General features: G+C 39.7%; 1 protein-coding gene across 1 annotated transcript; it reads right to left on the bottom strand.

Moving 5' to 3' along the window:
- Window positions 1-16,668: 16,668 nt before the first annotated feature.
- oprd1a (opioid receptor, delta 1a) lies at window positions 16,669-50,585 on the bottom strand. Its single transcript, XM_038302674.1, has 3 exons — window positions 50,178-50,585; window positions 20,919-21,274; window positions 16,669-18,253 (listed from the first exon to the last, which is right to left on the bottom strand). Exons 1-3 carry the CDS (start codon window positions 50,405-50,407, stop codon window positions 17,724-17,726), a joined length of 1,116 nt encoding a protein of 371 aa, XP_038158602.1. The 5' UTR covers window positions 50,408-50,585; the 3' UTR covers window positions 16,669-17,723.
- Window positions 50,586-72,089: the final 21,504 nt, after the last annotated feature.

Raw genomic sequence — 72,089 nt, 5'->3', positions numbered from 1 at the left:
ATCCTCGTCACGGGTTTCTGAACCAAACATAAAGCTGGTAAACCGTCTGAAGAGCGAATCAAAGCTGCTGTCAGTCGGAAGAGGCTTTGACGGATGAGACAGTCCATATGCACCTGGACAGAACAAATAAACCTCAGTGACAGTGACACTCTGCCGCCTTGTGGTGTGAAGCAGTACTGCAGCATCACCGCTGCTCCTCATTACTGCTTTGAATGGGTCTGACAGAACTAAAGGTCTGATCATCCGCTGCTTTATAGGGTCAATTCCAGAATGTAGCAGCAGTCTGTGAGAAAAAACAAACAAACTGTTGATGATCTTTAGAGTGAATTAGCTGTGATGAAGCACAGAAACACCTGAAATATGCAGGACAGAACGTAGGAAAACCAGCCCATCATGAGTTTCGAGCTGCTAATACTGATGTCTGTCCATGTCAGCATTGTGAACCTGACCTGGGCTGTGTTTCAGAATGCTGGATAAATATATATGACTTTAGTTTCCCTGAGTCAACTTTTTTAGCTCTGAGATATTCATATCTTCTGATTCTAGAACTGCTGACTTCACTGAGTTCAGGGTAAGCGGCAGGACAATGACTAATGGAATGCAGAAACCGTGATCCACCAGGAGGAAAGCAGGAACTGTTCAGTTCAATTAAATTCTATTCAGTTTATTTCTATAGCGCCAAATCAAATCATGTCACATTACAGAGACAATTTAACCAGATCATACAGTCAGATTTTCTATCTAAGGAAAACCAGAGACAAAACATTCCTACTTAAATTAGGTAAAAAGTATTTGTACTTTGATCCTTGACGCCTCTAGTTAAAGTTGAGGTCGTACATAATCTGATCTACTCGGTGGTGATCTACTGTAACAGTCTAACGTTGAATCTCTGTCAGTTTAAAAACATCCATTTCATGAGAAAAACTATTGAGTCTGCAAAAAATAGATTCTCAAAAATTTCTGGATCTAGACTTAAAAATCCTTCCAATCATATTGAGCTTTTGCTCTCCAACATGTGCGGACTCCTGAAGGACATCTTGTTTCCTCCTCTAAGCTTTAATGTGCCACAGAAGAGACTCCAGCTACGACCACAGCTGTTTCTTTTAGGAGTGAACTTGTCTCAGGATAACATCCTGTGTATGTGGCTTCCCTCCAAACCTATTCTCACTGATCACACTCGCCTTTGTGAGTTTGTTTGTTTATTTGAAGTAAACAGATTTTTCACTGCTTTATTTACAAACCGATGTTTAATTACTATCTCAGAACCGTTGTGGTCATCGTGTCCCGATAAGGAATTAAAGCTTGGGTTTAGTGGTGGCTCAGATGGAGCTGATCTGATTCCCCAGGAGAGCCTGAGTCTGAGCAGCTCCTTACGGTTTTGTGACTGGATGCAGAAGACGCCACGGTTAGTCTCCTTCTGAACAGATGCCTGCAGCTGGGAGTAACCGTCCATGGTGGTCCTCAGGGAGTAGCGGGCCACCTCCTGGCTGCACAGCCAATGGCTGCCACTATAAAAGATGACAGGCAGAAATGTCAGTTTGATGTCCTGTTAAAAACCCAGATATTAAACAAACCGCTGTGTTTTTAACTAAGGTCATTTAAGAACCGATCTTTGCTGTTCAGAATAAAACCATCCTCCTCCATAGGAGCCCAGTCCAGGTTCTCCTCCAGCTCAGACACTCCTCCTCACCTCCTCACCGCCACCTCTTCCCCACAGTCTCTGTCACAGCAGCAGTTAAAGTCACAGCCATCCAGGAGATCATCGCAGGGACACAACCTGTCAGCAGAAGCACACATTAAACACCAATCACCATGATGTCACCATGATGTCATCATGATGATCTCCATACAACCTAACCTCCTGGAGCATAGATCTGATAGATAGAGAGCTGAATGGACCACAGACCACTGATTTCTATTTATTCACTGGATTACTGATTGCCTGAAAAAAATGAAGCCAACGGCCACCATATTGGTACTCCCCACTCCCACAGAGACATGCAGTAAAACGCCTCCCTGTGCAGCATCTGGCTGCAGAAACCAACAGTTTTCTGTCTGCAGGAAGACGTTCCACAGGTCATTTCCAAGTCAGTGGATGAACTAAGCAATAAATCCATCTATAGCCGATGGATCCTGTAGTATAGTCTGTAGCGTAACATAAGTCTGGCTATCTGGGACTGACTGGAAGACATTGACTGAATTAGCCATTGACATTGTGTTTAAAGGAATAGTACACCCAAAACATGATTAGCCTTCATTTTCTACTCACCCCCATGCTGAACAACACTCTGGAGTACTTTTTTGATATCTCAAATGCATCTGGAGATCTGGGAGGCTTCTTGCTGTCTGCTGACATTCAAATAATGGAGGTCTATGGTGCCCAAGACAGAAAGGTCCATAAAAGTCCACAAAAAACGTGTCAATATTCCTCCATACTGCTCGTCCAATGTATTCCAAGTGTCCTGAGTGGGTAGCATCCAGAATTTACTCGAAACGAAGTCATTTAGAATGTTTTTAGAGCATAAACAGTAGTGTATAGGATTTCCTGAAAGCGCGCACCTGCGCGATCACGACGCTACGGAAGCCGGCAGACCAAACCAGCGCATTCAGCTCGGCAAAGAACTCATGCTCTTCCTCAACACTGAAGTCCTCAGACATTTTTCTTTCGTTGTTTCTTTCTTTGCACAGGTAAACAGCACATTTCTTCTTCTACGCTTGCATTATTGGCAGAGCAGACGCTGAATGCGCACTTTCATCTGGTTTGGTCTGCCGGCTTCTGTAGCGTCGTGATCGCGTACTGTAAGTGCGCGCTTTCAGGAAATCCTATACGATACTGTTTATGCTCTAAAAACATTCTAAATTACTTCGTTTCGAGTAAATTCTGGATGCTACCCACTCAGGACACTTGGAATACATTGGACCTGCTAAAGCTAAAGCTTAGAGCTAACCTGTTGATACGAGATGTTCATCAACAATTAAAAGCCTTCATACAAATGTCACTATTTTTTATTTTAACCAACATCTTACTGTACTGATAGTCGTATCCCTCACTAATCGGATCATTTTATTCTCAAACAGTTTATTACAAAGGATTAGAGCTGTTAAAGCTTAATGCAGCTGAAGAAATAACATTAGTCCAGCTGTACTGGGCTGTCAATACTGCAAACGTTTTGTTTTAATACTCAATAATGTATAGTTAATTTACAGTACAGTATAATACGGTTTAAAGTATAATTCACTTGAAGAACAATACCGGCGTAATTATACAGAACAGTTATTTTGCCTGTTGACTTAACAGAAATATGCTTTACATGTCATTTTATTCCAGGGAGCAGACAGAGGAGTGGATAAATGACCACCTTATCATCGGGGCCAAAAATACTGCTGCAGTCGGATGGAGGGAAGAGTTGAGGCAGAATTCCATCTACATGTTGCATTTCTATGTAAAAGTCACACAAGTTAAAATAAGTCCTGTTCAAACACCAACGTACAAATATAATCTTTTGATCACAACAAATGATGCTCAGATGACACTTTTTGTAAATCTCATATTTGTGATAGAAGTGATCCTTGTGTGGGACAACTTAAAAAAAAAATACAAAGTAGGTTTGGATAATGTAATGAAACACACACACACACACACACACACACACACATATATATATATATATATATATATATATATATATATATATATATATATATATATATATATATATATATATATATATATATATATATAGGTGTGTGTGTGTGTGTAGGGAAATTACATCTTACATTTATTATATTCATGTTAATTTCCACTTTGAGTAAGCTTAAAAAAGTAATCTCCAGGTTACCATTCCAAAGTCTTTTTCTGTAGAATTTCATTAATCCATCCAAATCATGAAACCTTCCTTTTTCTGGCATCTGTTGATACAAATAGTTTTCCTCTACTTTAGGAATGCAAAGATCCAGGGACAGAGCAGGGTTTGTCAGTTGGAAGCCTACTGCTGCCACCTGGCCCTGGTTTGTCCTCATGGATGAGGTATTAGGACGGAGGTCCTCTGTTGCCCCACCTGTCCTAATTGCCTCCATCCCTGAGGACACACCAGGGCCAGGTGCTGCAGAGGCTGAGCAGCATCGGGGTGACGATGAGGAAGAGAATGAGGATGAGGGAGGAGAGAAAGGACGAAGAGAAGAAGGAGTGACGAGTTGGTGGATTTAATCAGGGAGGATATCAGATGGCAGAGGGAGGTGGGAAAGGATGGACAGATTATTTCATTTATTGGAGAGGATGGTGGACAGTTGTTATTATTTTTTTGGTGTTTTTTTTTAACAAGTTGAGGTTCTGTGTTGCTGTTATTAAATTAAATTATTAAATTGTTTATAAAAGTTATTGTTGTCTGTGTGTTCTTAAAGTCTTTTAACCTTTTTACATTATCTTTTTCATCACTTCTTTATAATTTAAGTAAACTTAAAACAACTCAGTGACATCAGTTTATTTTTAGAGAAGCAAGTATTTAACAATAAACTATTAAAAACATTTTTAACTATTGACATTAGATTTTAAAATTAAATACTACAACTATTTACAGAAGATAGAAAAAAAATATTACTAGAGAACATATATACACTATATTGCCAAAAGTATTTGCTCACCTGCCTTGACTCACATATGAGCTTAAGTGACATCCCGTTCCTAATCCATAGGGTTCAATATGACGTCGGTCCACCCTTTGCAGCTAGAACAGCTTCAACTCTTCTGGGAAGGCTGTCCACAAGGTTTAGGAGTGTGTTTATGGGAATTTTTGACCATTCTTCCAGAAGCGCATTTGTGAGGTCGCACACTGATGTTGGACGAGAAGGCCTGGCTCTCAGTCTCCGCTCTAATTCATCCCAAAGGTGTTCTATCGGGTTGAGGTCAGGACTCTGTGCAGGCCAGTCAAGTTCATCCACACCAGACTCTGTCATCCATGTCTTTATGGACCTTGCTTTGTGCACTGGTGCACAGTCATGTTGGAAGAGGAAGGGGCCAGCTCCAAACTGTTCCCACAAAGTTGGGAGCATGGAATTGTCCTAAATGTCTTGGTATGCTGAAGCATTCAGAGTTCCTTTCACTGGAACTAAGGGGCCAAGCCCAGCTCCTGAAAAACAACCCCACACCATAATCCCCCCTCCACCAAACTTTACACTTGGCACAATGCAGTCAGACAAGTACCGTTCTCCTGGCAACCGCCAAACCCAGACCCGTCCATCAGATTGCCAGATGGAGAAGCACGATTCGTCACTCCAGAGAACGTGTCTCCACTGCTCTAGAGTCCAGTGGCGGCGTGCTTTACACCACCGCATCCGACGCTTTGCATTGCACTTGGTGATGTATGGCTTGGATGCAGCTGCTCGACCATGGAATAATTTGGATGGGTGAGCAAATACTTTTGGCAATATAGTGTATATATATATATATATATATATATATATACCGTAAATTCTCTAATATAGGCCCGGGCCTTTATTTCACTCAGTGCATCGCGGTCCAGGCCTTTATTGGATAGAGGCCAGTATATAGGTTTCTAGAATTTCCTTCTTTCATCTGAGGAACATTGCAAAAATTAGAAATCTCCTGTCCAGGGGTGATGCTGAGAAACTAGTCCATGCATTTGTTACTTCAAGGCTGGACTATTGTAATTCTTTACTATCAGGAAGTCCACAAACTGTAGTTAAAAGCCTTCAGCTGATCCAAAATGCTGCAGCCAGAGTTCTAATGAAAATTAAAAAGAGAGATCATATCTCGCCTATCCTGGCTTGTCTTCATTGGCTTCCTGTTAAATCAAGAATAGAATTTAAAATCCTCCTTCTCACATATAAAGCCTTAAATGGCCAAGCTCCATCTTATATCAGAGATCTGATTGTTCCTTATGTTCCTAACAGAGCACTTCGCTCTCAATCTGCAGGTTTACTAGTGGTTCCTAGAATTTCTAAAAGTAGAATGGGAGGCAGATCTTTTAGTTATCAGGCTCCTCTCCTGTGGAACCAACTACCAGTTTTAGTCCGTGAGGCAGACACCCTGTCTACTTTTAAGGCTAGGCTTAAAAACTTTCCTTTTTGATAAAGCTTATAGTTAGGGTGGCTCAGGTTATCCTGAGCTATCTCTATAGTTATGCTGCTATAGGCTTAGACTTTTGGAGGACATAGGGACCCCCATTTCATCATTCTGCTTCATTCTCTCTATGTTCTCCTATTCTGCAGAATCTGTTAGTTCAATCTCTAACCTTCTGCTCTCTCTGCTTTTCCTCAGAGTAGCTTTGCCTCGTCTGTTCCTGTTTGGCTGTGACGTCATCCTGGAAAGAAACATCAGCTGTGCTGCTTCTATCAACACCCTTGTTTATAGATGTTGGAGATCGGCCTGTTTTCCAGTGTGGTCCTGTTTCTCTGACAGTGACTGAGTGGATGTGCTCTCTTCGTCCTCTGGCATGGGAGCTGCCTTGGAGCTCGTCTGCCTGGCTGTGTGTTTCCTGGACGGGGCCGCCTTTTACAGCTGCTTTTTGTATCTCTGCTTTTGTCTCCTTGAACCCCAGTCGGCCTCGGCAGATGGCCGCTCACACTGAGCCTGGTTCTGCTGGAGGTTTCTTCCTGTTAAAAGGGAGTTTTTCCTCTCCACTGTCGCTACAAGCATGCTTAGTGTGGGGGATTGTATTTGAGTCAATGAGTCAATGCAATCAACTGGTTTTCCTTAGATAGAAAACTTTGTATCAATTTGACTGTATGATCTGGTTGAACTGTAAAGTGCCTTGAGATGACATGTGTTGTGAATTTGGCGCTATATAAATAAACTGAATTGAATTGAATTATTAGAGACAGGCCTCTATTGCTATTTGAGCAAAACAGACTACCAGTGGAATGAATAAAAATGAGATTTTGTGTCTATTTGAACCTATAAAACACTAGGTTCATTTATTGAAAAAGTACAGTTACCATGTCTCGCTTGGTTTGAAGTAAAAAAAAATAAAAAATCCTCCAATTCTGTTTAATCTTCCTCCTCAGTTTCCTCCTCCTCTTCATCTCTCCCTTTAATCTCCTCATCACTCGCGCTCCTCCTAATGTTGTGCTGCGTGTCTGTTCTCTTCCTCGCGCAGACGGGCAGCAGTCGGCCTGTCGTCCAGCTGCGCAGGGCTGTGGTACTTGTATGTTACTTACTACCACAAGTATAATGTTGAGGTATGCCCAGAAAAAACGTTTATAGCCCCGGCCTGTATTAGAGACCGGCCATTATTTACCTCCTCTGACAGCGAGACCGGCCATTATTAGAGACCCGGCCGCTATTGGAATACAGGCCAATATTAGAGAATTTACGGTATATATATATATATATATATATATATATATATATATATATATATATATATATATATATATATATATATACAATTGTGACTGAGCAGGAGTCCCTGGTGGTGCTGCTGGACTGGATGCGACGCCACACAGATGAGCTTGGAGTCTTCTGACTGCGAGTGGGACATCATCTGGGGTTGGGGGTTGCCTCTCTCCACTGTTCACCACATCGTCCATCTGGGTTTGCAGGGTTGACCCAATTGACGGCTGCCATGTTACTAAAAAAGTTTAAAAAGACGCAGAAAAGAATTACTTTACTAAAACTGTTTTCATTACCCTGAAATGAGAACAGCTAAAATGTGATTCTACTTGCCATCTAAATATAACGGTGGTCAGGTAGACCCTCCTCCAGAGCAGACACCTCAGCAGACAGCTGGTCCCTCCATGGAGCACCACTGACTGCCTCCAATACGTTCTCCCCTCCTCATCCTCTGGGGCCATGATGTCACCGGCTCCCAGGCAAATGTTGTGCAGGACAGCACATGCTGTTATGACCTGCAGGAAAAAAAAGACAAAAATATTTACTTTTATTCAGTCATCTATCTTTTTTTCATTATCTTTATTACATGATTTATTAGAAATTAAATTTTACTTCATCTAACTTTAACTTATTTTTTCGTTTTTATATTTTGATTTTTTTTATATATATATAAAATTGCAAATAAAGTCAGGCAGTAAGGGGATAACAATTTAGACAAAAAAGGATTTATTTCTCAACAGTTTGGCTTCTCAACACAACATTAGTAATGGTGAAAGTAGTTATTTAAGTCAGTTATTTACAGGGTTTTTACACATTTAACTATTAAATTCAAATTACTAAAGTTACACACAAATAAATTACAAACTTACAAATAAATATAAAACTTGATATTTAAACCTATTCATCAATCTGCTGACAAGCGTTTATTTAATAACTGGTATATTCTGATCATTAGCAGGCCCCTGTGGGTTAGAATAATAGCAGGTAGATCTTACCTTTCCACTGCGCTCTCCCAGCCTGAGAAAAATCCGTCGCCGGTTTTGCTGCCGCCGAAGCCGTCAAAGCCAGCTCTCCTCCTCCAATAACAAGTAAATAAAAGAAATAAAAATGTCCATATCTATTTTTTTTGTTGTTTCTTTCCGTATTTCTCGAGCTATCAGATTTTGTTTCGCGCTGTGTTTGGGGTAAACGTGATGACGTCGTGTCGCAACCAGGAAGTGCTCCAAAGGCTAGGCCGTCCCATTTACCAACGGCTGAAGATCCTCCGGAGCAGCCTACCAAGTCTAGGTCCTCCGGAGGCTAGGTAGGCTGCGTCCTCGGAAGTACGCACTCTGCGAATTGAGACGCAGCTACTATTTGATGTGCTGCTTGAGCTGAAATTGAACCGTCCGCTCGCTTGCTGTACCTTAAGGATGCTCCACCAGCACAGGATGGATCATCAGAGTGGCAAATATGATAGACAAGGAGCCGTAGCAGCAAACGGCGATACAGGGCGCGAAGCAATAAAAATATCAATACATATTTCGCAAAGGTTTTTCTTGATATTTTTTTTAAAATGTAACTAAATTTGTAATTCTTAATATTTTCGGAAGTAACTGTAACTGAATTACATATTTTCTCATTGTAACTGTAATGAATTAGAGTTACAATGCTCTTTTTTTGTAATTAAATTACGTAACGTCATTACATGTAATCCGTTACTCCCCAACACTGCCTATAATTAGGCTCAAACTTTGATCGTAGCTTTATCTTCTTTCATCTACACAATAAGCATGATCCAAACAATCCATCCACATCTGTCCCCTTTACAAGTCTACTTACCTCTGCCCCACTTCTCCAGTAAATTCATGACCTTCCATGTTCCTGTAAATTCCTAGACCCAGAGCTTAGTCTTAGCCTTAGTCCATCACATAGTAAGACATTTTTCTTGGCCCATTGAAAATGTAAGTAAATAAACTAATGATCTTACTAATAATAATAATAATGAATTTTATTTATAACACACTTTACATTTGACATCAAATCTCAAAGTGCTACAAAGTGCTACATTTAAAAAGGGAAAATTAAAACAAGTTTAAAAGACCATAACATAAAAAACAGTGTAAAAAGACAATCATTAAAATCAATACATTAAAAGGCATATGTAGCCTAAAAAAAAATTAAAATCAACAATTGTAGGCATTTCTAAAAAGGAAAGTTTTCAATCCTTTCTTAAAACAATCCACCGTCTGTGGGGCCCTAAGGTGGTCTGGGAGGGCATTCCACAGACGGGGAGCTGCGGCTTTGAAGGCCCTGTCGCCCATTGTTTTTAGCCGTGTCCTGGGTGGGGCCAGACGGTGCTGTTGGCCTGACCGGGTCCGGGAAGAGGTGTGTGGTGTGAGCAGTTCAGTGAGATAGGTGGGGGCCGCACCGTGCACACAGTGATGGGTGTGCAGAAGAATCTTGTACTCTATACGGGCGTGAATAGGTAGCCAGTGTAAAGTGTGAAGGATGGGAGTGATGTGCTGGTGTTTTCTCACCCTCATCAGGACCCTGGCAGCGCTGTTCTGTACGTACTGGAGCTTCTGAAGGCTCCTGCCAGAGATCCCGATGACATAGACAAAGGCGTGGACGAGCTTCTCTGCAGCAGGGAGGGATAGGGAGGGGCGGAGTTTGGAAATATTACGGAGGTGAAAGAAGGACGTTTTGCAAATGGAGGTGACATGATTGTCAAAGGAGAGGTGGGGGTCAAGCTTGGCCCCAAGGCTTGTAACAGAGGGAGACAGGGGAATGGTATGACCACAGAATGAAACAGAGGTGAGAGGACAGGAACGGAGTTGATGAGGAGTACCAGTTTGGATGGCCTCTGTTTTTGAGGCATTAAGCTGCAAGAAGTTTTGACTCATCCACGCCTTTATATCCTCCAGGCAGGAGCTGAGGCGGGGTGACAGAGTTGGCGGGGGAGCTGGGAGGAGTCATTTTAATGTAAAGTTGTGTGTCGTCAGCATAGCAATGGAAGTTGACCCCATGCCTGCCGACGACACAACTAAGGGGGAGCATGTAGATGGTGAACAGGGTAGGGCCGAGCACGGAGCCCTGGGGGACCCCACAGGTGACAGTGTGAGGTCTGGATTTTGCCTCCCCCAGAGCCACGTACTCGGTCCTGTCAGTGAGGTAGGAGTGAAACCATTGGAGGGCAGTGCCAGAGAGACCAATGAAATGCTGGAGGCGGTGGAGGAGGATGTGGTGATCTACTGTGTCAAACGCAGCAGAGAGGTCGAGAAGAATTAGGAGGGGACGTGAAACCGGAATCAGAGGCCATCAGCAGATCGCTGGTGACTCTGATGAGAGCTGTTTCTGTGCTGTTGGAGGGACGAAAACCAGATTGGAATTTTTCATACAGATTATTGCATTTAAGGTGGTTGTGGAGCTGGGTGGAAACAACTTTTTCTAGGAGTTTGGAGATGAATGGGAGGTTTGAAATGGGTCTGTAGTTTGACAGAGGTTCAGGGTCCAAGGTGGGTTTTTTTAGGAGGGATTTAATGAAGGCAGATTTAAGGGTAGATGAGACAGTACCCGTTTCCAGGGAACTGGCTATTATTTTGGTTATGAGATGACTAATGGATTGATGGTGAGTTTAGAGCAGATGGGATGGGATCTGAAGAGCAGGTGGATGGTTTAGATTTGCGGATGATGTTCTCGACCTCCTTCTGCGTTGGCAGAAAGAAGTGTGATAGGAGTTGTGTGGGAGATGTCTGAGGGGTATCAATAGTGGTGCTGTTTGAAGGTGAAAGTGAAGAGCGGATGCTGTCTATTTTTGATATGAAGAAATCCAGAAACCGGTTGCAGTTTATATCTGTGTGGTTGTAGAAGGAGGAGACCTGTGGTTTGAGAATATGGCTGATTGTGGAAAAGAGTTTTCTGGAATTACCTGGGTTATTGTTGATGAGCGAGGAGTAGTAATTGGACCTGGCCTTGGAGAGGGCTGTTGCATAATTTCTGCGATGTTCCCGGTAGGCCAGTTTATGCACCGTCAGGCCAGATGTTTTATATGCCCGCTCCAGGGACACGGCCAGACCTCTTCATTTGCCTTAGCTCTTTGGTAAACCAAGGAGCAGAACGTATGAATGTGACAGTCCGGGTTATTACAGGAGCATGAGTATCCAGGATGGAGTTGAGGCTTGTGTTGTAAAAGTCCATTAAGTCATTGACTGATGAGAGTGGAGAGGGGGGAAAGATGCTGAAGATGTGAGCTGAAGGATGAGGAATCAATGTTTTTGATGTTTCTGAAAGTGATATGGCGTTTTGGTTTGGTGAAAAAGGTTATGGGGAGTCTAAATGTAACTGCCAGGTGATCTGAGACACCAACATCATATATGTTGATGCTGGTGAGTGGAAGGGAGTCAGTTATAACAAGGTCCAGAGTATGCACTTTGCTGTGGGTGGGGCCATCTGTGAGCTGTTGAAGATTTAGACAGTCCAGAACCTGTTTGAATTCTGCAGCTAGACGGGAAGTGTGTGAGTCCATGTGTATATTGAGATCACCAATAACAAGAATATTTGAGTGTGCAGTGCAGAGAGAGATTAGGAACTGATGAATGTCAGAAATGAAAGTTGGTTGTGGTTTAGGGGGGCGATATATGACAGCTACTGTAGCAGAGAAAGGATTATTGCATTTAAAAACAAGGCTTTCAAAAGAGGAAGCACCGGGTATAGACAGGAGGGACACTGCAAAGTAGCTGCGATATAAAACAGCAAGGCCCGCACCCCGCCCGGTTGTGCGGGCTTTGTCCAGGTATGAGTACCCTTGTGGGCAGGCCTCATTCAGGGAGCTGTAGACATCCGGCTGTTGCCAAGTCTCTGTGAGGCAGAGAATGTCTATTTCTTTTTCCAGAATGTGATCATGGATGAATCCGGATTTATTTGAAAGTGACTGCACATTAAGCTGTTCCAGTGTGATGTTGGAATTGGAGTCCAGTTTATGTAGAGTGTGGAGAACGCTGAAATCCACTCCAGGTGTTCCAGTTCGCCGGTCCCAATAAGCCAAATCTGAGGTAGGCATAGCGGCGCTCAGATGACGCAGATGGTGACGTAACTGTTGCGCGACAGGACGTGATGCCGACCAGAAGGATGCGATGGAGCTGTGGTCACCGCGTTTGGACATTACAAGGCGGCGCCCGGATCCCCGGTGGATGTAACGGGGTCGACGTGGAAGATCCAATGGAGCTCTGTTGATGTTGACAATCTGAAGTGGTTGTATCGTGGTGTCGATGGGCAACAAGTGGAGTGATGGCGTGCCGGTGCTAACAGTTAGCCAGGATCCAGGTGAGCAGCGGTGGAGAAAAGCCATACCCAGAAGGATGATCCACAGCTTCAACAGAGGTGGTGTTCCATTCACAGACCTCCGATGGAAGGCGGAGGCACTGCAAGATTTATGAAGACTGATGGTGCTGATAGGACTCTGTAAATAGAAGAGTAGCTCTGGCTAACTCTGTTAGCGTAGCCAACCCAAACAAGTTGCCAACGGGCTAACAGGCCGACGTGCAGAGATAATCCAGGGAGGGCATGAAGCACTTAGACATCTCCGTAGGAATAATCCAGTTTGATGGAAACAAAAAGGAAGCAGCAGGATTGGGGGATTTGAAGCCCAGAGAAAAGGACAATTCACTTAGCAAGCAGTGTCCAGCGTAGTGACAGGTAAGTGCAGGGTACCACACAAATTCGGTGTGTACTACAAAATAATCAGTCTCTTACTGTAGTAACTGAGTTCCCAGAATACGGTACAGTAGGATGGATTTTGCAGAGGACAGATTTTGACGGATTTGCAGACGGATTTGCAGAGAAGCGGCGAACAGCCAACGCCAGCGTCCTCTCTGCTCTCCCTCTATTACATCTCTATAAACACTGTCATATGTGGACGCACTGTATATACTGTATTTATCCCATGTACCTTTTTTTCTTCTTTTGGCACTTTTTTCTTCTGACTATTTGAGCTGATGTAACGAGTACATTTATCCACTGTAACATCAATAAAGCCATAATCGCTTTTCTTACATTGTGTTTTGTTTACATTTCAGAAAGTATGTGTTGAGGAGTTCTTTGTTTTAATATTTGCCTTTAATTTCTTCATGGGCCACCATTTTTAGAGAGAATTGCAGACGCTTTATGGAAACATTTAAGCTACATTTTTTGGATATAACATAAACAAACAATAATTAAGACGAAAAACAATCGAATGTGTCTACATCACTAAGAATTATGATAAAGTCATGGTTAAAAGAAAGCATTCGTTCAGTTTTGTGAGTTTGATTTCTTCATGATCTGCCAATTTACAGTTTGTAAAATAATTTAAATCCAACCCTAGAGAAAGAAAACATATATCCGTCTCTCCATTGTTGCTGTTGTGATATTAAAGCAAAAAAGGTTAAGAGATATGTGAGGTACATTGCCTACCCTGTTTGGCTGTAACACCACCCTGGAGAGAAATATCAGCTGTGCTGCTGCCATAAACACCTTTGTTTATAGATGTTGGGGATCGGCCTGTTTTTCTAGTGTCCTGTTTCTCTGATTGTGACTGGCTGAATGTGCTCTCTTCATCCTCTGACATGGCAGTTGGCTCAGGTACATCGCTAAAGCTGTATATATGTACGAAATCAGAAAATAGAAAAAAAGCAATGAAAAAATCTTACCACAGAAATGTTTTTAATCAGTTTCTGCACATTGTACCATTGGACAAAGGAATGTATTCCTCAAAGGAAGGAACAGGGGTGATTTAACTGATGATATGTGACAAATCCACCTCTCTCAGCTGTTCCAAAGCAAACACAAAAGTGAGCAAACGTTGTTTTTCATGAAACTTACCAGTGTAGATTCATGTATGGTTTTACAACAATGTTTTCATAAGATGTTTAGCAAGTAAGGCTATTAAAATAAAAGTAAAATATTCTTCCAGTTTAAACTGAACTTAAAAAGTTTATTTTTAGGATAGGTTCTGTGAGGATTATATCAATTACAATTACTTCAACTATGGTAGTTGGATGTTATTGAGTTAAAAATTGAAAAAACAAAAAACCTTCTCAGAGGAGTGTGAGAATAACAGATAGCCAGAAGGGTAAAATACAAAAATCTAAGAAAAACTTAGAGTAAAACAAAAGTATGGAATCATTTCCTCTGTGATCCTGGAGGTTAGCAGCCAAAATAAAAAAATAAAAAAAAACATGTTCTGCACTGTAAAATGCAATAAGTCTAAAAGAATATCAGCTGCAGTCTCCATAACTCTAATCATGACATAACACATAAACATTTGTTTAAGAAGAAATTAATTTTTTTAAGGTATGAGCTCAAAGAGACATTCTGCACATCTATCAAAGGCAGCTATGGACACAGCAAAGCAGAACAGCTAGAAACACCTCAGAACATTTTACGACAACACACAAGAAACAATATGCCAAGGAATAAATTTCAGTCTTATGTTGCTCACAGAACTGGGCAACATTTATTGAGTATATTACAGACCCAGTATCTAGGATACTGGTATCTAGTATCTAGCCATCAGTTTCTAGGAAATTTACATACATTAAAACCAAGAAGAAATCAATTTACCTCAAAATGAAGTTGTTTAAATGGAAATGTTTGCATTATTTACATGTACACATTTGTCAAATACTTTCTTTTATCAGTCATCGTTTTAAGATTTAAAATACCCTGAAAACATAAAAAAGTTTTCAAAATACAGCCAAACATTAAGTGCATTATATCAACACCAATGAGTGTATATAAGTGTAAATGGGGAAAAAAACTAATACAAGGAAAATTATAAAAGTTTTTCATCATTTTAATAAAAAATTGAAAACCATACTTTTGATTCTTTTGACTTATTAAGCTAAATATTGAACACACTGTATGGTATAACTAGGGCTGCAACTAACGATTATTTTAAAAATCGATGAATCGGCCGATTATTTTTTCGATTAATCGATGAATCGGACAAAAAATATTTTTTATATTAACCTCTTTATTCCAAAATAAACATTTTAGACAGAACAAACAAGCACACAAGTACAGGTTGCTCATTAACTGTACTGGTGCAATATGAAAAATAAATGTTTGTGTTAAAACTACGCAAACTTACATGAGAAATGTAGCTGTACATCCACAAAATATAGGGTACTTTGTTTCATAAGGTGCAAAAAAAGACATTTTTGTTTTTAAAAGCCCCTAAGGGGTTCAAACAATAGGTCCCCCCCATTTCAACAAATGAGTTTTTTTTTAGACTAGAAGAGTTCTGCCTTTTAAGACAGCGAAGTATAACAGTTAAAGATGCTACTTGAGAAAATACTTAACCATAGAGATAAAAATAACCCTGTGATTCAAATTATAAATTGTATTTGGAATAAAAGTAAGAGAACTAGGGGTGCTAAAAAACACATCCTCCAAAGACAGATGGAAATGTGGCATATAATTAATTGACACATTACTGATCTTGGTGGATTTTATTCTGCTTTACTTCCATACATTGCAGGATCTTCTTTGCTTTATCTTTGCCAGAAGATTTAAACTTTAAAAGCCTTGCCCTCATAATTTGCAAGTTAATTTATTTATAAAGAAAATATAAACGCTGCTTAAGCTAATTCAAATGAAATTAAAAGTAAAATAAGTAGCCAATCTTATCACTGTTTGTAACCTACTAACAAGGTAAGGAAAGCATCAGATGAGCTACCTGAGAAACTAACGTTACGTTTCCCCACTTTAAAACGAAACAAACATGGTCGCTCACCCTGCTGATGAGCTCTCTTCACTGCCATTGAAGGCTCCAACGTGTTTTCTTTTCAGGTGCTGCGTCATAACAGTGGTGCTTCCGTGCCATGTTCATTTGTTTTGACAAAAGTTGCATGTTACAACTTTTTTCACTTTACAAAGCGCAGGCTATTTTAATTATTGTGATCAATTTGCGCCGTCAATCCCGGCGCATGCGCGCTTCATTTGCAGTCTAAGGGGTAAACATCCTGCGGCTCTGACTGCAGCGCTGAGAGGGACTCCTGCGGGAGCGGGGAGAACGGGGTTGGGATGGGGGAGGCGCCCCACGGCAGAGTAGGAACGATACATGCTTTCACGTAAGAGTAAAAAGTCGCCAGATTTGTCGCTAGTCGCTTTTTTGAAAAATAGTCGCTGGAGGGGTCTGAAAAGTCGCTGAGTTGGCAACACTGCAACTGCGGCGCTGACTCGCTCTGCCGTATGTTTTTTTCTTCCCCCGTTTCAGTCAAGTGGATGTGATGACGGCGGCGGCGCATGACACATTAATCGCGCGACACAACTAATCGATCATTAAATTCGTTGCCAACGCTTTTAAAAGTCGATTTTTATCAATTTTATCGATTCGTTGTTGCAGCCCTAGGTATAACCTTACATTCCTGAAAAAAAAACCACATTTGATCTTGATCTGACATGTGTTATTAATCATCATTGATGAAGCAGAATCTTGTCATATTTATTATCATCATTTTGGCTTTCATGAAGGTTTTTAAAGTTGGTTTCATGTGATAATGACTTAAGGGGGGTTAATTTTCAAAGAGTTAGTCACCACTTACTGAATCTGTCCCAATGCCTAGTAAACATTCCACATAGTTATTAGGCGAGACTTTTTGGAGATTTGTTATCTATTGTTGTGAATTCACTGAGTACATTACATTCATCCATTGTTGTTTTGATCTTACAAACACAGTAAGAAAGAGAAAGCATGTATTCCAATATAAACCAATAGTAATCCAAGCATGGAATGCTTCATTAACTTTCTATTCTTTTAAGCCACACTAAAATCCAGTAAATTGCGATTACATTGTTAATCATAACAACACTAATTACTTGTTCTCCTCCAACACAGTTCTTTGTGGCTTCCTTTCTTTAAAAAAAGAAAAACTGCAGAAGAAAATGATACATCACCAATTCATAGTCGGTTTGTAAGTTTGTGAGTTTCTAATTTTATTTGTTGAAGCCAAAAAATAAGAAAAATGTTTCTCTTCTGATATGGTTGCTTTTCTGCAGAAGCCACAATATGAAGTTTTCTCTCCAAGAGTATTGGCATTCGCTGTTTTCTTGAAAAACTCTTTCCTGTCCTTCTTTGTGCCAAAAACTGAAAAGACTCAGTTTCATAATTATTCGGCATAATCCTTTGCTTTGGAAATTGTCATAAAATCTCTGTGTTTGCATGGAACAACATCAGCTTTTTAGAAAGGCTCAAAGTTACATTGAGTTCACCCTCATTGAGGACAATCAGTACCTTTACAATGTTGCTCAGTGTTATAGTCCCTCAGAACTCTGTTGTCGAGATTAAAGTTTCCTGTGATTGTGGGTCTTGGTGGATCCTCGAGCTTTTGGGGATCCTCTCCATTGCTAGTCATGCAGGCTTCCTTCCTGCCTCTGTAGGACCACAGACGGACACTGGCTCCCTTGTGGTGTTGCGGGCGCTTGTCAAACTGTTCTGCTCCATGTGTGTTTGACATGGCAGACAGAAATCCTTGAAGCATCGCTTGAAATTTTCATCCAGAAATGCATACAGGACAGGATTTAGGCTACTGTTGGTGTAACCCAAGGCAATGCACAAGTGCCAGCTAGCTATTACGAATGGATTCCTGGTGTTGATGTCCACGATTGTCCTCACGATTATAAAAATGTGAATGGGGGTCCAACAGATAATAAAGGCTGCCACTACAACCAGGACCATGCGGGTGATTCGTCGCATGTTACGGTCTTTCTCCTTTGAGCCCGAGAGCAGACGAACACTCCTCAGACGAAGGATCATCAGACCATAACAAACTGTGATGACCATCACAGGAACCACAAAGGCAAAGATGAACACGCTGATCTTAGTCACGGTGTCCCAGTACCAGTCAGGATCAGGAAATTTTAACATACATGTAATGTTACCTAGAAGAGAAGATATAAAGAGTTTGGTAGACTGTTCCAAGGCTGCTGGTCACATACAGTATACCAAAAAGGATTACAGGTATTATCTTTCCATTATCTTAAAGCATTCTATATAATAAATAGGTACAGTTTGTTTCTGATTATATTTTAACAACATCAGTCCAATTTTGTCAATTATAATCTTAATCAAATTTAAATCTAACTAAACAAAGCAGGGGTGCAAATCAAATTTCACCAGAATGTGGTTGGTTGCTGAGACTTCTGACACAGCTAATGGAGAACTGGGTGGATGCTGGAAATGCCAGCCGCTGTTCTGTCAGATCAGCATACCGGGTCAGACCAGCATATCCATACCTGTTAATCCCTTTAGTTTATCCCTTTAGTTTATCCCCTTTTATCCATTTAATTTATCCCTTTAATTTTGCATGAAAAATAGACTTTAGACTACCTCAACTGGTGTGTATCCATTTAGTCATGTACAAAAAACAATTTAATTACTTACTTTTTGGTGTTTTTTGAAGCGTATGGTGATCTCACCTTAAATTGTTATTTTTTTTTTTTTACATGATTAAAGGAATACTCGCCTGCTGAGGTAGTTTAAAGTCAAGTTTTTGTACAAAACTGAAGGGATAAATGCAAATCTGATGATTTGCACATGCGGATTGCTTATAGGTATTCTGGTCTGATGGGGTATGCTCATCTGACAGAAAACTGAACTGAAAATCAGCTATTCTTCATTATCTGCTATTCAATCCCAGGCTCAAATAGAACTATAAAATTAGTTTTATAATTCATTTAAGAGTTGTAATCTGGATGAATATGTTTAATAAAATGTGTAGTTTACTTTACTTTTAAATATTAACTGTGTTCAACTAAGAGATCCAGTCTCCTTCCTGGAAACAGTTTCCAGGTTGCTTGCTGTCACCTAGTGGAGGAAAGTTAGGTGCACCAACAGACGTCTACAACTGTTAAGTGAAAAGAAAAAAAACTCAATAAACTTTTAATTGTTTCCTGAGAGTTTTCTGCATGTGCGCCAAACATTCCGAAAAGAAAATCATGACAAGTTTAGTATATGTGTGTGAGGACGGCATGCACACTGTGTTGCTCAAAGTGGTCCTCAGTGTACTCAGTAAGATTGTGTGCATGCCCAGACACATTAAAAATAAGAGGTTCTCTCTCTCTCTTTCTCACCCGTGAAGATCAACACTGTCATCTCACTATCACAGCCAAACGCATGGATTTGTTTTTAACCCCATCTTATTTAATTACCGTTTCATCCAATAAGATACAGAGCAGAACCTTTGACTAAGAAACCAACCATAGTGGGTATTTGACCTTGTTTTTTTTATATAAAGAAAGTAAATGATATAAAACAAAGTAAATAATATAGTTAAGGTCTGATACAGCATAAGAAGGACATTTGGTAGAAAGTTTGCAGGAGTATAAAACAGAGCACAACAAAGTAGGGTTGTCAAAAGTATCGAAACTCAAAAAAGTATCGATACTGAAATGTTGTATCCGGATACAATACTCATTTTCAAAAGTATCGAGTACCAGTCGCACCTAAACAGTCATTCATCTAAAGTGCAGAATAGTGGAAAATGCACTTTCTGAACACTGTGATTGAATAATTATGTGCACTTTTCAGTTTCAGAATTTTTTTGTAACAGTTGCAGCTGCTGAGAATTATTTTTGTTTCTTAACCGGTTTGGCTAGTGTCATTGTTATGTGTGCAAAGCATAGCCAAGGAAGGAAAACTTTGGATAATTTTTGTAAGTTTTTTATCAAGCTTGCTAAATATTGTGCACAGCAAACAACCTCAAAATGTTGTTCTTATTGTTTATTGTATTTATTTATTGTGTTTTAATTATTAATAAAAATATTTCTGTTGAAATTTTATCCTTGTGGTATCGAAAATGGTATCGAGTATCGAATATTTTCCTTAGTATCGGTATCGAGTTGAAAAGTTTAGTATCGTGACAACCCTACAACAAAGTAATGCAAAATCACCACAAACCATCTAATTGTTGTGCAAATGAGACACACCATATAAGAAAAGGTGGCCTTAGACCTGTTTACCTAAATTAACTACAACAGTCCTAGACTCTGTAAATAGCTTATCTAGTCTAGAGTAGAAATAAGTTATGGCCTATAAAAAAAGCCAAAACTCAGTGTCTGTCTGCCGGCCGTCCGTCTGTCTGTATATATCAAGTAAACAAAAATTATGGAGCTCCTGATCTAAAAGTTTCTTGAGCTACATTTTAAGGCATCACCGAAAGCAGCAGTTTTTTCTAAGGTTCAGTAAATGTTTATTAAGACTTCTGCACCTGTTGTATGTTGTTCACTGTAAGATATGTTAATTTGTCTGGGACAGTTTATTTTTTAGAATATTTTTTAGAAAGAAATTCAAAAATAATATCTTATCTATATTATACATTATACAGGTACATTTTGTTTATCATAACTTTTTTAAACTTTTTGCCATTTCAACTGTGAATTTATCATCTCCTTTACTGGGAACATTCAAGCGCATATGTATTTATCTTTATGAACAAAAAATCTAATCAAATCACTTTAAAGTATTATTAACTAATACATAGAGAAAACTATATTGTCTTTTACTGTGGATGCCGTGCTAGTCAGGTGAAGTAGACTACCATCTTACCGGTTTCTGTCATTCTGGTCACAGCAATAACCATAATTGGCACACCAACAGCAGACGATAAAACCCAGATCAAGACGTTGATCATCTTTGCCTTGGTTGGCGTCCGGAAGCCCAATGCCTTTACAGGATGGCACACAGCAATGTAGCGGTCCACACTCATCATAGTTAGTGTGAAGATACTTGTGAACATGTTGTAGTAGTCAATGGCGATGATGAGCTTGCACAGGACTTCCCCAAAAGGCCAGGTGTTCATGAGGTACTTTGCACTCTGGAATGGCAGTGTGCTGGTGGCCAGGGCATCAGCTAAGGCCAGGTTAAAGATGTAGATGTTTGTAGCAGTCTTTAGCTTGGTGTATCTGTTTTTTCATTAAAAAACAAAAACAAAAAAACATGTTGATTAGGTTAAAATGTAAAAGAAACATTACAAAATGGGACTGAAGACAAATTTGATGCAAGATATACATTCACATTTGAGAGCTGGTTTGGGAATTGTACAAATTCACAGATATTTTACAATATTTTGAAGACTTCTGGAGAATATGACTTCTAAAGCAGAGGTCAGCAACAGGGGTCCGCGATCCCCAGGGGGTCCTTGGACGTACTGGATGGGGGTCCTTGGACGTACTGGATGGGGGTCGTAAAGTTTTGGTTGATTGGACATTTTTTTTATGTTCCCCCTTTCAAGTTTTTTCACTACTTTAAATATCTTTAAATCCACATTAACATGAATTCAACACACTGTAGAAAACAGATAAATGGAGGCATGTCTTTCAGTCATCAATCCACACATTCAGTAGCTCAGTCATCTGGGAAGGACTGAGAGAAGAACCGCTGCTCCTCCACGTCGAGAGGAGCCAGCTGAGGTGGCTCCGTCATCTGGTTAGGCCTGGGATTATGTTTCTCGGCTGGCCTGGGAACTCAGTGAGGGGAACTCCAGGGGAAGGGCTGGCCCAAGTTGCTGGGAAGAGAAACGTCTTAGGTCTCCTTACTGAAGCTGCTAGCTGCGACCCGACCCCCGATTAGCATAAGAAGATGGATGGACCGATGGATGGAGGGATGTTCCACTTATTGTCATAGCAACATTCTGCAAAAAAAATCCAGTCAGCCAATTTGTGTTTGTTTGTTTAATGGTGGATATTTGAATATAAAAAAATCTATAAATTAAAAATTACATACAATTAGTTACTGCCTTATCTTAAAGTTTTGATTCCTACTGTTGATAACATGGATAGATTACTTTAAAGCTGAATGTAAGTATCTGTGTTTGTTATGGCCTTTCCTATAAGATGTGAAACCTGGAATTTTAATGTGTTGAACAAAACTGTACATGATGATGATAACAATGATTTAGTAAAAGTAGTACAAGTGCTTTCTTTAAATGTTTGACTTAAACCTGTCGTAAAGTTGTTGTTTTTTGTAGGATTATATGCATTAAGTCTTGTTTTTATTACTGAGTCATGGTTATAAAACATATAGCTTTCAGATTATCTTAAAACCCAGAAATAATTTTAATAAAGCTACTTCTGTGAAGCATATATGGCTAATGTTCATAAACCACATTGTTATAACCCCAAGCCTTGTGAATCATGTGGAAATGGAAAAGGTGAGGTGAAAATGGTGTCTCTGAATCTGCAATCAGTTGCTGCAGGCATTGTTTGTACCCACAGTTGGTAAATAGGTATTAATGGTGAAAGGGCAAGGCTCGTGCTTATATCTCAACACTGATTTATGAAGTCACATTACAACTACATTACAGTGATTTAGCTTGATTACATCAGCACAAATAAACAACCACTAAAAACAAAACCAGCTAGGCTGTATACAGGTTATAGAATGTGGATCCTATAAAGAAGATAATGGAAGAAGATAAGATTTTGGGAAAACTGAGAAATAGTGCTTATGCAAAAATGGTACCCCTAGAAAACACTGATAATAACGTGACCAAAGGGACATTTGGAGATGTCTCCACTAATTAGAGTCACAGGTGTTTACAATCTTGTACTCAGTCAGTGGGCGTATATAAAATGTTTTCATTGTGTTGTTCAGTGACAGCCAAATGGCTTCCAGTTTGTTTTGCTTGAACCAACACTATTTCTGACATTTTGAATTGAAAAAGCTACTTGGATGGGAAACAAAATGTCTCCAAAGTTGGAAACAAAGTCCAGTGGATTGTTTTTTTTTTACTTTTTTGGAATACCTGGAGAATAAATAACCAATATACAATACATCTATGGACATTTTTACAGCAATAGATATATAAAAATAGAAGCAACATCAGAGATGTTCAAAATGACAGCAGCATGTTATCTAACTGACTAAGATATGAGGATTTACAGTCAAATAGAAATTAAGCTACCTTAGCAAAAAAAAATAGTACAGTAGTTTTAAACAAGAGTTTGTTGTTCTTGTTTTTTTTTCTTTTGCAATAAAAAAAAAACTTAACAGGTAAAATGTCTGAATCATAAACTTAGAGGTGACAGAACCTTTTCCAAACGTGGATTTTGGGTTTCATTCAGATCTGTGATTAAAAACACTAAAAGGCACCATGTACAAGCTCTATTTATAGCAAATCTGCATGGATCCTCACGTCAGTGTGGAATGGGCATTGGGTGGTTGTGATGTTGAGAGCTCTTGGTCTGATTGCCTGTGAAAAGGCTCACATTGACATCTCTAGGGATGGTCTGTTATGTTTTGCAGGGTAAGTCTGCAGTTAGAAGCCATGGTGTTCAGAGAACAGAGCAAGACTTAAAGGAAAGAAAGAGTCCTGGAAACCAAACAGCAAGAAAAACCACTAATTTAAGACAATTCAAACAAAAAACAAATAAACTTAAAATTTGAAAGAAAAGTTCTATAAATTTTGAGTGCATAAGTAAGGTCTGAAATTGGGCTTGTTCACCACCAATCTGTGAATTACTGTGTTTGGGAGTCTTGGTTAAGCATTATTTAAATATTTACAGAAATCTTAACCTACAATGCAGCAATTGAGTTAATCCCTTCCCGAAATGATCGCAGCCCAAGCCCCTGTACAGCAGAGCCGAGGACTGTCGCCTATTCAGCTAGGCCAACAATTCCCTTTAACGACTGACCTTTCAGACACTTAGACAGGTATATGTCACGGTCTTGGTTCTGTTATGTTTTCTTTTGAGTATTGAGTTTTATTTTTCTCCATGTTTTCTAGTTTTAATGGTTTATTCCTATGTTGTATTTTCTGGATATATTTGAGTTCTTAGGTTTTTATTTGTTGCCCTCTTGTGTTGATCTCCTTTTCCCTAGCTCCTTCCTAGACTGCTCTCTTCACATCTGCTCTTTAGTCCTCTCTTTGTTCAGTCTACCGTAAATACTCTCCTTGTGCAGTTCCTCAGTGCTGGTTCCTTTTCTTTCTTCGTCTTATCTCTTCTTACCCCAGCTCCTTGTGATTGTTTTCACCTGATGTCTCCATGGTTCTGGTTTGTTTTACATTTTTTATGTTGGATTTTTGGATTCCTGCCTCAATTGTTTGTGAAAATTTCATTAAATCTACAAAAACTCACCTCTGCCTCCCTACCTCTGCATTTGGGTCCTCAAACCTCAACCAAACCCTGACAGTATGGGGTGTTGCAGGCTAAAAAAAACAAAAACAAGGCTTTGTTGTACTACTGTATAAAACATCAAACTCAACGCTATTCCTGATATTTTTAAATTAAAAAAAGCCTCTTGGATGGGAAGCATAACGTCTTCAAACTTGGAAACAAAGTCCAGTGGACTGCTTTTAATTTTCTTTTTTGGATTTACAGAAATCTGAGATTTATGCTACCCTATTTTTGTCTTGAAAGTTTCCACAATACGTGCATTGTAGTTTTGAGACATAATGTCAGATAGTTACTTTTATTTCAGTGTAGTTAATCAACAAAGATACAAATTCATAAGCGTTTAGCTAATATCGCTCATGTACCAAAAGTATTGGGTCATCCGTCCAAATAATTAAATTTGGTGATTTGAACAGGTGCAAAGTGTACACAGGTAAAAATAAACCCTAACTCCTTACATTTTGACTGCTTCTACAGACATTTATAAAAGTATACATTTTATATAATTTCCATTATTCAGAGTCGAGGGCATGTTTCCACACAAATCTAACCAGACTCTTTCATTCTCCTTGGGCTTCACTTTTAGTGGTAAAGGGTCATTTTCTGGGTTAGGACTTATTATATTTCTTAAGGATTGTTTTGTATAGCAGCATAAATAAAGAGATGTCGCAGGATAACCTAAGCCATGGTAACTATAAACAAGCTTTATCAAAAAGGAACTTTGTAAGCCTTATAGATACAATACAACATAATAATGTCAAGGTTGGTGTGGAGGTTTTTTAAGGACCCAAATGAAGATATGAGGAGGCAGAGGTGAGTTTTCTTGATTAAATAAGGTTCCCAAGGGTAACTGAAGCAAAGTCCAAAAAGATAAAATACTGAGAACCAAAAATCAAGTACACCTCAGGAAAAAAAAAACTTGCAACCTTCTTAGAGCATTGCTCTGACCACTAAGCCTCTGAGAGGGTTGCAAGTCCCCACAACCTGCACTCTTGCACCATGAGCAAGACCCTCACCAATTGATTGCTCCTGAGGTGCCGCAAAATGGCAGCCTACTGCTTCGTAAGGGGATTGGATAAGATGCAGAAGTAATTTTTTCTCTATTTTTATTGTTATATTACTTAAAAGCCAACACTCCCCATACAGTGGGTACCTGTTGGAAATGGACGGTTTCCTGCATTATTCCTGCGTGAATCACGATGTATTTCCTGAGGCCAGTTTTTTTTATAAAAAAAAAAACTGCAATGTACCCGGACAACCACCAGGTGGCACTTGAGACAATTTGCATAAACAACCAAAATCTTATGATGATATGATGTTTTTGATTAAAATAAAGTTAATGAATTAATTTAACATAGTGACTGCATTATCTTATTTCATACACCTCCGATCTTATCTGAGAACTGTTTATTTCTATTTATCTGCATCTTTATTATTTAATGAAAAATTATTATTATTAATCTTTTTGGCAAAACAAATAACTGAATCAACAAAGGTCCGTGGATCATCCGTCCATTCGATCGGTCGCGTGCTCATGGACGTAAACTGGATCATTTCTAGGTTATAAAAATGTCCTCAGCGACTCTGAATGAATCGGTCTCATCAGTACTCTTTTCTTTCATCAGTGGGTTTTTATTTTCGTCACTAATGCAAAATTGGTCCATGGTGAAGTTTAGAAATGCAGATGAAAAGAAGAAATCCACACCCGTGAGTATCTATTTTTTTAATGCTGTGACGTTTCGGGCGTTCTTCTTTTAACCTTCATTGAAATTAAGTGTATTAATTAATAGTAGATTATTATAGGCTACTTATAGCTACAGGATATTTCCTGGGTCCTCAGCAGCCTGGGGGGGAGGCCGTCTGGTCCTGAGGCCTTCCTCTGTTTCAGCCTCCTCAGCTGCCCTCTCACCTGCATTGGTGTTACTGTGAGGGAGGAGGAAGGCACGACTGGAGGTGTGGATGGGTCGGGGGTTGGTGGGAGTGGCAGCGGTGGGGGGGAAAGGTCTCTGGGGGGCTGGTGGTTGGAGGTGTGTGGAGAGTTCAGGGCAGGGAGGGGACCAGTGTGAGGGGAGTCAAACCGCGTGAAGAAGCTGTTTAACTCATCTGCAAACTTGGTGTAGGCACAATGCTCTCCACACAGAAGGTCATGTAGTCAGTGATGCATTCAGTCAGGCTTTTGAGGTCCTCACCATGAGAGCTTTGGAACATGCTCCGGTCTGTGGTGCTGAAACAATCCCTCAGCTCCTCAGTGGCGTCATACGACCAAACTTTCACTGACTTTTTCTGTGCAATTGTCCTTCTCACCAGTGGAATGTAATGGGGGGGCAGGTAGACAAGGTTGTGATCTGAACGACCCAGCGGGGGGAGGGGGGCGGAGGTGTATGCATCCTTAATATTTGCATAAAAAAGGTCCAGCGTTTTATTGTTCCTGTTTGCGCATGTGAAGTATTGTGTGAGCGTGGGGAGAGTGGAGCGGAGAGGGGCAGAGTTGAAATCTGCTGTGATGAGCAGGAGAGCGCGGGGGTGTTCGGTCTGAAGTAGACACTGACATTTTTTCATGGGAGTCAGTATTAGTAACGATCATGTGATTGGGACGGTACAGAATTAAACATTAACGGGAGCAGACGGGAGCGGGAGCAAACCAATAACAACAAAAAAAAAAACTAGGATTGATGCCAAAAAATAAAATAAAAAAGAAAGAAAAATAATCCAGTACTGGCGCAGCGCCGCCATTTTGTAGTTGTTTCCTTGAAGCCTACACTATAATGCGAGTCAAAAAAACTACACGACCCAAAAACCAACAGTGCTTCCGCTCTGAGTTTTTCACCCGCTCTCAAAAAAAAAAAAAAAAAGAATGGGAGTGGTGCAGGAGCGGGAGTCATTCTGAATGGGAGCGGGATGGGAGTGGGAGTAATTTCACCAGGAGTGGGACGGGACAGGATTTAGATTTCTACTCTGGCCCGGGATCAGGACAGGACACAATTTTTTTTGTGGGAGTGGGACGGGACAGGAGTGAAAATCCATTCCTGTCTTAGGCTACGTTCACACTGCAGCCTGAAGTGACCCAATTCCGATTTTTTTGCCCATATGTGACCTGTATCTGATCTTTTTATGACAGTCTGAATGACACAGATCGGATTTTTTCAAATGCGACCCAGGCCACTTGGATATGTGGTCCTGAATCCGATACGTATCTGATCTTTTCAAATGCGACCTGTGTCTGTACGGCCAGGTCGCATTCATCCGACCTACACGTCATTGATACTTGACAAATGTTACTAAACGTTACTAATCTGCGTCCTACTAAGCGGAGGTGGGAAAAACTAACAACCATGGCGGAAGATAACACAGAGAGCAGTCAATAGAGAGCTCAGTGAGAGCTCTGTACGGACGTTGCTATTACTGCCCCACAAAACGCCATTGCAAGAAATCTGGCTCTCTTTCTTTTTGATCTTCTTAAAAAGATTTAATTCGTAATGTGCCTGCTCCTGTTGGAGAAGAACTTAAAGAACGCAATATACGCTGCGGTATTACGAGTCATGTTTACTTCCGCAAACACTGAGGACGCTTGCTACATGTGACGTCATCGCGTCCTTGAGTGCGCATGCGGGACACTTCGGTTGAACGCTTTCAGTTCACACAGTAGATCACATACAAGTCGCATATACTTGGAAGTGTGAACGGACATGCAAAAAAATCCGATTTCACAAAAAAATCGGAATTGAGCATTAAGGCCTGCAGTGTGAACGTAGCCTTAGACTCTAGTCTGAAACTTATTTACCATGCTTTGGATCAGCTCACAAGCAGCGGCATCAGCAGAGGGAGGGACGTAAACGCACAGCACTATCACGTGACCAAACTCCCGTGGCAGATAATAAAGTCTTAAACTCACTGCGAGTAATTCCACATCTGGGCTGCATATCTGCTGCTTCACGTGAACATGAGTCAAGCTGCACCATCTCTCATTCACAAACACCGCCAGACCATGACACATATAATATGGAATAGGGTAAATAGAATTATAAAAATATCTAAACACTGTGGCTATATGCATGCAATATATTAGACCTATATATACAGTAAGATAAAAATACGGATATAAAATATAAAAAGTAAAACAGCATCTTACAAGGACTGCGAATAGAGCAGTTTACCTTATAATTTACGTTTTGTTAAATATTAAAATAAATAAGATAGACTTTAAACTAGCAGACAGGTTTTACAGCCTGAACTGAAAATTTTACCAGCTAGATAATAATAATAATAATGATAATAATAATAAAAACACACGAAAATGGTATAACAATACGCCTGTTATTATCAGAGTAAGATATTGAGGCTGTAGAATGATAATCCCTATGGTCTAATGTAATAAAAAAGTGATTAAAAAAAATAGAAAAACATTTAAGGCGAGAATAATAAACTCGGCCACAGCTGGGACCGAACCCTCAACCTTTAGAACTGCAGACCATTCATCCAGCTATCTAATCCTGACTCATGGGACGCCAAAATGGACTCAGACTGCCACCTAGTGGCTATAATAATAATAATAAGACCATTTTATTTAGCAGCACCTTTCTTGACACTCAAGGTCACTTTACAAATAATACAAAAGATAAATAAAAAGAGATGAAAATACAAAATACAGATATAGGAACATAAAAAACAGTCATGGATAGGGAAAAGAGCAGTGTGTTCACAGATAAGCGAGCTGGAACAGATGGGTTTTGAGTCTGGCTTTGAATAAGGGGATAGAGTCAATACTGCGGAGGTCGGGAGGAAGTGAGTTCCAGAGCTGGGGAGCAGAGCGGCTGAAGGCTCTGCTCCCCATGGTGACAAGTCGAGCTGGGGGTACAGTGAGGTGGATGGAGGAGGAGGATCTAAGGGAGCGGGAGGAGGTGGCAATGTGAAGGAGGTCTGACAGATATGGAGGAGCAAGGTTATGGATGGCTTTGAAAGTATAGAGAAGGATTTTAAATTGAATTCTGAATTGAACTGGGAGCCAATGGAGTTGGTGAAGAACAGGGGAAATATGATGAAAGGAGGGGGTTCTTGTGATGACACGAGCAGCAGAGTTCTGAAGAAGTTGAAGTTTATGGAGAGATTTATGAGGGAGGCTGAAAAGAAGAGAATTGCAATAATCAATACGGGAGGTGATGAGGCTGTGGATAAGGACAGAGGCAGTATGAGTGGTGAGGGAGGAACGGAAACGGTTAATGTTGCGAAGGTGGAAGTATGCAGACCTGGTAATTTTGTTTATGTGAGACTGAAAGGAGAAGGAGGAGTCGAGGATGACACCCAGACTCTTGACCTGAGGGGAGACTAAGGAGTTGTCAATGGGTAGTGAGAAACTTTTGATTTTTGATAGGGTGGATTTAGTGGCAACGAGGAGAAGTTCTGTTTTATCACTGTTAAGTATAAGGAAGTTTGAGGTGAACCAGTCTTTAATTTCAAGTAGGCAGTTAGTAAGGGACAAGGGGGGAGTGAGGAAGTGGGTTTACTGGATAAATAAAGCTGGGTGTCATCCGCATAACAGTGAAAATGAATGTTGAATTTCCGAAAAATACTGCCAAGGGGAAGAAGGTAGGTGATGAAGAGGAGGGGGCCAAGAACTGAGCCTTGAGGAACACCAGAAGTGACAGGGGAAGAGTGCGATGTGAAAGATTTGAGCTGAATAAACTGAGTGCGGTCGGAGAGATATGAGCGGAACCAGTCAAGAGGGATGTGAGAGATGCCAAGAGAGGATAATCTATTGAGGAGAATAGGGTGAGAAATGGTATCAAAGGCCGCACTGAGATCGAGAAGGATACTGGGACAGACCAGCCCCAGGTCGATGTAGAGTGGAGAGGACAGTCCAGAGGAGGATACACCAGATGTAGAACTTGGAGGTTGACATTGTTAACGGCAGCGGGTGGCTAACCAACAGCAGCAACGGCGTCGAGTTGGGAGAACAGTTGGAGAGTGAAGTTAGTTAACCAAACTCAGACACAAAAACAACGGGATGGCAGTCGGAGTTGGGATGATAGAAGCGAAGGCAAGTGTCTTTGCTCTCACTTAAATGTGATTACACCGCCCAAAGTTCCGTAAAAAAGTTGAAAAATACTTAAAAACAGGTAGCGGAGAGCAGCGGCTGCAAAACGTGCCAGCGTCCACTCAGCGCATGCGCATGAAAAACATAGTAGTCACATGTTTTTCACGCAATTCGTGAAACACGGGGAGCGTGAGTGAAGTGTCCATTTCCAACCAGCACCCACTGTAAATTGTTTGTTGGGGATTAGAAACCACAATCTTTGGACGTGTATGTTGTCACTCTACCAGTGTACTATAAGCATAATATCAGTTTAATGTTCCACCAAGAAAACCCCTGGTTTCTTCCGATATTATTTCCTCCTCTGTTCCTTACAAAGAACTTTTCCTGACACAGCCAATAAGCAGCAGCATTCCCTATCATCTAACTCCCTCATTGTATTTAATTTGTAAAGAAATTTTCTAGTTTTGTGTTTTGCATAAGAGTCCTTCCCTGAAATCATGTCAAAGTCTACTGTCTATATGGGTAACACAAGACACCGAATCCATAAACAAGCCTCTGCCATATATAAAACCAAATAACTTAAAGTTGTTTTATTTAAATGAGCTGGTTTCTATAGGCACAGAGACCCATTTTTAACAAGGCAGACCTTAGGGGGATTCCTAGTCACTCCTAATACCAATGATGGTTCAACGATTAACAAGACTTCATTAAGAAAATATTATTAGAGGTGAATCTTTATATTTGGCTCTATCTTCAACTAATTTGACGTTCATTTTGTTTTTATGTTAATCAATTGATGAGAAGAAATTGTTAAAATACATCAATAAAAGCCCAAAAATTGGAAGACATATGGAAGAAGCTTAGACATTCCACAGCTATTCGGTGGGCTCTTCTCAATCAAATTGGAATTTGCAGAAATAAGGTTTTTTTTTTTTTTGCTCGGTCTTGGTCTTTCTTATATTTTATTTGGATTCCACAACTTCTAAAAAGCAATTATGTTACTGATTGCAGCTCTTAAAAAAGGGATGTGCAGCCAATATTACGAGGACAGAAAAGCTGGAAGAGTGACCTCCAATTTAAAATGAAGCCAACATGAGTTTGATTGGAATACCATTATGAACATTTAAATCTATCCTTTTAGCTAAAACGCAAGCTTACACAGCCTTGTTTTAAACAGTCTATTCTTAGTATGTGCTGTATCTTGTAACTATAAAATATGGCTTTCTTGTGACTCACAGCTTTTAATTTTCTAGCAGTTTCCATCACACATTTTTAACATTACCTTTGGGCTGTGTAACCAGTAGTTACACAAAAGTTAAACACACTTTCTGCATAAGCAGGCAGCGGAACCTTGCACAAGTCTTCATAAATGAATGTTACTTAAAATAAAAATCAAATTTTTGTTAAAAGCTTCTGCTGATCCAAAATTCAGCTGATCAGAGTTCTGATGAAAACTAAAAAGGAGGGTAGATTTTTAGCTTATCGTCATCAGATATCAGGTAAATCCTGAATAGATCTCAAAATCCTTCTTCTCACATAATAAGCCTTAAATAGTGAAACTCCATTTTATAACTGGGATCTGATCATTCCTTATCCTCACTCCACAGGTTTACTAGAGGTTAAAATGTCTATAAATAGAATTGGAGACAGATCGGTCTCCTCCCATGTGAAACCAACTACCAGTTTTAGTCCATGAGGCAGACACCCTATCATGAGGTGCCTTTTGGCTATGTTGACACTGCAGGCCTTGATGCTCAATGAAGATTTTTTGGTGAAATCCGATTTTTCTTGCGTTGCCTTTCAGATTTCCAAATATATGCAACTTGTATGTGTCTGTGTGAACTGGAGTCATACAGCTTAACTGTCCCGAATGCACAATAAAGGACGCAATGACATCACAAGAAAGCATGTTCTGTGTTTACGGAACATGGATGGTAGTGCTGGAGAGCATCTATTTTCCAACCTTAAAAACTCTTTTCAAGATTTGTAAAATCATAAATACTACTCTCCGCCTCATCGTCCACCATTGTTGTTGTTTTTCTTTCTGCTTCTGCTGAGGCGTAGATTAGTGACCTATGTCGGCTACTAATGGCATTCAGGCCGGATGAATATGACCTGGCTTTTCAGACACAGGTCACATATGCAAAGATCAGATGCGTAATCGGATTTGGGTCACTTCAGGTTGCTGTGAGACGTAGTCTTAGACTCTCAAGCCAGCAAAGGTGATGTTCAGAAAAGAGAAAGATAAATCAGAATATTAAAGTTCAAAGTGAAAAGAATAGAATGTATTTGTGTGAAAACCTGCATGTAGCAGCCATACTATGCACATAAACAGGGTTCGTACACCTTTTCCAAAGTCAAAATCAAGCACTTTTCAAGCACTTTCAAGATCCATTTTAAAACTTTTTCCAGCACCTTACGGAACCAGTTTTGCGCGGATGACTAAATGAATACATAAAACTAAATCCTATCTTAATTTATCAGAGCACAACCTAACCAACCAGTGTTTGTCACAATTCAGTATTATCAGCCGTAGAGTTATCAATGCTGTTTTAAGGTCTGGACCTGGCAATGAATTAAAACTTTGTTTTGTTTTTTTGGGGTTTTTTTTTTTTTGGAACTTTGGCAAGGCGGTACCGTGAGTTTCAAGATAGTGCTGCGGGAAACACTGCAATGCAAACATTACATTATCACACCGTACTCTCAGTCACTCAGTAACTTACCCTGTAAATTCCTAGCTAGCAGTTACTAGCGTAAACAGATAGGCGCTAACGTTAATGTGTACTAGGCTACTTCAGTTGGCTTACCTAAAAGCAGTGTTGGGCAAGCTACTTGTCCAGTGTAGTGAGCTAAGCTATCAGTTACTCAACAATAAATTAAGCTTCACTACACAAAAGCTACCACCTGAAGAATTATAGCAAGCTAAGTCACACTAATGTGTTAAAAGTAGCTTAACTACATCAGAAGCTACTTAACGTTGTACCAACCTAATATCAATTCAAAATGAGTTTGATACACTGGTTGAAATATTTATTAAAGATCAGCCAATGACATATCACAGTGTAAACATTGCTTTATGATCAGCATAATAAAAAAAAACTAAAGTAATTACTAGTAAACAAAAAAATAAACAATCTGCTGTTATTAGAACCAAATTAAAGGTACTGTGTAGTGTTCTACACATCGAGACATGGCTATGAGTTTGCATTCAATGGACATCTCTAGGGAAAACAAAACCCTACAAAAGGCATCTTATTTCTTTAGGGTCTCCCTTATAAAAAAATTCTTCAGACCTCAATTAAACAGTCGATTCAAGTAACAAATGAAACTGCTTACAAAAACGGTGAAAAAATAAAGAAGCTAATTAAGAGATATATATACATTTATGTCTCACTGTATAATTTAATTTCTACCTACATATTTATTATTTGTATTTTGGGGGGTAATTAATTTAATGCTTATTTATTTATTGAGCATGTATTTATTTATGTATTCATTTTTATACATGGGAGAGCTGTTCCTCCATACCTAAAAAATCTTACTGTACAAATAAGCCTTAAAACATCTGAACATGTACTTTTTATTAGAGGATTTAACAAGTTTCAAAATCTCTGGCTGCTCTTCTCGCTCTGCTCCTGTCTCCTCTTCCATCCTGTGTGTGTGGCTCTGTGTGTGTCTGTGTGTGTCATTCTTTGAGTTCCACTGCATTGCGCATGCGCATGTTTCGTAGATACAGACAGGAGAGGCAGAATAGAGGCTCATGCGTGAATGTCCAACAAATAACTCCGATTGTTGTTTCAAAAATCAAAAACCTGGTTTCATTACTTAGTTATGCCCTGGATTTCGTAGCATTTGTGGACGCTACGTCGCTACTTGATAAAAACAATAACGTCACTACTGGAAAGTTACTTGATAAATAAAGCAGCGACGTTACGGTCAAGCTACTGGAAAATGTAGATAAACTAATAGCTTCGCTACATGTAGCGCCACTACTGCCCATCACTGCTTAAAAGTCTATGACTTACCCTTCATGTGACTCGAGAGCGCAGACTCGCCCATTGTGAAAAGCTGCACATCTTTTTTGCAGACTTTACAAGAGGCAACTGGTGGGGTTTGTCCCCGTTTAATCCATAATTTGTATTTTTCATCTTCCAGCCAACGTTCATTGAAACGACAACCTCCCGGCATGGTGCCATAGTGGTTTCATGGGGGCGGAGTCACACATGGAAATAGACTGGCAGATCGCAGTCACACATAAGCGAGCAGGTTTCATTCTCGGGCTCTCCAACATTTTATTTCTCCTTTTAATAAACACACGATTCAGCTTGATAGGTATTTGTTGCGAAAGAAATAGTTAAAATTTCAAGCATTTTCAAGCATTTCATCCAAAATATAAGCACTTTTTAAACCTGGAAAACACAACGTCAAAATTCAAGCATTTTCAAGGATTTCAAGCACCCGTACGAACCCTGCATAAAGCCGGGTATACGCTGTGCCATATTTTCAATCATTGCACGCAGCCACAGCTCAAATCGTACAACGAAACCGCAGGGTTTAAAAGTGATTGGCTCACGAAGCATATTATCACACTGTGAGGCCCGACTTTCTGATGCGACCTTACGACGGCCGACTGAATTTCAAGCATGTTTGATTTTCTCCCGACCTTATGATTCCTGATCTGGAGGTGGTTGTGAGAGGCTGATCGCTTCACGTTACCCCCTATACACTCCATGATGCATAATGCACAATTAGGCTGAAAGTTGGCCCGATCACAAAATTCTCACACGACTGGAGTATCGGCCCAAAAAAAGGCAAAAAATTGCAGTGTACACACTCCTTCAAAACCTGGCAACAAGTGAGGAGAAAAAGACTGAACAAATTGTATTGGAGCCCAAGCTGCACTGTGACTGCGCAACTGCAGATACAGACTGACAGTATGTATGTCCTTTAATGGCAAGAACAGCAGTATAGGTCAGGGTTGTCGGCCTGACTCATTTATTATTCAAAGAATTATACTAAGTTGTTAAAAAAACGCTCTATCGGGGGTACAAAGCTCATTTCAAAGCAGCCACAGTACCAAGCACAGAATTGGGACCTGGTGTGCCATTGCTCACAGGAAACAGAAGAAGTGAGTTAACAGAAGCAAAATAGAATACTGACTCAGATAGGAATAATTGTAAACTAAACCTAATTATCTATTAAACCCGGTGGAGGTTTGCTCTGATCTAGCTTTATGACTGCATCCCTACAGGAACAAAAGAAGGATGGACTTCCCCTGATCTACAGTTAACTTAGAAGCTCTGCTTATTGAAAACAGTACAAAACAGTACTTTGCAGGTTTTCCATCAACATATAAAAAGAGATCCGTTTCAGATATAATCAAAGCATTTATTCATAAATAGTTTAATAAAAAGTAAGATAGCTCATGATATTTGCTGCAGTAAGTCACGGTACATAAAACAACTGGCAAATGAAACATAACTTTCAGTGCCAGTGGGAAATTAAGCTTAAAGGAGAAGTTCGGTTTTTTACACTTTAAGCCCATTTTACAGAGACGTAACAGAGACGTTAGCACCTCAATTTCAGACTTAAATACTAAATTCACCCTCATCTCTCATTTAAATGCCCCCCGATGCTCTGCTGCTGCAAGCCCATTAGCCCTGTGCACACCTTAGCAATGGCCAATTGTCATTCAGGACTATGCTTTAAAGAAGGACTGTACCACCCGCTGCTTTCTGCTCGATCAACCTGCAAACATGTTCAATGATGCACTCCTCAACTCCAACTATCCCACCGGGTTCATGCTTCATTCAGTCCTTCTGTCTCATTACTCAGAAAAGTGCCAACTGGACACGGTGCCATCATCTATCTTATCTTCACACAAGAGACACTTTCCATCCCAGGTCTTCTTTCCTCCTCTCCCACATATTTTCTGTGTTTCATATTATATATATATATATATATATATATATATATATATATATATATATATATATATATATATATATATATATATATATATATATATATAAATATATATGTGCTGTCAAACTATTAAAATTTTTAATCGTGAATAATCGCATATTATCAACAGTTAACTCTAGATTAATCGCAAATTAATTGCATACTTTATCTTTTATTTAATTTATTTTATTTGGCCATTTAAAAAAGCAATTGTGCAAAAATGTTAAAAACACCTGCTTATACAAAAAGTTTTTTTTTTTAATTATCATTATTTTTCAAGCACTTTTATGAAACTAGAATAAAAATATCCTGGTTTAAATTCTATATTTTAAATTAGGCGTTATGCTTCCATCAAAACTTTGCAAAACTACAGAACAGTAAACAGTACTTCAAAGTACTCTATAAGCTTACGTTTTTTCTCAAACATAGGACAAAAATAAAGATGTACTGTTAAAATAAAGTGCACATTCCATTATGAAATACAGATTTAATTCAAATGAAATTAAGTTACTCACAAAATAATAAATAAATCAAACGAAATTACAATAACAGGGCATCTCAGTAACATAACATTTTACATGTAGAACATTTTCAAAATGCTTTAATATTCCTTTGGTCTGAACAGGAGCTGCAGCAGCAGTGCAGTCCACATGACCTAGTTCATTTCTTTGTCTTGGTGGCACTAAGCCAGTGAGACGCTCGTTTCTTCTGGAAAACACACACAGACGACTCGGGTTTTGTCAAGAGAGCCTTCTGGCATAACTTTAAAAAAAAAACCTTCAGGATACCTTGTCTGCTTGCCATTTTTGCCCATTCAAAGCACGGGTCTGTTACGCTGTGGACTCTCCCGCAAACTTAGCATTCCTGAAGCTACGGAAAGCGCCGAGGGTAAAACAAACAGTACAGAGAGCGCTGCGGAAAAATAAAGATTACAAGCGAACGGTGCGTTTGTTTTGATGCGCGATTAACGTGCGTTAAAAAAAAATGTCGGCGTTATAGTCTAAAGCAGTTAACGCGTTAATAACGCTTTAAAACTGACAGCCCTAATATATATATATATATATATATATATATATATATATATATATATATATATATATATATATATATATATATATATATATATATATATATATATATACATATATATATATATATATATGTATATATTATTATATAGTGTATTTTTTACCAACTGTCTAATTAACTATAAACAGTTATTGACTTAGTAATTAAAAGTACTATTATCTGCTTTGCCATTGGTGTCGGGTTTAAATGGCTCATGTTGAAATCTGCCATGTGTTGGTATATAAATAAGGTCTAGTCAGTCAATCTAGTATCAGGTGGGTTCACAGGGAATCTTTCACACCATTACATCTGCAAAGAGACATTCTAGTCCACGATTGTGTAGGGGGTCTACCAGGTGTGATTATTTGAGATACTGGGTCCATGAATATTCATTTTCAGGGGCAACAGTGGCATTGGATGTAGGAGTTTGCCCTGAAATAGAAGGATTGACGGTTCAAGCCCCGACTCTGACTTTCAGTGTCGTTGTGTCCTTGGGCAAGACACTTCACCTGCATTGTCTACTGATGGTGGTCAGAGGGCCCGGTGGCGCCAGTGTACGACAGCCCCGCTTCTGTCAGTGAGCCCCAGGGCAGCTGTGGCTACAATGTAGCTTGCCACTATCCGTGTGTGAGTGTGTGTGTGAATGGGTGAATGAATGTAGTGTAAAGCGCTTTGGTCAAGTCTCCTAACTTGAATAAAGGCGCTATATAAGTACATGCCATTTACCATTTACAAGGAGAGTATTTTTTTTCCCTTCCCAAGTGATCCCTACTCCATCTGTTCTCCTGTCAGTCTCTAAAGCGATTTCTGTCTTACTCTCCCCAAGGGCTAGAGTCAATTTCATTTGCCGATCAAATTTAGCAGGGCACAGTTTCCGATCACAGGGGTGCTCTGTTTTGGTCAAATTATATTTACCATTCATAAATCACTGTCTCTCACTCTCCAGCCCATTAGGTGACGGTAATACATTTAAGGCGGGCTCATAGCTTATGCATGCTAATCAGTGGCGGCCGGCCCATAGGGGGCGCTGGGGCACCGCCCTCCCTGATAAGAAGAGAGAAACGTAAAATATATTTTTAGAAATTAACTCATAAATGTCAGTTTTACTCTCTAGAGTGTTTACATATAAGCAAAACAAATTATATAAACTACATTTCCCTATCTACTGTCATTAATTTGTGGATTTCCACAGACAGACTCCTACCGTCTCTGTTCTGGTGGCGCTGATCAGACAGCCCCACATTTGCAGAGAATCTGTCAATCATGTACTATTGCTAGGTGAATTTAATGGCCAATCAGCGTCTCAGAACTTTATGGTCTTGAGGCGCTGAAAATACTGCACTTTAACAGGCTTCTGAACCCAAGCGCAGGTGCAGACAATTAAAGGGAAGATGGCGAATGTAACGAACGAGATGCAGCTTCCACCAAATTCGGTGAGATCCATATTTATCTACCCATTTGCCAGAAGAACATCCCTGTTGTAGGATATGAAAATTTCATGTCATGGTTATTGTGACTGTGACGAATCCACCTCGTCACTTAAAATAACCTCTCTAACTTTGCGCGCCAGACACATTCCTGTTATACTGTGTTTGTGAGGACCAATCCGCTCGCGCTGAGCCCAGTAGCTCCATTAACTTAAAACACACAAGCTGTCCTAGTTACCTGCTGGCATATTGAGGGTGCACACTTAATATTTTAGTGAGGTTAGCCGTGTGTGTGTGTGGGGTGGGGGTGGGGGGGGGGCGGGAGGCGGTGTACGTGTTTATGCTATGGGGACTTGTCATCTTCAGTCTGGCTGCGTCTTTGCTGGGTTCAAACCCAGTTTGGTGTAATTGAATAAGTCAATGAATCTGTGTAAAATAATTAAGTTGTAAAAATTATTTGTTTTTGTACATCAATTGTTTGTGGAGGTAATATATGGACAAAACTGATTTATGAGAAGAAATCAGAAATAAGAGAGCCTGAGGTGAGGAGCTTAAACTATTTAATGAGGGCTGTGGGAAGAAAAGCGGCAATTTTTGTTTTCTGTTTCTTTGTTACATTGCTGGTAACTGGAGGGAGGCTGAGGCCCAGAGTATCTTGCACATGTTTAGTTTCTTTTGCACCCTGTTTTGAGTTTGTGAGCACAATAAATCACCAACACCGGTAACCCGACTGAGCCTGGATTCTTGGAGGCCAAAGAACCCCGTCACAGTGACCCAAATCATCACTGTTACTGTTATTATATAGTAAATTAAATCATTACTGTTAAATTGTATGTATTGTCCAATTGTTTATTTGAATTCTTATTCCGGATTAGTTGGAGACATACACTAGGCTATATCACCCCCACCAAAAATATTTTTCACCAGCCGCCACTGATGCTAATTTACGTAATAACCTTTCCACAACAGTAACAGTCTTGAACCAATTGGCTCTGGTCAAGTAGTTTTCAAGGTCATGAAAATAATGAAACCCTGGGGTGAAACATCAACATGCTGGTGGCTGGTACAAAGGAAAATCAAAATAAATCGTATTATGATGGGAATAGAAAAAGAAAAGAAATAGCAACTTTTAATTTTCAGCAAAACAGTTTAGCCCTACAACCTCATTTATTTATGTTATGTTTTTTTGGCATTTAGCAGATGCTATTATCCAAAGCGACTTTCAAAGGTTATTAGGTATTAGCATGGGGGGCTTGCTATCCATCCATCCATTATCTGACAGACTTTATCCCCAGTGGAGTTGCGAGTGGTGCTGGTGCCAGCTGTCTCCAGCTGTCTACGGGCGAGAGGTGGGGTACACCCTGGACAGGTCGCCAGTCCATCGCAGTGGGTTCTTGCCTAAGTATCCAAATTGGCAGCTCATACCCCCCAGCGGAGATTCAAACCCAGGGCCCCCTCTGTGCAACTCGAGTGACTTACAACTTGAGCTAGCCAGCGCTAGCATCTCCCACCTCTGTTCCGTCCACTTTTCACAACCTTATTCGCTAACCCTGAGTGATCCAGCAACTTGATAACATTTTGGATCTGTAACATTTTTATTCCCCTTTATTCATTATCAAGCTCTCTCCTCATCCCATGCAGCTTTCCCACAAATCCTCAGTAAAAGCTATTGCTGCTCAAAGGATGGTTTCAAATCAGTCTATTTTGCATTTACGTCATTTTCTAGCCCTGCACATCCATTTTCTGTATTTCTAGATCATGCAAATATTTACCCTAAATATTAAAGTAATGTTAAAGATTTAGTTAAAGTATTCCAGATTTTGCTGTTTGTTGTAGTTTGAGTTGAGTCTGAATTGTTAGGATAACTAGGGTGACCATATATGGGTTTCCGAAAAGGAGGACACCAGCACGGAACTGCCGGATTGGTTCGAATGCCCAGTGCTTTTCGACTATGTGCTGCATTGTAGTCGACCAAAATCCTGGACAATTTTGAAATTCCCCCCAGAGATTTTATTAGGTTACTAGGACATGTCCAGGAAAAAGAGGACATCTGGTCACCCTAGGATAACTATCACTGATTATGTGTGAGTTTATTTCGACCTACTATAGACTGCCCGTTGCATGTCAGAACTAATGATATAATTAATATAATGGTTTCTGTAAACATCTGCAGTAGGCTAATTGTTGGTGCTTGCGTGTGTGAATAAGTAGGCCCTAATGAAATGGCTTGGGTATCTTTACATTTTCCAAGGGGAAACGAATCTGAAAACCCCTTCTCTATTGCAATCCCTCACACTGAACATTGATGAAGATATTGTGGAAAAGTACAACTTTGAACAGGAAGAGCCCTCCAGAACAACAGGACTCAGTGTAATTGTTCTTGTGCAGAGGTTGACTGGGGGTTCAATGAGAGAGAAAAGGCTATGCTAAAAGATGATGCGAAAAATCACACTAAAAGACTAAACTCACCCTGACCTCCCATCCCATCGCCCTCTGATGCTTCACTGTCGCAAGCCTATCAGTCCTGCAAGCCTACCCTATGGCTAATTAGCATCTAGGTTTATGCTTTAAAAAAGAACTGTACCATCAACAGATTTTTATCCACTGCACAGCCTTTCCATCATCATTTTCGTTTTCATCTGGCTCCAGATAAAGCTACAATGATACACAAGATCAGCGAGAACATAAAGTTCTGGGCAGAAAGATGAAATGTGGTGGCTATGTCCACCAGAAGCCTAAACTTATAGCAGCCAAAAATATCTCAAGATAACTTAACAAGGTATGAGAAAGGTAGAGTCAGGGAGGAATGGCTGTCAATACTGAATTCTCCACCACTGAATTGGACCGTTCACTTTATATCCTCCTACTTTTGAAGTCACCAAGCTACTGAGAAAGCATCACTCTGTTTTTAACCATAAGCTTTTTAAAGAATACTCATAACATGGAACGTAAAAACAATCTTATCCACGCCTAGACAAGACAGTTAAAACTTTTTCAATATTCCCGAGGTGAAAGAAGAACATTCTAGAAACCAGTGTTATAGTTGATTTAAATGCCAAGTAATTAAGATTAGTAACCAAGGTTATTTATATCATTATCTGAATATGATCTATTTTTTTTCTACCAAATTAAAAAACTGAATTAGGTTAATGATTCCATAATTTTTGCCAGGGGTTATGTAGTCTGCTTATTCTCTTCAATAGAGGAAATATAGAAATATTTTAGCTACTTCATCCCCTTCTCAAAGGAGCTGAAAATAATGCCTCCTAAAGCACTGCAGTGTTATTCCATTCAGAGGAATACCCATATTTGTTATTGCTCAATAGAGTCAGCCTCTAAGCGGTAAATAGCCTGAATTTATACAGTGTTTTTGCAAGTGAGGGGACTGCATAGGGTGTTACACTACATTTAGTCATTCACCCATTCACACAACATTAATACACTGAGGTTACTGAGCTAAATTGTAGCCAAAGCTCCCCTGGTGCTCTCTGACAGAAGCGAGGCTGCCAAACATAGGTGCCTCTTCAGTATGGAGTGCAGGTGAAGTGTCATATCCAAGGACACAATCACAGAGAGAAAACCAGAGCTGGAACTGGCAACCTTAAGGTTCACGGTAGGTCTAAAACAATTAATCGGATTAATTGTACCAGTTAATTGATTATTGAAATAATCGTCAACTAATTTAGTAATCGATTAATCATTAACTGGAGTATAAAGACTCTGAAACATGCTTTTAGCTGAGAGAGCAACCCACTCAGAGCAGTAATTATACCAAAACTGCAAAAATAATTTGTTAATATTTTGAATTTAAGATTTAAAAAAAAATGTTGATTCATAAGCTCGACCCAAAACTCCTCAAGTGGAAAAGTTTTAGTTTTACCTGGTTTGATTCTGTAAAAAATGCTTTGCTATCCGATTATTAATCTATTCATCGAAAAAATAATTGACAGATTAATCGATTAGCAAAATAATCTTTAGGTGGTCCCCTAGTTCACAGTATTGCAGTATGAACACTTTGGCAATCAACAGAATCTGTCACACAGTGGCTAATGAGAGATTAATGCTGCTTTGGAGGAGGGCCCCCAAAGAAAAGTTCACCTGCGGCCCCAAGTTGGCTGCTAACTACAACCAAAAAGCAAAGAGCTATGAAAAAACAAAGAATTTATAGGAAAGTGGTGAACAGCTGGAGCTCTCTGTTATAAAACTTCAAACATATAACGAAGAGTAATGCATTTGCATCAGTGCATATTCATGATTCAGCAATATCTTATATTTTTTATTTATTTTAAGTGAAAAAGATCAGTTTAAATGAGATCAGAGCTTGAGTAAAGCTGTTCAAATTACAAACAAGAGTAATTATATAGGTTGTGCGTATACATACCTGTGTGTAAGAGCCCTTATTAAAGGGCTGTTAGGTCTCTTTGTGACCGGTGTCAGAGCCTGGTCCGCATTGCCGGCAGTAAGTTGGACTCATTTCTGGTGAGGGTTGGACTCCACCAAGGTTGCCCTTTGTCACTGATTCTGTTCTTAACTTTTATGGACAGAATTTCTAGGCGCAGCCAAGGTGTTGAGGGGATCTGTTATGGTGGCCTTAGGATTGCATCTCTGTTATTCACAGAAGGTGTGGTTCTGTTGGCTTCATCAGGGCGTGATCTACAGCTCTCAGTGGAGCGGTTCGTAGCAGAGTATGAAGCGGCCGGGATGAGGATCAATGCCTTCAAATCCGGACCATGGTCTTGAGCCGGAAAAGGGTAGAGTGCCTTCTCCAGGTTGGGAAGAATGTTCTGCCTCTAGTGGAGGAGTTTATGTATCTTTGGGTCTGGTTCATGAATGAGGGGAAGATGGAGCGGGAGATCGATAGGCCGATTGGTCTGCTGTGAAGCGGGCCCTGTACCGCTCTTTTGTGGTGAAGAGAGAGCTGAGCCAAAAAGCAAAGCTCTCGATTTACCGCTTGATCTATGTTCCTACCCTCATCTATGGTCACGAGCTTTGGTTCATGACCCAAAGAAAGATCTTGGACACAAGAGGATGAAATGAGTTTTCTCACCATGAGCTCAGTCATCTGGGGAGGACTCTGAGTAGAACCGCCGCTCCACCACTTCGAGAGGAGCCAGTTGAGGTGTGTGTGTGTATATAATATATATATCTATATATCTATCTATATATAGAAATATGCGAAAATTATTATTTTTATATTTTTTTACTGATTAACTCTAAATTCATTAACTCACCACAAACATATTAGTTTTAAGTATAAATAATGATCCTTTGATCACTCCTTGCTAACCAGACTTTTCCTGTAATGGTGTCTGATCCTGAAACTCCACCTGTGTCTGAAAACTAGGGATGGGGATCGTTAATATTTATTGATATCGATACCTTTATCGATACTCCTTATCGATCCGAGTCTTTATCAATACCACTATCCATACTTTTCTGTTATTTGGTGGAAAGACGATGCAACAATATGTTTTTAACAGAACTGGTATTGATTTTATTGCTTAACAAGTGAGCATAACAAAAACGTTTCTAGCCTTCACTAAATATGGCTAATGTAATAGGCCACTTCGAAATGACATAAAACTAACTAGAATATATTTTCACAATTGTTGGTTAATGTATTGTCTACTGTCACTTTTCATCATGTTTTTAGTGATTAGGAAAATATTTAGCAAATAAATAATTGTATTTTAAATTAAATGTAATTTTTAATTATATATTCTAAATTAGAGCAATATACAACTGTATTACTCGTGTTTCTCGCCAAAAACTCAATTTCCCTTTTCTTTACGTTACACATGAACACATCATGATAACCTAATTTTCGTTTTACAGAGCCAATCTGAACACATCATCACGCAGCACGTCTGAAACTTTATTTACTTTTCAAGGTAACTAGCTTGTATGCTGCCGATTACAACACGGATTTCACAATTACTATTTTTAACTGAGCGGACAAGCTACAAAGTCTGTGTGTGCGCCTACCAGTGGTACTCTGATTGGATAAAAGAAAGACGGGCCCGACTGTGGTGCGGCGGCAGCAGCAGGAGGAGGAGGAGGAGTCTTTTCCGTTCAGCCATCCTCGAGTGGCGAGCAAAGTTAACTGCCAAACTTCACTTGTTTTACTTTTAATGTCTGTTTGCTTACAATTTCATTGCAAAACATTGGTGGACATGCTGCAGTGATTGGATTGATTAGATTAAATGCTGTGACGCGACTCGAGGGACACACAATTATGTTACAGGACCTCCGAGAGAAAAAAAACAAAAAAACGACCAGACTCTATAGTGGTATCGATAAGCCCAAACGTTATTGATTTTCGGGTTTTGAAAAAAGTGGAACCGGGTCCTTGATAGAACCGGGTTTCGATCCCCATCCCTACTGAAAACATGTTAAAAATGGATGCAGCTATAGAGATGTTGGGTTTGTTCAGAGAAAATATATTGAACAGATTATTATTTAGGTAGACAACACCTACGATGAATTTCTTTGGCAGAATTTAAATGAGCAAATTTAAACTAGATTAATGTAGTTTGATTTCAAGATTACAGTGAGATTAATCTAGATTGAAATAAATTCATTATATATAAATGTACTCCGTCAGACCTGTTTAGATACATATATATATATATATATATATATATATATATATATATATATATATATATATATATATATATATATATATATATATATATATATATATATATATATGATATATATAAAATATATGATTTTTAGAAATGCCGCATTCCCTTTCCCCCCATATTTCCTCTTCTGCTGTTGACATCTGCTGTTTTTACAGTAACGTCACACTAACAGTAACATGACAATTTGCTGCTTATTCCAAGTCCTGCTGTTGTACCTCCTGTTTGCCTGTCCACTGAGACATGGGTGTTTAAAAAAACCCTGCCAGCTTTCCTGATTTGCTTGGAAAATCACTGAAGCAGAGGACCATCAGATCACAATCCTATTTTTAAGCAGCATGTTAATCAAATTGTATTTGTGCTAGTGCCATATAAAGTGCATGTTGTAGCACATCAGTCCCAACCAAATGGAGACTATGGCTCCACTCTACACCCACTCTCACTATAGAATAACTGTCATCTAATTTGGCATAATGTTACAACAATCCATTGCTGAAAAAAAAGACATTAGTGGTGCTACTATTGGCGTGTGCATGTTGATGCAGGAAAGAACTACAGTAGTCCTTGCTGCAGATACATTATTCACTAATATTATAATGAAATGCACTATATCAGGGGTTTTCAAAATATGAAAGGGTGAGCCCCCCTCCAGGGAGCACTATGCCTGCTGCGCCCCCGACTCCCCCACCCCCACCCCACAAAATAACCAACCCACACACAAACAACTGCCACTACAAAACACCTTGTAATTGCTTTTATTTTAGAACCATCTCATCTTTTAAAATTACACTTTATCTGAATGAAATTTAACACATGAACATTTTAAAACATTTACTCCCATTTTAGTTATTTTCTCGTGGCCTTTGTATGGCAAATACGCCCTTTTTTCCTTTTTCTAATGATAAGAACAACCCCAAACTCACTTTTCAACTCACCTTTCAACAAACAAACGTTACATCTGAGATTCTGAGTTTAATGTTTGAGATACCAACAGTGTTTTCACATCTTAACAAAAACATTTTGATCAGATCTTCATTGAGAGCTGTGGAAATTCAGTCCCTACTGACAGCCAAAAGTGCAAGTGCAAGTGACACGTCACTCATCCTCTGTTTCAAGTCCATGTCACAGCTCAGCCAGAACCTCTTCCTCTCCTGCTGAAAGTCCATCTTTGAGTGTCACGGGGAAGGAAAATGGGTTTCTCACCCACTGGTTTGCCATTGTCTCCTCTCCAAAACACTCTCCAAACTGCTCGCGCATCCCCTCCAAATGCGCTCAGACATCCTGCAGCAAAAACTCCACCTTCAGCCCCGCTCTGGCCAAAACATCCTCTAAGATGGGAAACATTTCCACTGATCCCCGCTCCACACGCGCACCCCACAGTTCCAACTTGGTCCTAAATCCATATTTATTTTTTCCCTCTCCCCGCGCCTACCCTAAGGTGCTCTGGCGCCTCCCAGGGGAGGCGCGCCTCACACTTTGAAAACCACCGCACTATATAATTACTGCACACAAACATCGCTTAGTAAGTCAGAATCAAACAAATCAACAAGTTCACTTCCAAGACAAAACCAATCACTGATGTAAAGGTGGGAGGGGTATTACTGTTAAGAAAATAGCTATATTTTGATGCAGAAAAAAAATGAAATATTCTAATATTCATATTGGAAAGGAAATCAACTTAATAAAGTATTATTTTTAAGAAATTTTTTAGGTGTTAACATTTTCGGAAATAAAGTTTTTGTTATTGATTGATTAGAGTTAAAGATTAGTCCACAACTTTGTGTTTCCATAAGGTGTGACTTTATTGGAACTCAGAAGCCTTGTTTGATCAATAGGCTGGATGAACATATTTTAATTGCCATCACGGATAGCAGTTAGATGACGAAGGTAAAAGAAACATCTCCACACACACTTTTAAATAAATCCTACAAAGAGTTATATATTGGTGTCAACAAGTCTACATAATGACCAACAGATACTATATAAATTCTACTTCATGTCACTTCTGCCTTTTAAAATGTAAATGCTGTTATAATGTATTAAGGCTTTATTTAGTAGTGTCACCTTTGGTCAGAAGAGACTGAGATTGTGGTTTCAAGTCACAAACCTTCTTGGTGAGCTTAATATTGTTGTTGTTGGGTAAGGATGGAAATAAGGAAAATAAGCTGCCTGTCCCAAATTCTGCAGCTTTTATACCCTCAGATCCTTTTTCACCGCCTCTTTATGCTGTCCAAAAGCAACAGTCATTTCTTTGTTAGAGTTTTTCACAATCTATAAATAGTGGCGTTATTTATGAGCTAAATTACCAGAAATCTTTTTTACATTTGCAAACCATCTCTATTTCTAGCTCATGTGTTTCTGTGCGGATCTTTACAGATCTGTTACAAATTTTCCTAGGTGCCCCGCATGAAAACTTTGTCCAAATGGATGCCACACTAAGGGGCGTGGAGCTAAAATAACATCATTTGGCCTGCGGACATCACGGATGTTTCAAACATCTGTTGTTAACAGATAAGATCCTTAGTGGCAAACATAGTTTCCCCATTGTGGGACAATAAAGGGATTTTCTATTCTAAAACATGTAGTTTTCTCATTTTCTGATTCACTCAGGGAGCAATCACAGTAAGTGAGTCCAATTAGTTTAAAGCTGGAGCCTCCCAATTATTCTGGTCGTGGGCAATGGACTGCCAGCATGTAATGTCAATGGTAAGAGCCTCAAAGATGATTCCTTTCCATTTTCTCCAACTTTTTGATTAAAATGTTAAAATCAATTTATATTCTCACTTTATTGTTATTATTATTGTGGATCTGGTGCAGGACTGAAAGACCAGGGCAAAGTTAGAGTGAATTAAGGGTGTAAAAACCATTACAATATCAAAAAAAGCATGGATATGTTTAAAAGCACCTCATGCACACCATTACACAAAGTGGAGGGGCCTAATGCTGTGGGCCAGAGTCTTCCTGCAGAATAACACTTCTGTTATTTCAATTATGAGCTCTTTAAAATACCAGAATATAGACTATGGGAAAAATAAATAGTAAAGCAACAACTCTACCAATAAACTGAAAATAAGTTGCTACTTTGTGTTTCAGCAGAACAGTTATACCTTTAGCAAAATCAACACAGAAATGCTTAATCACATTTAAAATTGATCTTAGCAGCCCAGCCCAGAGGTCACTAAAACCTGTGGTGTGATCCAAAGTGAAAAGAGCATTAAAGAGGAGGCAGGACTCTGGACCAGACTTTGCAAAGAAGAACATAGCTCTGCCTGAATGCTCTGAATGCCTCTTTGAAAAATAATAATAATGATAATACAAATTGAAAATAGCGAGTGTTAGTAACTTAAATCCAACCCAAAGCTCTTTCCCAGCTTTATGAAATCCTAAAACAACATTTTCTGCTCCATATGTGTTTTTAGCCTATTTTTGGTGCTTTGATTCAGCACCCCTACGGTATGAGTTATTTTTTTAATACTGTATGCCCTTTTTGCAATAAAAAATAAATAAATCAAATGAATATTTGGTTATTTAACCCATTAAGTTATGTTCTGGTTCATCAGAAATAATAATAAACAAACAAAAAACAAGTAAACAAGCCTGCTGGAGCTTCTCAACTAAAATGTTGACCAACGCTTTGAGGAAAACATAGCATTCAGGTGTTTTTTGAAATGTTAAGTCAGATTTCTGCACCTAATGATGGTGTGTTGGTAAAATGTTCACCTGCGAGTTACTCTAATGAGTCTGAGACTTGTTTGTCTCATAACTCAAAATCAGTATGTAAATTTACTGAAACATTAGTAAACAGTTATCATTTTTTTCAGTTTCTAGTTCTTCTTCCTGTTAAAAGGGAGTTTTTCCTCTCCACTGTCGCTACAAGCATGCTTAGTGTGAGGGATTGCCTTTGAGTCAATGAGTCATCCAATCAACTGGTTTTCCTTATATAGAAAACTTTAAATCAATCTGACGGTATGATCTGGTGAAATGTAAAGTGCCTCGAGATGACATGTGTTGTGAATTGGCGCTATAGAAATAAACTGAATTGAAATTGAATAGTTAAGTTTATAATCCATATTATGGTCGCCAGTCTAAAGAGGGAGAGGTGTAAAAGGGGGGGCAGGGGAGGCAGGTGTGAGCAAAGTGAAAGGTAAGGAATAACCAGGTAAAAAACAGACAGAATAGCAGCAGTTGTTAAACTGGTAAATAAAAACATTTCATTCAGTAGATTATTTTCCATTTATCATGGACGTCATTTTGGCACACAAAAGATAAAACTCATTTCATGAAAACTGAAACAAAGGTTTTCATGTAATGAGTTGATTTAAAAGCTTTATTTGGTTGGAATATTCTTCTAAAAATGATTCATTAGTGAATGATGGGGTCAAGCTTTAAAAAACCGCACTGAATAAGTTTCAGACACACGTGTAGAAAACATGAAAGGAATCTTGTCTGGTTAGAAAGCTTTCTGGGGGCTCAGCCCCTCTAAACTTCTGGTCCTAGAACCACCCCAGATCTGCTCCTTTTTCTTAAAATAAAATAGAAATCTCCCATGTATTTACCTGACAACTCCGTACATGACCAGGACGTTGCCCAGCAGACCCACCAAGCAAATAACGGAGTAGAGCGCTGTGATGGACACGGCGATGACCATCTCCCCGGTGCTCCTCACCCGGCTCTCCGGCTCAGAGGAGTTCGCCTCGCCTTCCTCCGGGAAGGTTAGGTTTAAGGGGATGACGGAGAACAGGTCTGACAGAGAGCGCTGCGCTCCAGAGACCGTATAGGACTCCATGTCGCTGAACGGAGAAAAACTTGCCTAGTCAATTGTTGTGGTTTGCTTAAAAAATAGATATGAAAAGAAACGGAACGAGATCAACAGTAGCAGGAAGTCTGAGTTTTCTGTGAAATTCAGAAAGAGAAGACAGATGTGCCACCCCAGCAGCGGTCTGCTTTATATGGGCTCGGCCCGTGTGCGCTCGTCCTTTATGGTCCGCCCTCTGTCACACAGCGCACGAGCTCTCCTACACCTCAGCTCTGGACAAATCTGTAAGAGAGGATGGAAATTATTTCAAGATTCTTCATTCCATCCATCCATCCATCCATCGCAGTTTAAGCATTACTTAGTAATCCAGTATTTCAATAAATTAAATCAATTTCAATTATTGGAATCTATGATTATATGAGTAAATCATTTGTTTATCATTAATTTATGCTTTATCTTTACTTGCCATTTTTTAAATCCTAGAAATATTTGCGGAAATCCTAAGCCCCATTTGAGCATGAATTTTTCACATAGTTTGATCATATTTATTTATGTATTTGACAAGGACAGTGTACATTAATAAGTAGCTGCAAAAGCACTAGAATTAGCCATATATATATATATATATGTGTGTGTGTGTGTGTGTGTGTGTGTGTGTGTGTGTGTGTGTGTGTGTGTGTGTGTGTGTGTGTGTGTGTGTGTGTGTGTGTGTGTGTGTGTGTGTGTGTGTGTGTGTGTTTTACAACGTTTTACTAGGTTTCTGGTTTATTGAAGCTGAATAGTAGCAAACCTCGACCCAACAGGCGCCAAAATCAATAACCCTCCACAGCACTAATTAAAAGGTGTGTGATATAACTGCAGAGGAGAAAGCCAGACTCAAAGAAGTCCTTGTACACTGATCAAGTCACTAACACTGGATTTCTTTGGAAGCTGTAAAACATGTTGAATTAGACTGTTATTGACAGTAGCAAGGAACAAATAATTTTTTCTAATTCAGAAATAGCATCTTGCAAATATATTTTAAACATATTGATATTGAGAGTTGGAATAATCCTCACTTATTTTGCAATATATCACTAAATAGCATTTCTTTTGGAGGGATCAGAAAGGCCTTGTAAAATATATTGATCAATTAAACTCTAACCAACTTGGTCATCCACAAAGAAATTCATTTGTTTGCCAATCCAAAGTAATTACACAAAGTAATGCTAGCAGACTGCTGGTTTAAAAAATGTTTAACAATTATCAATGCAAATGTTCTATAATTAGCCCAACTTGAAAAAATATATTTTTTTAAGTCTTAGTATTGATGGATTGATATAGTTGCATGTTTATCGTGACGATCGCTGTGTTTACTCCACCACACGATAACAATGAGAACACACACAAAGTATATGTTATCTTGGCTGTGCCAATCTTGGGAATATGTGAGGATAAATCAACCTAACAGCAGCTTCAGGTTGCTCATCCCTAAGAAAGACAGGGCTTTTTTATTGGTAAAGACTTCCTGTTTGTTATTAACCCACGTTTAAAGGTTCCAAAGCCTCATCAAAGGAAATCAGGGCTGTTTCTTTATGTTCTGAAATAAAAATTGGTCTCATAAGTTCCATAAACCCCCACTTTGGCTATAATAATCCTGTCTTGCCACATGAGCAAAATCTACTGGTAACCCTCTCTGGCTTATAAAGAATATGTAGTGTGACAATGTGACACAGTCTCAGTGTTAATGGTAACCTCTGCTATCATTTTGTACTTGACCTAGCTGTCACTTTAGTAAGCCTCTTTGACTTTAATGAGGTTCCATTTATGTTGGATACTTTTTGTCTTTTTCTGGCTTCACTTGTTACCCAGGAAAAGCACACATCCTTCATTAGTGCTTGCTTGGTTAAAGTCATCAAAGAAATACGGAGGGAAGACAATGTTGTCCATTTCAGTTCCTAGACATATACAGTGGTCTGCAAAAGTTTGGGCAACCTTGTTAATTTCTATGATTTTCCTTCATAAATCGTTGGTTCTTAGGATAAAAAAAAATCTGTTAAATATATCATATAGGAGACAAACACAGTGATATTTGAGAAGTGAAACGAAGTTTATACCATTTACAGGAAGTGTGCAATAATTGTTTTAACAAAATTAGGCATGTGCATAAATTTGTGCACCACAATCAAAATAAATAACTCAATATTTAGTAGATCCCCCTTTTGCAGGAATAGCAGCTTCTAAACGCTTCCTATAGCTTCCTATGAGAGTCTGGATTCTGGTTGGAGGTATTTTGGACCATCCCTCTTTACAAAACACCTCTAATTCATTCAGGTTTGATGGTTTCCGAGCATGGATAGCTCTCTTTAAGTCACACCACACAGGCCCACAGCAGGATGGAACCACCACCAAATTTTACTGTAGGCAGCAGGTGTTTTTCTAGGAATGCTGTGTTATTTTTCCTCCATGCATGACACCCCTTGTTATGTCCAAATAACTCAATTTTAGTTTCATCAGTCCACAGCACCTTATTCCAAAAGGAAGCCGGCTTGTCCAAATGTGCTTTAGCATACCTCAAGCGGCATTGTTTGTGATGTGGGCGGAGAAAAGGCTTCCTCCGCATCACTCTTCCGTGCAGCATCTCCTTGCGTAAAGTGTGCGCAATAGTTGTACGATGGACAATGACTCCGTCTGCAGCAAAATCATGTTGTATGTCTTTGGTGCTGGCCTGTGGGTTGACTTTGACTGTTCTAACCATTCTTTGCTTCTGTTTATCCGTGATTTTCCTTAGTCTGCCACTTCGATCCTAAACTTGAACTGTGCCTGTGGTCTTCCATTTCCTGACTATGTTCCTAACTGTCGAAACAGACAACTAATATCTCTTAGACAGCTTTCGGTATCTTTCCCCTAATTCATGATGGTGAACAGTCTTTGTTTTCAGGTCATGTGACAGTTGTTTTGAGACTCCCATGTTGCTACTCTTCAGAGAAGATTCACAGAGGAGGGAAACTTACAATTGCCCCCCCTTAAATACTCTCTCATAATTGGGTTCACCTGTGTATGTAGGTCAAGGGTCACTGAGCTTCCCAAACCAATTTTGATTTCCAATAATTTGTTCTAGAGATTTTTAAATCATTTGGCTAACAGTGCCCAAATTTATGCTCATGCCTAATTTTGTTAAAAGAATTATTGCACACTTCCTGTAAATGGTATAAACTTTGTTTCACCTCTCAAATATCACTGTGTTTGTCTCCTATATGATATATTTAACTGATTTTTTATATCCTAAGAACCAACTATTTATGAAGGAAAATCATGGAAATGAACAAGGTTGCCCAAATTTTTGCAGACCACTGTATCTTGCTCTCATTCCATAGACTGGCTTCATTGTACAGAGCTGAAGTTGAATTTAAGAAACACTAACCCTAACTACCCTAACTAAACTAACCCTAACTAAACACTAACTAATTATTGTTTACTTCAAAACCTACTCCTGGCAAAAAATGTATACACACTCCTTGTTAGCTCAAATGCCATATTTATTGCTAGGATTTATTTTAACCATTTTTTCCAGAGTAGTATGATTAAACAAAATATTATATAATTGAAAAGAGGCACTAAATGTCTAAGTTTGAATTTCTTTTTTTGTCTATTCCATTACAGGTCAAACAGGTACTATTCTCCAAACTCCCAACTTCTATTTGGTCAGATACCCCTTTAGCTTGATCATATGAATTTTACAGACAATAAGGAAACTCAAAATTATATTATTCCTGCCAGGATTAATAAAGTTCACTCCATCTGATTAGTTTCCTGCCATGGACTTAGCATATAATAGAATACCTCCAATTTACACCAGAGTTAACCCTTGAGCATTTCTAAAAGTGTATTTTTAGTCAAACTAAACCCATTTTGACCCATTGTTGAATTAATACACTCATTTTAGTCCTCCTTTGATATTTATTCAACTCTGTAAAACACAACAGATATTAAAAAAGAAAATCCAATGAATGACAATTTGTACAGTGTTGATTCATTGGAAAAAGATATGTCTGTCGCAAATAAATGTTAACGTTCTCATTGCAGAGCTTTACTTAGACCCACTTTCTTTTTCCTGTTTTTTATGACTGTTTTCAATAATAATAATCACAATAATAATAACCAAAAAATATATTTATTAATTTGGTAATTATTGCCATAAGCACTTAACCTTAAAAAGGCAAAGAAACAGGAAAAGACATAGCAGTACAAATGAAGTACAGGGTTTAAAATTTAACTGTGTAACGCATCACAAACATAGAGTAAGGGGATCCGAAAGCAAGAACCTCAGTCAAATCTTTTTATATTAAAATGTAGGACGTTTAGGGCCATCCAAAGATTAATATCCTGAAGACACAACGGAAGAGGCTTAACTGACCATGCTTCGCGTAAAGCTACATTGATTTGACTATCATTAGCAAAGCAATAGAAGGAGATTTTTGTTTTCTGAAAATAGATCCTGGGGGAAGGAGTTACAGATAAACCATGCTTAGTGTGGGGGATTGTATTTGAGTCAATGAGTCAATGCAATCAACTGGTTTTCCTTAGATAGAAAACTTTGTATCAATTTGACTGTATGATCTGGTTGAACTGTAAAGTGCCTTGAGATGACATGTGTTGTGAATTTGGCGCTATATAAATAAACTGAATTGAATTGAATTGAAATGAGCAAAGACCCTGAATTTGAGTCCTGAGCAGGGGAGGATTTACGGTTAGGGACATACTAGGCAGTTGTCTAGGGACCCAAGTTCCTGTGGGCCCACATAAAATTCTGTTTACATTTATGGTTCACACAACTATTCCTTATTTCTGCACATTATTTATAGTTTTGATTAAAACTAAAATTTCACTGAAATGCAATCAGAACCCCCCCTTCAGTGTCCACCACATTGGATCAGCTACACATGTTCCAAACAGACAGTAGCAAACCATTTTTAAATCAACGATATGAAGAGCAGTGTTACAAACTAAGCACTTTTGTCGCAATATTTAGCGACTTTTCAGACCCCTTTAGCACTTTTATTTCAAAAAAGCGTATGGCAACTTTTTTGTACTATTGGTGACTTTGGCAACAACATATAAAAGCACCAAACTCTGAGCAAGTAGATTGGTAACCCCGCCTCCTGCTCTCCTCTATCTTGTCTGCTGTCATGATTCATGCAGCTATTATTTAATACAAATGAAAAATGGAAAACAGATAAGCAGATCATGGCTTGTCTACAGTGAAAAGAAGGACTAGGTTATTTACTTTTGCCGTCGCTTTTTTGGAAACACAGGAAGGAGCAATCAGCTAAGTGAGCTTAGCGCTTGGGAAAAAAAATTTAATTCCTTTTGAGACAGCATGAAAAGTCAGCTGAGTACAAAACATAGAGATGAAAACAACAAGAAAAGAAGAGAGGGACAATACATAGAACAAATAATCTATGTCTATTCTTAAAAAAATTCTGTATCTGTATAATGAGTCTGTTCATATATGATGTCTTCTCAAGTCAGAGGGCTCCTTGTCTGTTTTTGCCTTGTGCCCTAAATTTCATAAATCCAACCCTAGTCATGGGGGAGCCCACAAGACAGCGTAGCAGGAATTAATTCACACCCTGTCAAATGAGTTACATGTTTCGATCTCAAAATGAAACAATTTGACAAGGAATAAGGAAATACAGGAAGAAATAAATGGCTAAACTACCTTTTCATTTGCTTTTATTGGATAAAAACTGAACCCTCAAGCTTCTCAGTTTGATTTGCTGAAATCTCAACCAAATTACTGATGCCAAGGAAATGTCTTAATGCAAGCCAGAGAGAAACACATCTGAACCCATTAATAAGTCATGGTTTTATTTTTATAACAACACATAATCTGGTTGTCACTAAATATAAAACAACTGAAGTAAAAGCAAAAAACACAGATTTGTTGTGGCAGTTAAACTGGGGGTGGAACGTCAACTTCAGTTAATTGGATAAAGCTCCTTCAGCACCCTGCTCCATTTATTTCTCAACATTTTGACAAGCTCATACTCAGCAAGAGTTATTCTGATTACAGCCTTGCATGGTGAAAAATGGCACTCTGTTAATGCCCTGTGATGCCAGGAACCCCTGACTAAGCTTTGATGAATGGTGAATTGCTAATGTTGCTCTCACCTGCTGTTTAATCACAGCATGAAAGGGAGTGGATGTCATGTCTAGTTTAGCTCCTCCCACCCTAGAGGTATAGAGAGGATGAAATTACAATTTAACGATCATGTATTTTAATAAGAGATTCTCTTCTTTCCCTGAATCTTGATTAAGGAATACAGTTTAAAGGAATAGTACACCCAAAACATGATTAGCCTTCATTTTCTACTCACCCCTATGCTGAACAACACTCTGGAGTACTTTTTTGATATCTCAAATGCATCTGGAGATCTGGGAGGCTTCTTGCTGTCTGCTGACATTCAAATAATGGAGGTCTATGGCGCCCGAGACAGAAAGGTCCATAAAAGTCCACAAAAAACAAAAGTAAACAATAAAATCTTAATTTCAACACAATTATTAGGGCTGATGATGAAATCCACTTAATCTGATGGCTGTGTTGACGTTCCGTGATGACTTTGGGCAAATCTGTTAAGGGCTCAGAATGAGGTGAGACAGATAGTGAGAAGGTTCAAAACATGAATTAAAATAAACACAACAGAATAGAAACACGGAGCTGTGGATCTGCAGTGGCTGCAGGGGGAGGCGAGGCAACGACCATCACTGGCACTCTGGTTCAGGGAGAAACACAGCTGAGTGACCACGATAATCTGATGGAAGATGAAAATATTTGTGAGTCACTTACTTGATTTAACAGTTCAGTCCATCCTCTCGAGTGATGCAAGATCCAGCCGATGGACTGCCAACAAGGGGCAGAAGCCACCCAGAGTGTCCCTGATGCAGCAGCATCAGTGAACAGGCATTAATCTGAGTTAGATCAAGGAAACAGAACAGTACAGAACTGTTCAGTACAGAACAGGAAGGCTCAGATATCCAGGAGTCTGCAACCCGGCCAGGAGTTCTATTCAGAACAGGAGCAGACACATCCAGGGTTCCAGGAATCCACAGAGTGTCCATGGAGGTTCAGGGATCCTTGAGTCCAACAGCGAGTTCAGGCAGAGATGCTCAGATGGAAACAGGCAGGCCAAGTACTTGAGAGGCAGAACAAGACACGATACCAGGAAAACTATAGGACTTTAAACTAGCTCCCTCCACTGAGCCAAAACAATGGCACGGCACACTCAGTAGATAAGAGCCCGGACATGATCAGGAAACACTTAGACAAGACTAAAAACCCTCTCTAACCACTGGCCACCAAGAACACGAAATATGGAAATCAGCCAAGATCTCCATCTAAAACTCAAACTAATACAAAAAAAAACATTAATGATGTGGCCCCGATAGCTGGGCTGAGCCATATGTAAAGCAGCAGGAGCAGGTGGATAAGATCAGTGTTGACAAGGCAGAGTAAGGCAGGTCAGGGAAATAAACAATTAAGTCAGCTATCAGATCAGCGATCATGACAAAATCTGGTGATTGCTAAAAGTATAACGTATATAGCTTAGAAAAAACAGCACCATAAATGAAAGTTTCACCTGTACAAGGAAGGCCCTGAAAAAGTTATCCCCTTTGGTTTGTAATTGATTGTTCTGTTTGAATGGTAATGTCATCGTTTGAAATAAAATAAATATATCTTAAAAAAAAAAGGACCACAAACAAGTTTTACTGCACAAATCTGCACTAACAGAGCAACTAAAAAAACTAGGCCACTTTGGTTTATTTGGAGCTTAACATTTCATCTGCTGAAATTTAGAAAATTATTAAGATTAAAAAAAAAAAACAAAGGAGCACAAACAACATATTTCTGTTTAACTTCACAAATATGCCCTAACAAAGGTCTAAAAATCAAACACTTTTTAAGCAAGTGAGTTTTAATTGCTGCACACCAGTATCTACTGTATGCATGATCAGACTTATAACTGTACGTTCCAGTTGGTGTCTCAAAAATACACTATTTAGTTCAATTAATTTTATTTATATACGCAATAATTCACAACACATTTTAGCTGGTGTGTGTGGTCTGATTTTTTACTGGTGTGTGAAATCTAGAATCTCATATGACATGACTATCAACTATAATGGATATTTAGCAACTCTCATTTTCAATTCATTCAATTCAGTTTATTTCTATAGCGCCAATTCACTACACGTCATCTCAAGACACTTTGCAATTCGACAAGATCATACAGTCAGATTGATTTAAAATTTTCTATCTAAAGACAACCAGTTGATTGCCACCACTCATTGACTCGAAGACAATCCCGCAAACTAAGCATGCTTGTAGCGATAGTGGAGAGGAAAAACTTCCTTTTAACAGGAAGGAACCTGCAGCCGAACCAGGCTCAGTGTGAGCGGCCATCTGCTGAGGCCCACTGGGGTTCAAGGAGACAGAAGCAGAGATACAAGAGGAAACTGTAAAATGCACTACAGCTCCTTCCCTCAGCTGCTTTGAATATACAAAACCATAAGTGAAGAAATTCACACCTTTTTACAACAAGTTAGTAAATTCACGAAAAAGCATTGTTTTATTCAGTTTTATCAGAACACTGTAATATACAGCAAAATCCAATTACCGTATTTTCACGACTATAAGGCGCACATAAACGTCTTTTTTTCCCTCAAAATGTGCGGTGCGCCCTATGTGTGTTGCAACTGCGACTTTTGAGACCACCTCATTGAGGAGATGATGAAAGAGTGGCTGAGGGAGGTGAATGTAGGGAGACCAGGTGGGTTTTTTTCCACTCATCACCACACCATCGCTGTTAATCTGACTCCATGCGTGCCCATCTCACAGCTGATGTGAAAAACATGGTGAAACAAATTAATGCTGTGCTCGCTGTGAACCGGACGCAGCAGGTGCAGCAGAAGCAGCGAGTTTACATGCAAAGTCAACGGTTGACGAGTGTATAGACGCAGCAAAAGGTCCCACAGCGCGTTTTGAGCAGCAGGCGCAGCGCGTCGGGAGCGCAGCTGCTGCTGCTCGAGATGGAAAAATTGAAGTTTTGCTGCTGGAAGCTCCGCATCAACGAATCAGAGAAGCTGATCTGGGAGCTGGCTGTGAGATGACACATCACTCTGATGACATATGATATTAAAGCAAATGAAAGGGCTGGATGGATGAGGAGATGATGAAAGCGTGGCTGAGGCAGGTGTATGTGAGGAGACCAGGTGGTTTTTTCCACGCATCACCATCGCTTTTAATATGTGACTCCATGCGTGCCCATCTCACAGCTGATGTGAAAAACATGGTGAAAAAAAATAAACGCTGTGCTCGCCGTTATCCCCGGGGTCTGACAAAGGAACTTCCACCCCTCGACATCGGTGTGAACCGGCCGTTCAAAGTAAGGCTGCGAGCGGCGTGGGAGCGATGGATGACGACGGAGACCACAGTTTCACGATAAGTGGAAGGCAGCGCAGGGCAAGTTACGCCACCGTTTGCGGATGGATTGTTGATGCTTGGACTAACGTGTCTGCTGGCTCTGTTGTTCAAGCTTTCGCAAAAGCCGGCATTATTTCTGAGGAGCCGCCCGGCACGGAAAGTGACTCTGACAGCGAAGAAGGGGAAACTGGCATGTCTGATATAGCGCAGCTGTTTAATTCAGAAACAGAGGATGATGACTTTGATGGGTTTGATTAATACTTTGTCATAAATACATGAATAAAGCACAATCATACTCAGTTTTGCTCCCGCTCTATTTTTCTACCTGAAAACTTAATTCAACAGCAGCCTCTGGGCAGGGTTCACCGCGGCGGCTGGCAGGTGTTGGGATCCTCAGGCTTGCCCACCTTGCCGTGGGTCCTCCTGGGCTGAGCCTCTCACACACCTGTGGCTGATCTACTAATCAGGAGGACCACAGTATTTAAGCTGCCTTCAGACCTGGATTCCACGCCGCAGTGTTGATCTTAGTTGGTTAGCTTCCTGAGCCTCTGTTACTGAAGAATCTTTGTTATCTCTAGTGTGAGATCAGATTCTAACTCTTCCTTGTCTCTGCCTCACAGGAATCCTGTCTCTCGTGAAAGCTCTGGATGAGCTTAACCTCCTGTCTCTTCGTGAAAGCTCTGGATGAGCTTAACCTCCTGTCTCCTCGTGAAGCTCTGCATGAGCTTAACCTCCAGTCCCCTCGTGAAGCTCTGGATGAGCTTAACCTCCTGCCTCTTCGTGAAGCTCTGGAAGAGCTGTCTCTCTGGCAACCTGTCTCTGGCCTGCAGCTCTGGGAGAGTTGCATCACAGGAAGCCAGTCCCAAGCCTGAAGCTCTAGGAAAGCTAACCTGCTAATCTGCCCTGGTGAGCCAACCCAAGATTCCTACACGGTTGAAACCAGAAGACTTCTGTGTGGAGTTTCCCTAGAGGTTCCCATGTGGATTATCCCCTGTTGTTCTCTGCGTCGAGCTGGAAGCTCAGATCCTTGCTAGCCTAGCTAAACATACAGCTAGAGGCTTAGCCCCTCATGATCTCAGTTATCCAGCCATTCCCCGTTCCCTGCACAGACCCCAGTAAATCAGCCTCCTGCCTGAACTGTTCCCTTCCCATTACTCATGTTTGTGCCAAAATAAACTCTTTTGGACTTTTACCCAGTTTCTCCGTGTGTGTTTCTGCATCTTGGGCTAGCACTAATACCCATCATGACAGCAGGTGTTTTTCATCTAAATAATCTAAATCTTGCAGCTATATTTGCTGTGATCAGTGGGAATAAAGTAGTTTTAATATGTTTTTAAGTGAGAAAGTCCACCTGAAAACTTAATAATTGCAGTCAGTTCATCCAGATTATCTATTTCTGTCGGAGGCGCTCAGACCCCCAAATACCAGCGGTGCACCGACAGTAGAAATCCCTTCATCAGCAGCCTCTGGGCCTGGTCGCCTCCGGGTTCACCGCGGTGGCTGGCAGGTGTTTTTCATCTAAATAATTTAAACTGCAGGCACCAGGATAACGGTAATAAAAGCGAACATATTCCGTCGACAGGTTTCAGGATTTTAAGTTAATTTAGGAGTGACCACAGCGCTCTGTCATCTGTGATGTGTCTGTCTCACGGCCAGCTCCCAGGTTTGATTAATACTTTGTAATAAATACATGAATAAAGCACAATCATACTCAGTTTTGGGCCCGCTGTATTTTTAAATATGCAGTAGAGGTATTTAAAGGTAGTAGAGGACATGTACCTGTATATAAAACCCGCGCCCTATAGTCCGGTGCACCTTATGTGTGTGTTAAATACAGAAATGGCACACATAAGTGAGACTGCGCCTTTTAGTACGGTGCGCCTTATGGTCGTGAAAATATGGTAAGTCTTAAAATAAATCAGTAATCACTTTTAATTTCGGGGATAGGTTATGCCATATTAACAGATATGACAAATCTTTTCTGTTAACTAATATATTGGTTAAAACATCTTTGTATTATATTTTAGGCATGTTTACTTTAGTAATCCATAAATAAATTGCCGGGGTCTAGTCACTTTGTGAGCTGGTTTGTTATGAGTGTTCAATGAAAAAGCCTAAATAGCGTTCATCATGTTACGTTTTAAAAACATACATATTAACCTTGCATTGTTGTGTTGATGGGCTGCTTAGTGCCACAGTGGGTAGCACTGCCGCCTTGCAGCAAGAGGGTTCCAGGTTCGATTCCTGGCCTGGTCTTTCTGCATGGGGTTTGCATGTTCTCCTTGTGCATGCGTGGGTTCTCACTGGGTACTCCAGCTTCCTTCCACTGTGCAAAAACATGACTCTTAGGTTAATTGGCTTCTCTAAATTCTCCATAGGTGTCAATGTGTGCTGCATGGTTGTTTGTTGAGTATGTCTCTGTGTTGCCCTGCGATTAACTGGTGACCCGTCCAGGGTGTACCCCGCCTCTCGCCTGTAGACACCAGTACCCCTTGTAACCCACGACTGGGATAAGCGTGACAGAAAATGGATGGATGGAGGGATGCTGTGTTGACTTGAATTTTGATTGGGTGCTGTTATATGACAAGTATCCATGGTATTATGATGTATACATGGCATTTTAGAGCTATGGTGAGGAGCTCAGTCATCTGGGGAGGACAGTAGAGCTGCTGATCCTCCAAGTTCAGAGGAGAGAGTTGGGGTGGCTCTGGCATCTGGTTAGGTTGGTTCCTGGATGCTTCCGTTGAGAGGTGTTCCGGGTACGTCCCACAAAGAGGAGACCTAGATGGAGACCCAGGACACACAGGAGGATGTTTCTCGGCTGGCCTGGGAACGCCTTGGGATTCCCCCAGAGGAGCTGGCCCAAGTGGCTGGGGAAAGGGACGTCTGGTCCTCCCTACTGAAGCTGCTACCCCCGCAACCCGACCTTGGATAAGCAGAAGAGGATGGATATTTATATGTATATTTCTTAAAGTTTTTACTGTGTCATCCATTTATATTAGTTTCTTACATAAATGTCTCTCATGAAGATATGTTTAAGGCTTATAGTAATTACACATGTGTTTAATCAAATCAGATGTTTTTAGACAGACATGCATTCTCATTTTTTAAATTCTTAACTGTATAAGGAAAGCTCTGTTTACACGTTTACGCTTTCTCTCCCCTATTTTTTCCTTTAAATCGGAACAAACTCTTTAAACAACACTTCATAATGTGTAAAAATTTAATAACAAATCAACATGACAACAGACTGTGACATAAATTGTAATCTTACTTTTCAGAGAAATTGCTTTGGGTTACTGCCCCTCCTCCACCATCCTAGCTAAAGCTTCATCAGACTCCCAGACTCTTACTGCATTCCGCATCTCATTTAAACTGGTCGGGCAGAAGACCCTATTCTTTATGCATATCTATCAAATTTAGCGCTATGTTTCCTGCCGAGGTCTGAGTGCCAAATACAAAGTAATTGTAGAAATAAATTTCTTGTATTTGTCTCTTCATGTGAGTTTTTTTCAGATTGAAATGAAGATGACTTTTTATCCTGATGAGAACTGTCCTAATTAGATAAACTAGGTGGGTAAACGCTAGTTTTGACATGCAACAGGCAGATATTATTACGGTTTAATAGACCCACACATCAAAAGTAAAAAAAAAATCTTAAAAACTTCACCTGAAAAGGTGCCTCCCACCTGGAGGCCTCCAAACTGTGACTGCCATCATGGATGAACCATCTATCAAGATTGACCAATCACTCAGTCACAGTAGGAGATCAGATATTACAAGAAAATATGTATTTCAGGAAAATGTTGCAAGCATATCTCTAAGACCTAATTTGCAAAAAATAATATAAACAAATAACAGAAGATGACAAAACTTGTTAGAAGTGTATATTTAAAATTAAATTTACTAGCTGTAAAAATGCAGCTAGTAAATTCATCTTTTATATCCTTAAACCCCAGTCAGCCTCAGCAGATGGCCGCTCACACTGAGCCTTGTTCTGCTGGAGGTTTCTTCATGTTAAAAGGGAGTTTTCTTCCCCACTGTAGCTAAAAGCATGCTTGGTGTGAGGGATTGTCTTCGAGTCAATTAGTCGATGCAATCAACTGGTTTTCCTAATATAGAAATCTTTGAACCACTCTGACTGTATGATTCAGTAAATAAGTATCTATAAGGTGCCTTGAGATGACTTGTGTTGTGAAATGGTCCTATATAGATAAGCTGTGAATGAAACTGTTCCAAAGCATGTCATGATCATTACAAAAAGAAAAGGTAAATTTCCTGTTGATAGTGTAAAGGATTCTGAAAAGAAAAAAAGCAACAAAACAAAACAAAAATGTATGGAACACCACTCGAAACATGATCAAAACAGGGTTAGGTTGAACTATGGTTAGGTTGAAGATTGAGAAACTGTGACTATACTGTACAGGTGCTGGTCATAAAATTAGAATATCATGAAAAAGTAGATTGATTTCAGTAATTCCATTTAAAAAGTGAAACTTGTATATTATATTCATACATTACATACAAACTCATATATTTCAGATGTTTATTTTGTTTAATTTTGATGATTACAAATGACAACAAATGAAAATCTCAAATTCATCATATCAGAAAATTAGAATATTGTGAAAAGGTTCAAAATTGATGGCCCCTGGTGCCACACTCTAATCAGCTAATTAACTCAAACCACCTGCAAAAGCCTTTAAATGGTCTTTCAGTCTAGTTCTATAGGCTACACAATCATGGGGAAGACTGCTGACTTGACAGTTGTCCAAAAGACGACCATCGACACCTTGCACAAGGAGGGCAAGACACAAAAGGTCATCGCTAAAGAGGCTGGCTGTTCACAGAGCTCAGTGTCCAAGCACATTAATAGAGAGGCGAAGGGAAGGAAAAGATGTGGTCGAAAAAAGTGTACAAGCAAGAGAGATAACCGCACCCTGGAGAGGATTGTGAAACAAAACCCATTCAAAAATGTGGGGGAGATTCACAAAGAGTGGACTGCAGCTGGAGCGAGTGCTTCAAGAACCACCACACACAGACGTATGAAAGACATGGGTTTCTGCTGTCGCATTCCTTGTGTCAAGCCACTCTTGAACCACAGACAGCGTCAGAAGCGTCTTGCCTGGGCTAAAGAGAAACAGGACTGGACTGCTGGTGAGTGGTCCAAAGTCATGTTCTCTGATGAAAGTAAATTTTGCATTTCCTTTGGAAATCAAGGTCCCAGAGTCTGGAGGAAAAGAAGAGAGGCACTTCATCCACGTTGCTTGAAGTCCAGTGTAAAGTTTCCACAGTCAGTGATGGTTTGGGGTGCCATGTCATCTGCTGGTGTTGGTCCATTGTGTTTTCTGAGGTCCAGGGTCAACGCAGCCACATACCAGGAAGTTTTAGAGCACTTCATGCTTCCTGCAGCTGACCAACTTTTTGGAGATGCAGATTTCATTTTCCAACAGGACTTGGCACCTGCACACAGTGCCAAAGCTACCAGTACCTGGTTGAAGGACCATGGTATCCCTGTTCTTAATTGGCCAGCAAACTCTCCTGACCTTAACCCCATAGAAAATCTATGGGGTATTGTGAAGAAGAAGATGCAATACACCAGACCCACAATTCAGAAGAGCTAAAAGCCACTATTAGAGCAACCTGGGCTATCATAACACCTGAGCAGTGCCACAGACTGATCGACTCCATGCCACGCCGCATTGCTGCAGTAATACAGGCCAAAGGAGGCCCAACTAAATACTGAGTGCTGTACATGCTCATACTTTTCATGTTCATACTTTTCAGTTGGCCAACATTTCTATAAATCCTTTGTTTTTATTGGTCTTCAGTAATATTCTAATTTTCTGATATGATGAATTTGAGATTTTCATTTGTTGTCATTTGTAATCATCAAAATTAAACAAAATAAACATCTGAAATATATGAGTTTGTATGTAATGTATGAATATAATATACAAGTTTCACTTTTTAAATGGAATTACTGAAATCAATCTACTTTTTCATGATATTCTAATTTTATGACCAGCACCTGTACATGTGAATTGTTCATTATTAGCTTTGTTCAAATCTGATCCCAGTTGTTCACAAAAAAAGGATTACAACTCTTTACTTGATTGGCTAATTTGGCACTGTTTAGGGACCCTGGGCTACTGACTTGGCGTGCCTGGATGCAATCTGTCTCATTCAGTACCAACAGATGCAGACTAAGCTCTTTCTTTGGAACTGTCATGAAGCACTGCAGGTGATTGGGATTATCCAGGGCAAATGTGTCTTTCTTTCTGTCTGGCATGTTTTTTTTTTTTTTTTTTTACCAAAGAATAATGAACCCACTGGTCTGCAAACTGAAAAGCTATCTAAATGAAGAAATAGAAAAAAAACATCTAAATCTGCATTCAAATGCAGCTTTAAATAAATTACAGATGAAAACCTTTAATAACAACATAAGTTCATAGACTATTGCCCACAAAACAGAGAATGCTGAATCCTGCTCATTAGGCACTAAGTATTAAACTAATACCTTACATAACTTTAGTGAAAGTAATTTATCTGACTGTAGCAGCAATGTAAGAAGAAATGTACGCAAATAGAATACAGCCCGCATTATATCCTGCTATCAGGATTAATTTTTAATTAAACCCTCTGGAAAAAGTTACCACTGGCAATAGTTGGCAATAATAGATGATGTAATTCTGAGTAATGAACTTCAGTATCAAAGGGATGAGAGGCAAAGAGGACACTGAGTTGCTAGTTGTTAACATGAGGCTGCGTGTTCTTGTAATAATGGTGAATGTACCCACCTCAGCTTATACTGAAACCTGTGATATCGTCCCCACTGTGGCTGGCAGAGTCAAAACACAACATCCATAGGCCCCTTTTCAGACTTGGATATTATTGTCATTCTCCCTATGTTTTACTCTTGCCAGTCTTCCCCAGAATGTTGCCTGAACGACCAGACATAGTGAAAGGCTGGACACACTGTATGCCAACACCAAAGAGGCAAACAAGGGAATCAGATACCATTGTCTATCTACATAATAAGCACATATCCTTACTACATATAATCAACTGGGACAGAGTGAAGAGATGTTTCGGGAGAAAGAAGGTCTGAGGGAGATTTTAGCTCTCTGAGTCTCCTTGTAAGAACAATGAAAGTATCATATTGAACAATGAGAGTGTCATATTGAACAATTACAGTATCATATTGACAGAGTGTCATATTGTGCTCATTTTACCAGAATGAGCTCTGTGTGGAAGAAATGTATAAAGGTAAGATGTTTCTCCAACAATAAGCCCTGAATCACGCCTGAAATGGGCAGAATAAGCCCCCGACCTGACAGCCCAAAGCTATAGGACGGCAGCTTGCCGCCCCCTCTAGGTGATAAGACTAATTATGTTGCCTTACAGAAACCTGGCTGCAGCAAGAGGATTATGTGAGCATAAATGAGGCAACTCCTTCAAACTATTTAAATTTTCACATACCCAGAAATTCTGGGCGAGGAGGAGGAGTAGCAACAATCTTCCAGTCTGACTTACAGATTACTCCCAAAACAGCTAATACCTACAACTCTTTTGAACATTTAACCCTTAATTTCCCTCATCCAAATTTCAAGGCAAGAAGACCTCTTTTTTTTGTGACTTTGTATCGTCCACCAGGTCCTTACTCTGAATTTTTAGATCAGTTTTCAGAGTTCCTTTCTGATTTGGTATTAAAAACTGACAGGGTCATCATAGTGGGAGATTTTAACATCCATGCTGACATTGAAGGCGATAGCTTAAGAGCAGCCTTTAATGCTATCTTAGACACTATTGGCTTTGTTCAAAATGTGAATAGTCCCACACATTCTCATCTTCATACTTTGGATCTTGTGCTGACATACGGCATAGAATGTGAAGAAATAACAGTATTTCCTCACAACCCTCTAACCACTTTCTAATAACCTTCAAGATTACTTTAACAGAGTTCTCCTCCCCCCAAAAAAGGTTCAATTTTAGTAGCTCTTTATCAGATAGTGCAGTTATACGTTTTAAAGAATCTGCTTCACTTTCTCTCTCCTCTGTGTCGCTAAGCAGTGCTGCAGAGTGCAAAAGCATAGCTTTCACAGGTTAATGATTTCGTTGATGGGGTTGCTAGTTCTCTGCGTACTGCCTTAGACAACGCAGCTCCTTTGAAAATGAAAACCGTTAAAAATAGAAAGCTTGCTCCTTGGTTTAATACAGAGCTGTGCACTTTGAAGCAAAATGCTTGGAAACTGGAGAGAAAATATCGCTCCACAGGCCTTCGGGAGTCCTTCCTGGTCTGGAAAAATAGTTTACTGCTGTATAAGAGGACCCTTTGTAAAGCAAGAGCAGCATACTTCTCCTCATTAATAGAGGAGAATAAGAATAATCCTAGATTTCCTTTTAATACAGTTGCCAAACTCACCCAGAGCCATAGCTCTGTTGAACCGTCCATTCCACCTGCTCTTAGCAGCAATACTTTTATTGGATTCTTTATAAATAAGATTGATCTTATTAAAAATAAGATCATAAGCACTCCTCTATCCGCGATTGTACCTGAGGTAGTCATGGAATCTGAACCAGGTTCAGACTGCTTTGGTCCAGTTGAACTTTCTGAATAAGCAAAATTATTGTCTTCATCTAAGCCTTCAACTTGTATGTTAGATCCAATTCCAACCAGGTTATTTAAGGAGGTATTCCCTTTGATCTCCTCCTCCATTTTAAATGTAATGAATCTATCTCTGTTAGAGGGATATGTACCTAAAGCTTTTAAGGTTGCTGTAATTAAACCTCTGCTTAAGAAACCTTCTATTGACCCAGATGACTTGGTCAATTATAGACCTATATCCAATCTTTCTTTCTTATCTAAAATTCTTGAGGAAGTAGTTGCCAACAAGTTTGCAATTACTTACACCATAATGAACTTTTTGAAGAGTTTCAGTCTGGCTTTAGAGCTCATCATAGCACTGAAACAGCTCTGGTGAAAGTCACTAATGATATTCTCTTGGCCTCAGATAATGGACTGGTATCTGTGCTCGTCCTGTGGGATCTCAGTGCTGCATTTGATACAGTTGACCATAATATTCTTTTAGAAAGACTTGAATATTTTGTTGGAATTAAAGGAACAGCACTAGACTGGTTTAAATCTTATCTATCTGATCCAATTCAGTTTGTTCATGTTAATGATAGATCTTCAACATGCTCAAAGGTTACCTGTGGAGTACCACAGGGATCAGTGCTAGGACCAATTTTCTTTACTTTATACATGCTCCCAATTGGTAGAGTTATTAGACAGCAGGGGATTAATTTTCACTGTTATGCTGATGATACCCAGCTATATATGTCTATAAATCCAGATGAAGCTAACCCATTACATAAATTACAGGCATGTCTTGAAGACATACAAACCTGGATGACTCTTAACTTTCTCCTTTTGAATGCAGACAAAACAGAAGTTATAGTCTTTGGACCAGAGTCTTTGAAAAAGAAGCTAATTAGCCAGTCACTTCATTTGGATGGGATTAAACTGATTTCAGATAATAAAGTAAAAAATCTTGGTGTTATTTTCGATCAGGACCTGTCATTTAAATCCCATATTAAAAAGGTTTCTAGAATTTCCTTCTTTCATCTGAGGAACATTGCAAAAATTAGAAATATCCTGTCCAGGGGTGATGCTGAGAAACTAGTCCATGCATTTGTTACTTCAAGGCTGGATTATTGTAATTCTTTACTATCAGGAAGTCCACAAGCTGTAGTTAAAAGCCTTCAGCTTATCCAAAATGCTCCAGCCAGAGTTCTGATGAAAATTAAAAAGAGAGATCACATCTTTCCTATCCTGGCTTGTCTTCATTGGCTTCCTGTTAAATCCAGAATAGAATTTAAAATCCTCCTTCTCACATATAAAGCCTTAAATGACCAAGCTCCATCTTATATCAGAGATCTGATTGTTCCTTATGTTCCTAACAGAGCACTTCGCTCACAATCTGCAGGTTTACTAGTGGTTCCTAGAATTTCAAAAAATAGAATGGGAGGCAGATCTTTTAGTTATCAGGCTCCTCTCCTGTGGAACCAACTACCAGTTTTAGTCCGTGAGGCAGACACCCTGTCTACTTTTAAGGCTAGGCTTAAAACTTTCCTTTTTGATGAGGCTTATAGTTAGAGTGGCTCAGGTTATCCTGAGCTATCTCTATAGTTATGCTGCTATAGGCTTAGACTTATGGAAGACATAGGGACCCCCATTTCATCATTCTGCTTCATTCTCTCTCTATGTTCTCCTATTCTGCAGAATCTGTTAGTTTAATCTCTAACGTTCTGCTCAGAGTAGCTTTGCCTCGTCTGTTTCTGTTTGGCTGTGACGCCATCCTGGAAAGAAAAATCAGCTGTGCTGCTTTCATCAACACCCTTGTTTATAGATGCTGGAGATCGGCCTGTTTTCCAGTGTGGTCCTGTTTCTCTGACCGTGACTGAGTGGATGTGCTCTCTTCATCCTCTGACATGGGAGCTGGCCCGGAGCTCGTCTGCCTGGCTGTGTGTTTCCTGGACGGGGCCACCTTTTACAGCTGCTTTTTGTGTCTCCGCTTTTGTCTCCTTGAACCCCAGTCAGCCTCGGCAGATGGCCGCTCACACTGAGCCTGGTTCTGCTGGAGGTTTCATCCTGTTAAAAGGGAGCATGCTTAATGTGAGGGATTGTATTTGAGTCAATGAGTCAATGCAATCAACTGGTTTTCATTAGATAGAAAACTTTGTATCAATTTGACTTTATGATCTGGTTGAACTGTTAAGTGCCTTGAGATGACATGTTTTGTGAATTTAGCGCTATATAAATAAACTGAATTTAATTGAACTTAATTAATTAGCGGCAACCAGAGACAATGAAACTCCTCCAAATGATGTGTAGAGCAGGTAGACATTATTTCCATGCTGAGGTGATCTAAAAGAGAATTCCTGAATTGATTAATACTATGGTTATTTTTAAATTTCCAGTTCATGAGAATAGTTTTCCTTGCTATACTGTTAGGACTCCTGTCTGTGGGGTTTGTGTTTGTGTGTTTGTCTTACTTCCTCCACCAGGCGGTGCCTGGTCCTGGTTCGCCTTCTCACACACCTGCAGAGGGTTACCTCATTAACGGAGTGCTATGAAGCTGCTGACTGCCACTACCTTGACGCCAGAGTGTTTGCCAGTTTTGGGTACTCTAGCCAAGCTGAGTTTTGCTGAATCTGAATCTTAACCTTGTTATTTTGTCTTTGCCTCTCAGCAGGAAGTCATCCTGCAAACTGGATGTTTTGGACCTTCTCTCCTTGGAAGGATAATCTGAGCTTCAAACTGAGCTGGGGATTCAAACTGGAGGTTTGGATCTACTTCCCTCCAAGGGATCGTTTGAGCTTCACACTGAGCAAGGGATTCATCTCCACAACAGCCCATTCAAGTACCGCAGGAAATCTAAGTGGCAGTCAGTTATCTCCGTTCAGCTAAAAACAACCGCATTCTGGGTCAACCCTGTTCCGCCCTCCATCAAATGAGACAAACACTGGAACACCCCACACTGTCTGGAGTCAAAGAGTCAACCACTTTTCCAGAAACGTGAGTCTGCAATCTATTTCTCCTCTTCAAGTTCGAGAATCAAGTTTTTCACTGAGCCTGAACTAACCGCAGTGTCTTCCCCTCACTTTCCAGTTGAGCAGTGTTCAGAGCAACACTGGATTCTTCCCAATCTCCTCAATAAACCTGTTAAAACTTTCCCCTGGTCTCTCTGTATTTGTTTCTCTGCATGTGAGTCCGAGCTCTTGATAAAATCATGACAGATACACAACACCATGAGGACTATTTTTGCTGACATTGTTTACATTAATACCATTTCAATAACCCAATATACACAGTTTGGGTCATGCAGGAACACTACACTTTTGCTACACTAATAATTCCTTACAGACCTCCAGCCAGAACTTATGAACAGGTTCACAGAATCACAGAGTGTGCATGTCATCATCAGGTGTGTTATCTGTGCAGTGTGTACATACGTATATTAGAAAGTGCAAGACCCATATTGAACACTCTTTGTCCTGTATAGTGTGTTCTATGAATTACGTGTTGTATAAGCTGCAAATAGGCATTTGTAGTCATACTGAAGATGTTTGGACATATTTAGGGCCAAAAATGACTGTCAGTAGAGAATGATTGGTCTGCACTCTAAAGTTTTGATTTAAAAGTACTATGAGACTTTGTTTGATGATATTTATTGCTTATTGGCC

This window comes from Cyprinodon tularosa, unplaced genomic scaffold (assembly GCF_016077235.1).
Source record: "Cyprinodon tularosa strain WSP-4 unplaced genomic scaffold, ASM1607723v1 ctg498, whole genome shotgun sequence".
Classification (NCBI taxonomy): Eukaryota; Metazoa; Chordata; class Actinopteri; order Cyprinodontiformes; family Cyprinodontidae; genus Cyprinodon; species Cyprinodon tularosa.
This window is presented reverse-complemented; position numbering and strand designations above follow the sequence as displayed.

What these genes read in the sequence shown, in the direction of transcription:
- oprd1a (XM_038302674.1), bottom strand. Translation starts at nt 50,407, where the DNA reads ATGGAGTCCTATACGGTCTCTGGAGCGCAGCGCTCTCTGTCAGACCTG. An exon ending in GTCATGTACGGAGTTGTCAG is followed by an intron (nt 21,275 to 50,177) that starts GTAAATACATGG and finishes ATGAAAAAACAG; the next exon opens with ATACACCAAGCTAAAGACTG. An exon ending in GACCAGAATGACAGAAACCG is followed by an intron (nt 18,254 to 20,918) that starts GTAAGATGGTAG and finishes CTTCTCTTCTAG; the next exon opens with GTAACATTACATGTATGTTA.